Source organism: Ciconia boyciana, chromosome 8 (genome assembly GCF_034638445.1).
Source record: "Ciconia boyciana chromosome 8, ASM3463844v1, whole genome shotgun sequence".
Lineage (NCBI taxonomy): Eukaryota > Metazoa > Chordata > Aves > Ciconiiformes > Ciconiidae > Ciconia > Ciconia boyciana.
In genome coordinates this window covers 24,633,430-24,705,518 of record NC_132941.1, presented here as the reverse complement: position 1 = coordinate 24,705,518, position 72,089 = coordinate 24,633,430, and the positions used below count along the sequence as shown (strand labels likewise).

At 44.2% G+C, this 72,089-nt stretch overlaps 1 non-coding gene and 1 pseudogene across 1 annotated transcript; one reads left to right on the top strand and one right to left on the bottom strand.

The window, feature by feature from the left end:
* The first annotated feature begins 4,368 nt into the window (after positions 1-4,368).
* TRNAS-AGA (transfer RNA serine (anticodon AGA)) lies at positions 4,369-4,450 on the top strand. The gene has a single exon. It is a non-coding gene; the product is annotated as a tRNA-Ser (tRNA).
* A 45,467-nt stretch (positions 4,451-49,917) lies between these two features.
* LOC140655627 (olfactory receptor 6B1-like) lies at positions 49,918-50,895 on the bottom strand (annotated as a pseudogene).
* Positions 50,896-72,089: the final 21,194 nt, after the last annotated feature.

Here is a 72,089-nt window from a genome sequence, read left to right as displayed (position 1 = left end):
GAGCCTGATGAGCGTAAGCAAGCTCCTCGTGGCAGTCACTCCTGCCTGCAGGTGGCTTCCCTCCATGCCACAATGGTCTTTCCTAGCCATTGAGCTTTGCCACATTGCTGGTGAGATGAGTCTCTTCTCCCATATGGGACCGTGCCCTCTTGACATTCTGCCTGAACTTACCCACAGACTTCTGTGTGTCTACGATGACCTGCGGGGAGAAATGTCTCTCAGGGTTAGCCTGAGTGCCTGCACTGAAAGCACTTGAGAGCTAACTCAAGGTGTCCTTCATGGTTGAATTCCACCATGATTCGTGGACAAGCTCACCATGAAGAGGCTGGAGTGACCACGGCAATCTGTATGATGCAAAACCAGTAAAAATCTCTGCATAGCTAGCCTGAGACTGCCGAGTTAACTGGCCTTATGAAGCTGGGACACAGATGAATTGTTTCGATGTTCGGTAGTATGAAAAGGGAGTATAACTTCATTTCAGATGAAAGAGGCAAGGGCTTAATCACCAGCAAAGCCCTGGCAAGCGACAACTGCTAGGTGTTCAGATGCTTCATGAGCAAGGAATGTTTGTGGCCCCGCGGGGCTCTGGGACACAGCATAAAAGCCTGCACCGCTCCAGGCTCTGCATCCTCCTCTCTTGCCTCCCTTTCCTCGAGGAACAAGGTAAGCCTGAGTCCGCTCGCTCTGTCCCTGTGGGCTGAACTGTTGTCGTGGTGGGCTTACTCCGGTTGATACTTGGGCTGCCTCAGCTTGGCCCTGCAATAGAACTGTCGAAGGGCTGTCACCTCTTTCCCTTTTGACAGTGGTGTCTGGGGAGAGCCGGGAAGAGGGGGGTTCTTTCAAGCAGAAGGGGATCAGTGGGGCTCAGCTGCAGGGAGGTCTGCCCACCAGAAGTTCTGCCTTAGGCAGATGCTCTCCAACCAAATGGCCAAGTGCACCCAGTGCCTTCTTCAGTGCAGCAATGTTTGTTCTAGGGATGGGGTACGATCAGTCTTTCCACGAGTGCTTTAAACCCAGTGTGCCTGGCTCCTATCCCAAAAGTGGTTCAGCCTTCCTGTGCCGTGCCACTCAGAGGGCACAATGAGGGCCGTGGGAGCTGTAGGCACCGTGTGTGTTTTTAAAACAAAGACTGTCCACGGAGAGAGCTGAGGAAAAGAAAAACAGATGATATTGAGGTGCGTGCTCCCTGCCTGCTCTGTCTTTCAGCTTTGCCTCCCTCACCGAGAGATGTCTTGCTTCACACCTTGTCTCCCACGCCCCTGCGGCACTTCTGCCCCAACCCCGCTTGCAAGCAGCTGCAGCGAGCCCTGTGTCGCCCGCTGTGCTGACTCAACGGTGTTCATCGAGGCCTCCCCGGTGGTGGTGACCCTGCCGGGCCCCATCCTCACCTCTTTCCCTCAGAGCACAGCTGTGGGATCCTCTCTGTCAGCTGCTGTTGGGAGCTCCCTCAGTGCCGGCGGGGTTCCCATCTCTTCTGGGGGCTCCCTTGGTCTGGGGGGGTCAGGGCTGTGTCTGCCTCCCCCCCGCTGCAGTCTGAACTGCTGAAGCCGGCGGATCATCCCCTTTGGAGCGGGAAGGAACACGGGGACCCTGCAGCAGCAGGAGCATGTCCACGCCTTGCAGATGGGCTGGGTGACCTCTTCCACCTGGCAGGAGGGACCCATGCCCACTGCTCCTGGCTGCAGGGCAGGCCTCGCCCTGCCTCCTCTGGCTCTGCTTTGCTCTGAGCGCCTTGAGAAAGGGCTCATTCTCTTCTGCTTTGCTGAATCTCCTGCTGATGGGGGGAGGGTGCTGCAGTTAGGGACTGCTCTTGGTGGGCTGGGATTGCCAGCAGGTAGGGCGGAATGGGGAAAGGCAAGCGCTTTGTGTGGAGCTTGTCCTTGGGAAATGGTCCATTCTCTGTGCCTCCCTGAACCCTGAAGACGTGTTTCCTGGTCTCTGTTCTGTGCCACTGCATTTGCTCCTTCTCAATAAAGACTTTGTGCAGCATAGCTGGAGACTCGTGGTGGTTTGCTCTCCTCCTCTGTCAGTTACCCCCTGCTCTGCAAGGAAGAGCACTGTCTTCTGTCGTGAGCTTTCCACCAGTTGTGGATTGAGCTCCCTGAACCGATACCAGAGCACCAGAAAGCCTCAGGGACATTGAGCATGAGTCCCTAACCGCGTCATCACGGACCTGTGGTACCAGTTGCCCAGTTGTTCATTGCGAATATTAGTACAGATATTTGAGTTAACTTTTCAGACCTCAATTGTTGTTCACAAACTTCATTTGAAAAACAGTTATGGCACTTCTCTCTTTCATTGGTGTTTTGGGGATAAACTCCAGGGGATGGGTATAGAGAGGAAAGGAGCAAAGCACTGCTTTTTGTGTCTGGACGTAGGCAGTGTGACTGCAAGATGGGTTTAGGGTGGGCATTTCAGTAAGGAACGGAGCATGTGCAATCACAATCTATGTCTTCATAACATCACTTACTTATAGCACTGCTGATGACAGGGTGGTAGTCTGTAAATGCTGTACTAACACAGACCCCACATACACCCTAATAGCACAGCAAAGAACGTTGTTTGTTTCTTTAAGCAGCCCTGCAATGAGAGACTTGAGAAGCTTCACCCCCTTCAGGTAGAGAATCTATTTGTGAGAGGCTCCTTGTGTTTTCCTTGGACCACAGCCTATAAGCTGCAAGAGAAATGAGGGTGTCTCAGTTCCCAGTTACCAGGAACATCTTCAAAACCAGTTCCAGTAAACTTCAGGGTGTCTGTGCAATGCCGGAGCCTGGACAGGGTAGGTCAGTGTCTCCAGGGTGACTTCAGATCAGACAGACAGGCCTTTGAACCATTACATAGAGAACAGGCTTCCTCCCACCACACTCCAAAATTGCATAGCTGGCCTCATGAAGCACAGTCTGCCCCTTGACCACCACCTAGGCATTCTCAGTCTTCATCTGTACACTTCATGCTGCCACAGCAGCATGCTTTTCTTGCCAGGTGCAAGCATTCTGCAGCAGCAGCAGGTGCAGCTCTGTGCCAGGCCAAAAAAGCCTCTCTCCTGGCACCTGGTACCAGCACTGCAGTGAAGAGCCCAGCCTGGAGCCCTCCCAGCAGGCAGAAAGCACTGGTCTCAGTTGGTCTCAAGGCTGCGGAGAGGTGAAGGGGCAGCTTGAACCCTCAGGGGAAAGCTGGGTGGTATGTGAGCAGGAGAGGCTGCCTGCAGAAGATATAAGGCACCCTGGAGCCAGGTTGAAGAGGCGTTTGTCAGCATTGGCCAGGATTAAAAACCACGTCAACTGCTTGGAAGGCAGCTCTGCTCACCACTGTACCTGCAATGCACCTGTGGACAGTGCTGCCATCCGCTCCTCCGGACCAGAGCCTGGCCTTTCTCCTGCTCCTCCACTTCACAGACTGGCCGGCCTCCTCCTTCCAGCCCCCCGCGCACACACGCACACTTCCTCAAGCCGCTCCTCGTGCTCACCCCTCAACCGCGACCACCTCCCACCCTTGTTCTGCATGCAGGCAGGCACTGCCACGTGTACCACCTCCACACCGACTCATGAACGACACTTTCCTGCTCCAGAGCCAAAAGGGAATCGCAGCTACTTTCATCTGGTGATGGAAATTATCGCTTTTGCAGGTCGTTTGGTATTTTGGTGCATGCTCAGGCATTGGACAATGCTTGCCAGAGCTGGCAAAAAGATCTAGACATACCTATTCCACCAAAACAAACTCTCTCCTGTCTCCCTCAAAGTCATCCACACCTCTCATTTATTCTCCCTTTGCCCCTCACACTTCTCCTCAGCCAGGCTCTTTCTCTCCCACTTGCCCTTTCTCTCCCACTCTCGCAAACCATTCCCTCTACACACCAACAACCTGCATGGCAGTCGTGGTCTTTTTTCAAGGGTTGACGCCACCCTATGTCCCCAAGAGGCTGGAGGTGCTGCCTGGAGGTCACCATCTTCCCTGCAGCAGTGTCCCCACCCTACTGCTCACAGCAGGCTTGGAGTCCCCTCAGATAAATTTGAGAAGCAAAGTGGGGTCTAATAGCCTACCCCACAACCACCACCAGCCCTGGTTGTCTCTGCACAGCTGCCTTCCCTTCTTCCCTGGAAGCAGATGAGATACCGTCAGGGCAGTGAAAGCATCCCCCCGGGGCAGGATATCCCAGGTGCCCAGCTGAGGATAAAGCGCTGGGAGCTGCGGCTGTAGCCCCCGGGCTTACGCCTCTCAAGGCCTCTGGAAGCCTGTGCCAGGTGCCTGTTATGCTCAGTGCAGGTCCCAACTGCAGGGCTTCGAGTGGAGCATTGCCCTGAAACTCCCAGGGAGCCAGGTGTCACTGCACAGGGCATGTGATCAGCAGGGCAGAGAGGGCTGGAGCAGGTAGTTGTGGCCAAGTGGTGAAGGCAATGGACTAGAAATCCATTGGGGTTTCCCCGCGCAAGTTTGAATCCCGCCAGCTACCGGGCGCAGTCCCCTTTTGGGCTCCCTGCAATGGACCACGCTGCAGCCATGGGCTTCCAGCTACCCGCACAGGGCACCCCGTTGCCCACCACACTTGTTCTTGCCTCCTCCCAGAAACGCCTGCATGGATGGGAATTTCTTCTCCTCATTTACAAGGTAGGCAAGTCAGGTGAAGAGAAAGGGCCAGTAAGAAGTCCACTTTTGTTGGTTGTTGAGCAGAACTTAAGCAGTTGACCTCATCACATATCCCAAGCAGCACAGCCCCACCACATCAGCTGCCTCCCCACACCTGACACTACAGCTGCTGTGGTGAGTTGACCTTGACTGGCCTCCAGGTGCCCACCAAGCTGCTCTATCACTCCTCCTCGTCAACTGGACAGGGGGTGAGAAAATATAACAAAAGGTGCATGAGTTGAGAAAAGGGCAGGGAGATCATTCACCAGTTACCATCATGGGCAAAACAGACACAACTTGGGGAAATTAATTTAATTTATTACCAATCAAATCAGAGTAGAACAATGAGAAATAAAACCAAATCTTGAAACACCTTGCCCCCACCCCTCCCTCCTTCCCGGGCTCAGCTTCACTTCTGATTTCTCTACCTCCTCCCTCCACGCAGCACAGAGCATGGGGAATGGGGGTTGTGGTCAGTTCATCACACGTTGTCTCTGCTGCTCCTTCCTCCTCGCTTTCTTCCCCTGCTCCAGCACGAGGTCCCACCCACAGGAGACAGTCCTCCATGAACTTCTCCAATGCAGGTCCTTCCCACGGGCTGCTTTTTCTTGGAAAGGAGCTTTTGAGATGACCCACTCCAACCATCTGTCCACCAAACAGGTATGCTTTCACCTGAGCAGGGGCTTGAGGCCTGGTCCCCACCCTGACAACCCAGGGCTCTCACATCTGAGCCTCTGTCCTGGTTTCAGCTGGGATGGAGTTAACTTTCTTCCTAGTAGCTGGTATAGTGCTGTGTTTTGTATTTTAGTATGAGAATAATATTGATAACACGCTGATGTTTTGGCTGTTGCTAAGTGCTGTTTACACCGGTCAAGGACTTTTCAGCTTCCCATGCTCTGCCAGGTGCACAAGAACCTGGGAGGGGACACAGCCAGGATAGTTGATCCAAACTGACCAAAGGGCTAGTCCATACCATATGACATCATGCTCAGTATATAAACTGGGGGGCATTGGGCGGGGGGTAGCGGTCGCTGCTCGGGGACTGGCTGGGCATTAGTTGGCGGGTGGTGAGCGGTTGTATCACTGGTTTTTTTTCCTTTTGTTTTGTTTTGTTCTTCTGTCGCTCTCTTGTTTTCCTTCTCATTACAATTTATTATTATTATTTTTTGTTCCAAGTATTAAACTGTTCTTATCTCAACCCACGAGTTTTCTCACCTTTGCTCTTCCAATTCTCTTCCCCATCCCACTGGGGTTGGGGGGGAGGATGAGCAAGCAGCTGTGTGGTACTTTATTGCTGACTGGGGCTAAACCACAACAGTCCTTTTTGGCGTGCAACGTGGGGCTCAAAGGGTCTGAGATAATAACAGATTAACCAGAGTGTATTAAGGAATTTTGATCTGTTAGTAGTTGTGGGCCACGATATTGATTCATCTGTTCTCGATATTGGTTTACCTGTTCTGCACCATGCTCATTTTTTTGCTGTACATGTTAAAGATCGGTGTTGGGTTTTGCAGTTTGCTGTGCTCTGCTTTAATTGGTGATGTTTTGCCTGTGAGATTTGTTATTAAAACAGTGACCTTGGCTTTATTTTGGTATCTAAGTGCCATACTGAAACCATTACTGTATGTCGGGTACCACCTTATGGAGACAATTAGCAATTACACTTCTTCCTCTGAGAGGTTTTTTATGGAGGAAATGCAGAATGGCACCTTTGCTACTTTCTTCTACAATGTTTCCTCCTTTGTTACAATAACTTTTCATTATCTTGAACGTCCTTGGGTAGTTAACATACATCTATTTGTATTGCTTGGGAATATTGTTTCCGTTTTGTCTAAGATTAGTAAACAATTTAAGAATATCATCCAGAGATCTGCCCCAAGGCTGGATAGTTATGAGTGGCATGGTGTGTGGGATAGCATGGTCAAATGCCTAGGACAGTGGGCACCTCCAGTGTTTTGGAACTTCACCCCTGAACAAGTGCAGAATCATGAAAAATTAGTAGAATATTTGGAAAAAGTGTGTTGTCACCCCGACAATTCTAAGGAGATACAAATCACTGCAATGTGCTGGGGCCTGGCCCATGCCTACGGAGCCCTGTTCAACACTATTCAGAACCCTCAAGGATCTGGTGACAAAATAACAGACACCACGGCTACTCCACCCCCGCCCCCCGACAGGCACTGCAGCCATTCCGGGCCACTCTGTGACAGGCACTGCGGTCACTCCAGACCCCCCCGCAACAGGCACTGTGGCTATTCCAGCCCCCACTGCGACAGGCACTGCAGTCACTCCAGCCCCCCTGCGACAGATAATGCGGTTCAACCAGGCAACTAACCCGTGTCAGTATCAGTCGCCCCTATACATAAGAAGAAATCCTGGAAGCGAAAGTCAGCTCATTTAGAAAGGGAAGATGAAAGACCAGGACCATCACAAGGATAGGAAGAGGAAGAACTTGTGGATGAAATGGAAACTACCCGATCCCTATCCCTGAGTGAGCTGCGAGATATGCAAAAAGATTTCAGCCGTCATCCAGGCGAGCATGTTGTCACCTGGCTGCTCCGATGCTGGGATAGCGGGGCCAGTAGCCTGGAATTAGAGGGTAAGGAAGCCAAACAGCTGGGATCCCTTTCTAGGGAAGGGGGCATTGACAAAGCGATTGGAAAAGGGGCAGCAGCCCTCAGCCTCTGGAGGCGACTCCTGTCAGCTATGAAGGAAGGATATCCCGTCAAGGAACCTGTTGTTCAAGGAACATCGCCCCGGGAAATGGACCACCATGGAGAAAGATATCCAGTACCTGAGGGAATTAGCTGTGCTGGAGGTGATTTACCATGACCTGGATGACAAGCGGTTACCCAAAGATCCAGATGAGGTCCAGTGCACACAACCCATGTGGCAGAAGTTGGTATGGAACGCACCATCATCGTGTGCCAACTCTTTGGCAATACTGAACTGGAAAGACGGAGAGGGTCCAACAGTGGATGAAGTGGCTAGTCAGCTCCGGGAATACGAAGAAAGTATCTCGTCCTCCCTTGTCTCGGCTGTGGAGAAACTGTCCCAGAAGGTCCAGCAACTCGAAGAAGATAGGTCCTACTTTCCACCTGTACAGACCAGTATCTCAGCTATTAGGAGTCAGAGTTCCTCTGTTCAAGAGAGAGGATATAGAGGGTACACACCACAGGGCACCCTATGGTTTTACCTGTGTGACCATGGAGAGGACATGAGGAAGGGGGATGGAAAACCTACCTCCACCCTAGAGGCGCAGGTACGTGAGTTGCAAGGAAAAACAATCACCAAAGGGCGTTCTTCCAGGAAAATTGCTGCTCCAGTTTCCAGTGGACAGTTCCCCAGACAGAGTAAAAGGGCTGATCTTACTCCTGATTTTAATGAAGGGGCTCCTGACTCATATATACAAGAAATGGGTAATGAATATTATGACCAGGACTACGGGGGCCCTGCCTCCAGCCAGGTGGAGGAAAGGGACAACCGGGTTTACTGGACTGTGTGGATTTGATGGCCTGGCACATCAGACCCACAGGAGTATAAGGCTCTTGTAGACACCGGTGCACAGTGTACCCTAATGCCATCAAGCTATATAGGGGCAGAACCCATCTGTATTTCTGGAGTGACAGAGGGATCCCATCGGCTAACTGTATTGGAGGCCGAAGTGAGCCTAACTGGGAATGAATGGCAAAAGCCCCCCATTGTGACTAGCCCAGAGGCTCCATGCATCCTTGGCATAGACTACCTCAGGAGAGGATATTTCAAGGACCCAAAAGGGTACCGGTGGGCTTTTGGTATAGCTGCCTTGGAGACAGAGGAAATTTAACAGCTGTCTACCTTGCCTGGTCTCTCAGAGGACCCTTCTGTTGTGGGGTTGCTGAGGGTTGAAGAACAACAGGTGCCAATTGCTACCACAACAGTGCCCTGGAGGCAATATCATACCAACCGAGACTCCCTGATTCCCATCCATAAACTGATCCATTGACTGGAGATCCAAGGATTGATCAGTAAGACTCGTTCACCTTTTAACAGTCCTATATGGCCAATGCAAAAGTCTAATGGAGAGTGGAGACTAACAGTAGACTATCATGGCCTGAATGAAGTCACGCCACCGCTGAGTGCTGCCGTGCCGGACATGCTGGAACTTCAATATGAACTGGAGTCAAAAGCAGCCAAATGGTATGCTACAAGTGATATCACTAATGCGTTTTTCTCAATCCCTTTGGCAGCAGAGTGCAGGCCACAGTTTGCTTTCACTTGGAGGGGCGTTCAGTACACTTGGAATCGATTGCCCCAGGGGTGGAAATACAGCCCTACCATTTGCCATGGAATGATCCAGACGGCACTGGAACAGGGTGAAGCTCCAGAACATCTGCAATACATTGATGACATTGTCATGTGGGGCAATACAGCAGCAGAAGTTTTTGAGAAAGGGAAGAAAATAGTCCAAATCCTCCTGAAAGCCGGTTTTGCCATAAAACAAAGTAAGGTCAAGGGACCTGCACAGGAGATCCAGTTTTTAGGACTAAAATGGCAAGATGGGCATTGTCAGATCCCAATGGATGTGATTAACAAAATAACAGCCATGTCTCCACCAACTAGCAAAAAGGAAGCACAAGCTTTCTTAGGCATCGTGGGGTTTTGGAGAATGCATATTCCAAATTACAGTGTGATCGTAAGCCCTCTCTATCAAGTGACCTGGAACAAGAACGATGTCAAATGGGGCCCCGAGCAACGACAAGCCTTTGAACAAATTAAATGGGAGACAGTTCATGCAGTAGCCCTTGGGCCAGTCCAGGCAGGGCAAGATGTAAAAAAATGTGCTCTACACCGCAGCCGGGGAGAATGGCCCAACTTGGAGCCTCTGGCAGAAAGCACCAGGGGAGACTCGAGGTCGACCCCTAGGGTTTTGGAGTCGGGGATACTGAGGATCCGAGGCCTGCTATACTCCAAATGAAAAAGAGATATTGGCAGCATATGAAGGGGTTCGAGCTGCTTCGGAAGTGGTTGGTACTGAAGCACAGCTCCTCCTGTGGCACCCTGGCTGCCGGTACTGGGCTGGATGTTCAAAGGGAGGGTCCTCTCTGCACATCATGCAACTGATGCTACATGGAGTAAGTGGGTTGCACTGATCACACAACGGGCTCGGATAGGAAACCCCAATCACCCAGGAATCTTAGAAGTAGTTATGGACTGGCCAGAAGGCAAACATTTTGGAATATCACCAGAGGAGGCGGTAATGCGTGCTGAGGCCCCGCTGTACAATAAACTCCCAGAAAATGAGAAGCAATATGCACTGTTCACTGATGGGTCCTGTCGTATTGTAGGAAAACATTGGAGATGGAAAGCTGCTGTATGGAGTCCTAGATGACAAGTTGTAGAAACTGCTGAAGGAGATGGTGAATCGAGCCAATTTGCAGAAGTAAAGGCCATCCATCTGGCTTTAGACATTGCTGAACGAGAAAAGTGGCCAGTGCTCTATCTCTATACTGACTCATGGATAGTGGTAAATGCCCTGTGGGGGTGGTTAGAGCAATGGAAGCAGAACAATTGGCAGCGCAGAGGCAAACCCACCTGGGCTGCAGCATTGTGGCAAAATATTGCTGCCCGGGTAGAGAACCTGGTTGTAAAAGTACCTCACGTAGATGCTCACGTACCCAAGAGTCAGGCCACTGAAGAACACCAAAACAACCAGCAGGTGGATCAGGCTGCTAAGATTGAAGTGGCCCACTTCACTAAGATTGAAGGATGTGATGAGGAGGGGTGGGTTTCTCCTGTCCCCTCCTCTCCTGAGAAAGATGTTGAAGTGCAAAAGTGGACATAGTGGTGAGTGTGTTATCCCACAAGTGTGAGGTCATTTACCTGGTGTGCAAGATGCCAATATACACACAGGGCAGAGGTATTTTATTTCATGTCTGCACAGAGATGGGTGCTAGGTGGTAGCTCCACAAAGCTAGCACAATGTTCGGTCATGCAGAACATTGCAGAACATATTTATACAGTCTAGTTATACATATGTATAAGTAATTACGCAAAGCAGTTTTCTATTGGTCTACATTGTCTTGTCTTACTCTTAAAGCTACAGTACTACTTTAATATTCTGCACATGCTGAAAGGTGAGGGGTCTCTGCTTGGGCCGGGGTCTCCAGCTCAAGGGGTGTGACCTTTAGTATTATAATGAGGACAGTTTGCGTGAGGGTGCTTCTTATCACATTTCTACTAGTAGTTTCAGGTGGTTCCCAAAACATCTTAATTAGCTTACATACTTCTCCAGGATGTGCTTTATTCCCAAGGACAGTAATTCTTGATTAGACATTCCACATTCCAATCTGAATCCCCCTTACCAACTTTACGTAAGTCCCGGCCTTCCACCAGCTCCTGTTAGACTACAATTCCCCCCTTTGTGACTATGAGACTTTTCTTCATAGTCCTCATATGTCTCATTATTAGTTCTCATTAACAGTATATTATTTCTGGTAGTAACATCTACAATTAGTTGCCTAACACATTTGAAGGCACAACTAACAACAATAAAGATGATTATCATGATGATTACAATTATAATCATCATTTGAAGTAAGCCTGCCAACCATCCAGTTAGGGAGAATCCAAAACTTTGTAATGTTTTGTATAGAGGCCTGAATATCTCTACTTGATTTTGCCACCTATTTTTTTTTTTATTTGTTGATTTGTTTTATTGTTTTATTTGATTTGTTTCATTTGTTTTATTTCAGTTATACTGGGGATATGGATGCAACAATCTTTGTTTTTCAGTTTTAGGCACCCACATACCCCATGTTCATGTAATAACATTAAATCTAAGGTTAGCCTATTCTGCAACATCATTTTTGAAGTTTTCTGTAATTGAGTGTTTCAAATCTTGTAATCCTGCTCTAGTTGCATTCGCTAACCACATTCAACTCTGAAAGGAGGTAATTTGGAGACTGAAGAAAGCTTTAGTTTAAATCTAAAATTAAAATTCCCCACTCAAGGGGATCGGCTGCAGATTTAGGTAATGGTAAACAGGCCATTATACTGCTGACGTTATGGATTCTTCCAAAGGATTGGACATGTTTTTAGACTAGACTTCTGTTACAAAAAGTAAATGCTAGGTTAATCAATGTCACAGATACAATTTTCATTGTAACCATGCTAAATTAATAACACTTTCTGAACAGTGTCCTAGGAGGTAACTTCAATAGTAGTTTTCTGAAAGAAAAACCTTGATACATTTCATCGACAGTCCCTGGTTAGTCAGAGGTTTAGGTATCCAGTTGCCATAGAGGACCACCTGTCCTAGTCTGGTGCCTTCTTTACTATAGTATAATGAATCCAGCAGTCGATCCCATTCACCTTTACCACTGTGTAAGTTTTTAATAGCACTGTATAAGGTCCTTTCCACTTTTCTTTCAAGGGCTCATCTTTCCAAGTTTGTACGTAGACCATGTCTCCTGGTTGGAATGGGTGTACTGGAGTGTCCAAGGGAATGGCAGTCTTCTGGTTTAGGTACCTATACAGGGAGGATAAATTCTGAGAGAGAGAAATCAAATACTCTTTAATTACAGCCTGTCCCTTTATATGCATTTGGTCTCCCTTCATGGTTAAATGATTGATTGGATATGGTTTCCCATACAGGATCTCAAATGGACTCACACCTTCCCTAACTCTGGGTGTAATTCGTACTCTCATTAATGCCATGGGTAGAATATCTACCCATTTCCTTTGAGTTTCCTGACACACTTTAGAAATCTGTCTTTTTAGAGTTTGATTCATTCTTTCTCCTTTGCTGCTGGACTGTGGCCTCCAAGGGGTATGCAAACCCCATTTAATGTCTAGAAATCTATAAACTCCCTGCACTATTTCTGCAATAAAGTGGGGTCCATTATCGGAAGATATGACTTCTGGAACACCGAATCTGGGGATAATTTCTTTCATTAAAATTTTAATCACTTCCCTAGCCTTGTTAGTGTGACAAGGGAAAGCTTCGGGCCAACCAGAACAGGTGTCTATCATTACCAATAAATATTTATACAGATTATACCTTGGCAATTCTATAAAATCTATTTGCCAGTACTCCCCAGGAGTTATTCCTTGTTTTACGATTCCTCCCATGATTTTCTTTGCAATGTTGGGGTTATTGGCACAACAGCACACTTTTAACTATTATATCCGCTAGGCTTTGCATTCTTGGCCCAATGATGTGTCTTTTGGCAATTAGTACTAATGCATCTGCTCCCGAGTGTGTTTCTTGGTGCAGTTTCTTGAGTAGAATTTCTGTCATCTTTTCAGAAATTAATAATTGCTTCATTGGTGTCACCCACCAACCCTGATCATTTTTGGAACAATCTAATTGCTCTGCCAATTGATTTTCCTTCTCAGTATATTGTGGCGGTGATAATTCCAAATGGGGTACTGGAATTAAATCTCCTTCAAATTTCGATTTCTGTAATGCTGCTTCTTTTGCTCACTGGTCTGCTTTTTTATTTCCCTTTGTGATTTCATTGTTTCCCTTCTGATATGCTTTAAAATGCATTATAGCAACCTCCTTTGGTTGAAGGACTGCCTGTAAGAGCTTCATTATTTCTGTTCCATATTTGATCGGAGTCCCGTGTGAACTCAATAGTCCTCTTTCTTTCTAAATTGCCCCATGTGCATGCACTACTCTGAAGGCATACTTAGAATCTGTGTAAATATGACACCTCTTTTTCCCTGACTAAGCTCCAAAGCTCGTGTTAATGCAACCAATTCTGCCTTTTGAGCAGATGTATTACTAGGCAAAGGTTTACCTTCTAAGGCCTGATTATGTGTTACCACTGCATATCCAGCTTTTCATCTTCCTTCCAATATAAAGCTGCTTCCATCAGTAAATACCTCCAGTTCTGCATTTGGTAGGGGTTCGTCTCGCAGATCAGGCCTACTAGAATACACTTGCTTGGTGGTGGTTAAGCAGTCATGATGCAATTCACCAGATTCGGAAATTGGGAGCAGAGTTGCAGGATTTAGAGCAGAGGTCAGGGAGATTACAACATCATCCTGTTCCAGCGGCACCGCTTGATATTTAGCTAACCTGTTTGGGGAGACCCAATGATGCGCTTTGTTTTCAAGGAGAGAAGACACAGCATGAGGTACAAACACAATCCTCAAATTTGGGAGGCCCAAAGCAGGAGCCTCCATTAATTTCCTTTTAATTTCATCAAAACTCTTCCTACATCCAGGTGTCCATTCGAGAACCCCCTCAGGTCCTTTCACAGCAGCATACAGTGGTTTGGCAATTAGTCCAAAATTGGGAATCCATAAGAAACACCATCCAGCCATTCCCGGAAATCCTCTTAATTGCTTCTTTGATGCAGGTACAGCAATTCTACAAATTGCCACTTTTCTCTCAGTACTTAATTCTCTCTGTCCTTTGGTGATTTCAAACGCCATATATTAGACCTTTTTTTCCCAATCTGAGCCTTTTTCTTAGAAACCTGATACCCTGCCAAGCCCAGAAAGTTAAGCAAACTGATGGTGGCTTCCAGACATGCCTCATAACTGTCAGAACCAATTAGCAAATCATGAACATATTGCAACAATGTTACAGCATCATGATCATTTTGCCATAGTTCTAATTCTTTGGCTAGTACATTACCAAACAAGGTAGGGCTGTTCTTGAATCCCTGAGGAAGGACAGTCCAGCAGAGTTGTGTCTTTCATCCTGTAGTTGGATTCTCCCATTCAAAGGCGAAGATGGTCTGGCTCTGCTCATCCACAGGTATACAGAAGAAAGTGTCCTTTAAATCTAATACTGTGAAATAACTATTACTGTTAGGGATTGTAGTAAGGAGCGTATATGGGTTTGGAACCACAGGGTGGACATCTACTGTCTTGCATTCATTTCTCTTAAGTCCTGTACCAGTCTATATTCAGAAGAATGAGGCTTCTTTACAGGTAGGATGGGAGTATTAAATTCTGATTGATGCTCCCGTAACAATCCATGTTCTAAAAAGGAGCTTATTATAGGTTCTAATCCTTTTCGTCCCTCCAGTTAACGGGGTATTTTTTCTTTCTTACCGGTTAAGCTCCTGGTTTCAGTTCAGTCTTTACCAGGGTCGCATGCTTCGCTCATCTGGGTATCTTCAATGCCCATACTAGATGTGTGACTGCATTCAGTACTTCCTCTGGAATATTCATTTCTTCATTAGGATCTTTCTCGGTTAACAAATGTATCTGGGCTTTCCAGGCAGTCTCTGGAGGAATATGCAACTGAACAGAGTCTTCAGAAAAAGTTAGTTGTGCATTCAGTTTACAAAGTAAATCCCATCCAAGCAATAGTAAGAGGCATTCTGGCATATAAAGGAATTAATGAGTTAATTTAGTATTTCCAATTGAACATTCCATAGGCTGTAAAAACGGCCTTAAAGTCTTTTTCCCTGTTGCACCAACAAGGCTTATTTTAGTTTTACTTAAAGGTCCCCTACAACTAGTTACTACAGAATGTGTGGCTCCACTATCAATTTAAAAAATCCATTATTTCATTCCCCAGCTTGACTGGAACCAGAGGATCGGATGGGAAAACTTTATACACCTTATATGCTATTGACAGTAACTGTGAGATTGTCATTCCATCCGCACCCTCTACCTTTTGTAACTTTTTTCTTATATCTGCTGCCACTTGACCAATAAACAGCATGTTACATAACTTTGAATAGCTATCATCTTCCGGATCCAGATATGTCCATTTTCGAGCTATTTCACACTCCCCCTTCATATAGTTTAGATAAATTCTTAGGCTTTTGCATGTTGAATCCCATACAAAATTAACTTTTGATATTCCTTTACCCTCTGTAATCCCTCACTTGTGTTTGGATCCTACTCCGGATCCTCCTTTGGGAGTTACATGTTGGTATTAGGCACACCCCTCCCCCCCCCCCCCCCCCCCGTTGTTGGATCATTCCCTCTCTAGCCTTCTCTAAAATCATCCTCCTCTCCTCATTTAGGATTATGAGTCATCATTACAGTTTTAACAGTACTGTACATTCCTTCTGGATTGTTTCAATAGGATCCAACTGCCTGTTTCTAGTTTAATAAATCAGAAGTAGTAAAAGGTACATGTACATACACCGGTGTTCCTTCAGGCCCTACAGCCTGTCTGAGGGGAGCTTGAATTATCAGTTTCTCTCCCCTTGTTCTTTAGAGATAGGACTCACAACATTCACAACTCCATTATCACTTGAGCTATCGGATTCCGGCTGTTTTGGGGGAGCCAACAGCTGAATATCCTCTTCTGAATTTTCTGATTCAATACAACAAGATTTTCCCTTTTCCTGTTTTAATGAATACATTCCAATCTGATGTTTAGAATCCACTAATCCACATTTCTTCCTAATAACCCAATCATTTCCAACCCAAAACATATCCAATTAAGGTATTTCATCCCATTTTTCAGTTCTCCAACAAAAAAACATTAATTGCAATATAGTGTTATATTTCAAGGATCCATTCTCAGGCCTTTTTTCACCATCTTCCAATTGATATTGTGGCCACCATTGATTGCAATATTGTTTTAGCTTATTTTTAGTCATGGCATGCCCCCCAAATTTATTCCAGTTCTTCAGGATGCATCGTAGAGGGAATCAGCATCCTCCTGGGAATCAGCAGTACCCATATCGGTACCGGAAAACCCAGCGTTTCTACACAAACCAAAACGAGGGACGTCGCCCTTCATTAAACAGAACAGAAGAGAACAGCGTGTAGAAACAAACAGAACTATGCTACTGCCACGTATATTTCCTGATGCGTCTTATGCAGAGCCCAGAACAGAACAGATGGTGCCGGCTTCCCAAGAGATCTTGCCTCTACCCCCCTTTTCTCATATCCCCCAAAAATACCTCTTTTCAGTAGCATTGCACCACTGAGTCGCTTACCACCCAACTGCAGGAGAGGAGCTGAAGGAGTCCCTGATCAACAGGTTGGTGTGCGCTGGAGTCCACTCAGGTCTCTTCTCCCCATGGGATGCGGCAGGGCAAAGTAGGCAAGGCTGTCAGCACAGTCCCATCTGGGTCGCCAAAACTGTTATCCCACAAGTGTGAGGTCATTTACCCGGTGTGCAAGATGCCAATATACACACAGGGCAGATGTACTTTATTTCATGTCTGCACAGAGATGGGCGCTAGGTGGTAGCTCCACAAAGCTAGCACAATGTTCGATCATGCAGGTACAGTATTTATACAGTCCAGTTATGCATAGGCATAAGTAATTACACAAAGCAGATTTCTATTCGTCTACATTTCTCTTATTTCAACTTAAAGCTACAGTGCTACTTTAATATTCTGTGCATGCTCAAAGGTGAGGGGTCTCTGCTTGGGCCGGGGTCTCCAGCTCGAGGGGTGTGCCTCTTAGGATAGTTTGCGTGAGGGTGCTTCTTATCACACTTCTACTAGTAGTTTCAGGTGGTTCCCAAAACATCTTAATTAGCTTAAATATTTCTCCAGGATGTGCTTTACTCCCAGGGACAGTAATTCTTTTTTAGACGTTCCATGTTCCAGTCTGAATCCCCCTTATGAACTTTACCTAAGTCCTGGCCTTCCACCCCCTCCTGATTGACTCGAAAGGGAGCCCCAGGAGAGATGGGAACCCCCCGGCGCTGAGGGAGCTCCCAACAGCAGCTGACAGAGAGGATCCCACAGCTGTGCTCGGAGGGAAAGAGGTGAGGATGGGGCCCGGCAGGGTCACCACCACTGGTGAGGCCTGGATGGCCACCACTGAGTCAGTGCAGCGGGTGACACAGGGCTCACTGTGGCTGCTTGCAAGTGGTGTTGGGCCAGAGGTGCCACGGGGGTGTGGGAGACATCTCTCGGTGAGGGAGGCAAAGCTGAAACACAGAGCAGAGAGGAAACAGCAACCCCGACATCAGCCTGTCTTTCTCTTCCTCAGCTCGCTCTGCAGATACATTTTGCTGCCCTCCATCTCCATTTCTAGCTCCATGTCCAGAAAGGGACTGCAGCTGATCTTGCTAACATGCACAACAGGCACAACAGGTTGCCTTACAGCTAGATTTGAAAGACTGGGAGCAAGGATGTGCTGAACTGGATCCTTATTCCACCTGGACCTCCTCCTGCATTTCCCAGTGCAATAGCACGGATGAAGATTGATGCAACTATCCCAGCACAAATAGGCTGGGTTGAAAAGGTATCTCAGAAATCTCCTCTTAAAAAAACACACTGTGCCTACAGCTCCCACGGCCCTCTTCATGCCCTCCAAGTTGCACAGCACAGGAAGGCTGACCCCCTTTTGGAATAGGACCCAGCACAGTGCATTTAAAGCACCTCTGGAAAGACCGATCATACCCAGATCTCCAGAACAAACATTGCTGCACTGAAGAAGGCACTGGATGCACCTGGCCATTTGGTTAGAGACCATCTGCCTAAGGCAGAAATTCTGGTGGGCAGACCTCCCTGCAGCTGAGCCCCTTTGATCCCCTTCTGCTTGAAAGAATCCCCCTCTTCCCAGCTCTCCCCAGACACCACCATGAAAAAGGAAAGTGGTGACAGCCTTTCAACATTTCCATTGCAGGGCCAAGCTGAGGCAGCCCAAGTATCAACCTGAGTAGCCACCATGACAGTTCAGCCCACAGGGAGAGACAGAACAGACTCAGGCTTACCTTGTTCCTCGAGGAAAGGGAGGCAAAAGAAGAGGGTGCAGAGCCTCGAGCAGCGCAGCATTTTATGCTGTGTTCCAGATCCTAACAGGGCCACAAGCATTCCTTGCTCATGAAGTATCTAAACACCTAGTAGATGCCGCTTGCCGAAGGCTCACTGCTGAAAGAGGCCCTTGCCTCTTTCATCTGAAATGTTTTGCTCCCACTTCATACTGGCTAAGATCAATATAATTAGTTTGTGTCCAGGTCTGCTAAGACCAATTCGCTCAGAGGTCTCAGTCTAGCTGTGCAGAGATTTTAAGTGGCTTTCCATCACACAGATCATGTTCGCTACATCGCCTTCCTCACGGTGAGCTTGGCGACCAGTCATGCTGAACTTCAGCTATGAGGGACACCTCAAGTCATCTCTCAAGTGCTTTCAGTGCACGGACTCAGGCTAACCCTGGAAGACAACTCTTTCCCAGTGGGTCATTGTAGGCTCGCAGGAGATGGCTGAAGAGACTCACATCTCCAGAGATGTGGTAAAGCTCAATGGCAAGGAAGGATCGGTGTGGCCTGGAGGGAGGCCCTTTGCGGGCAGGAATGAGGACCACAAGGACCTTGCTTACACTCTGACACAGCCTGTTTTTCTGCCCTCAAGACCAGGACACAAAGGAAGATTCATAATGATGAAGAGCGTACCAGAGGGTCAGGCAAGTCTCTCTCAAGTAATGTCTCCCTGGGATCTCCATAGCCGTATCCCTTGGCTTGACCAGGCCCTCACACATTTTCCACCCAGGGGTCCTGGCTCAGCCTACAAAGTGGAGAGCCTGTTGGAAAGAAGCAAATCAAAGCATAGGGGGTGATCAAAGAGATGCCCGCGTCCTTCCCTGAAAGAGACCCACACCTAAATTAACCTGTTTTGCTCAGCAAGGGCATCCCACAGGCCAAAGACCTGGATGTCCTGCTTTTGAGGAGAGGCGCAGGGCAGGAACCCAAAATCTCATGGCCCTTTTTCCTGGGTCAGGTATGGAGTGGCCGATTCTATGCATTTCAATCTACAAATGGACATTGGATGAGTCTCCCAGAAATACATTTCTGATTGATAGAAGTTGTAACATCTCTGATGTCTGCTACATGTACTATGCTGCCCTTTCTTTTCACTGTAGCATCCTATCACCATCACCTAATCATCATCACCATCCTGAGAATCCCTTCAGCTACAGGGAGGCAAAAGACATTTTCCACATGCTCCTTTCACCTCACTGTGGTCATTATTTTCTATTCAATTCTCATCCTTTTCTACATGTTACCAAAACCTTACAGCCTCACAGCTTTTAACAAGTTGTTCTCTGTCTTCTACACTGTGGTGAATCCACTTATCTACACCTTAAGAAACAAAGAAGTCAGAGGAGCCCTGGGGAAAGAAGTCCAGGCATTTATGGGTTTATATGAATGACATATCAAGGGCTATGCTTTGTGGGACTTTTTTTTTGGGCCAGACTATAAAAATATAAAGCATTGGAGGTGATTTCCACAGCAAGTATATGGTCACTGATGTAGCAATTTGCCTAGTCACAAGTGGAGCTGGGTGGTTGGGGAAAACAATATGTTTTTTAGGGCTTCTTCAAAAAACCCCATAAACCCAAAATGTAAACACCCCAAAATAATCTTGATTAAACTCAAAACAGCTTTGTCACATTTTCATATTATTTCAGTCACTTACTTAAAAAGCAAAAGCCACAAGAAGAAAAAATGTGTATTATGACTACAGACACATGGGGCACAGAATGGTCCCATGTGTCAACATGGGTATAGCTACATGGGGCACAGAAGAGGACCCTGGCCAAGTGTCATGTTGTGTGGCAGGATTCAGCTCCCTGAATGTGGAGATACAGTGTCCTTTAGGTGCTGTGGGGATGCTTCCCTGGACTGTGCCTACTACTGCTTTGAAAGCATGTAGGTCTCTCCTAGGGCACAGGTAATTTCTGCTTACCTTGTGAAGATGTCATAGATGTTCCAGTGCTTCTCCTGTGTCATGGGATGCTTGTGCTGTGCCTGTCCATGCCAGAAGGAGCTTGTGGCAGTGTAGGTGAGAGCCTGGCTGCACTACAAGTCCAGAGGTCAGATACCGCTTCCTTAGGAGCCACCTTTAGCAGTGTGGATGCTGGCAATGTTTCCCTTGGGACAAAGATGACAAAGACATTCTGTACCACTGTAGTGACTCTATAGAGAGGAACCTGAAAATTAAAGGTCAATGTCTGTTTTCATGACAGTAGCTAGGGCTACCTTTGAAGCTCATGGAAAGAAAAGGGCTTTGCCAAGAAGAGAAGATTAATCTCATCTGAAGATTGATGGCACGAATTAGACTTTCAGGCATCACTTACATGTCTAAAGTGCCACGAATCTTTGCTCACTGTAGTACAACATAGGTCAAACCTCACCTAAATTTGACAGTTAAAAGTTTGTAATGCAATCTGTGGCAGGTGTTTTGGGTTCCTTGTGGACAGAGATAGGGAGCTCCTCATTCTAAACCCATCGGTAGTGCCACTTCAGCAATTATTTGGGGATTAGGAAGAACGTGAGCACTATGGGGTTCAGGAGGAACCTGAGCACTATGAGTGCCAGGGGTGGCCACCTATTCTTCTAAGTTTAGCCACCTGAGAAAGAAAAGCAGTGCCAATGCTGGGAATGTGGGGTTCCTCAGAAGTCAGTGGAAAGACACAAACACCTCTTCTGTATGCGATTTATCTCATTCCCAGATATGTGACTTAGTCAGGATGGGCAAGTCACACTTTGGAGGTGCTTATTTCTTTCCAAGGGCTCTAGAAAGATCCTAGGTATGAGTCATAAACTTATAAAGCTGACCTGTTGTGAGAGACTGAAAGAGTTAATGTTTCAAACATTGTGGCAAGGCGAATTGCAGTTTGCATGGCGACGGCATGGTCGGCTAGCATGGGATGTGGAGAGTGTGTCGGAGGACGCGCAGTTCTGTGTTCTGATGTACCTTACATAACGACTTACCATATATGGCCAGAGGTCACACAGAGTTTATCTGAGGAAGGGGCTTTATGACCACCCAAGAGACCCCTCGTGACCACTCCCCCCCCCCCCCCCCGACACCTGCGCAGAAGATTGAGAACCTTCTAGGACAAGAACCATGTAAGTCCTCAAGGGGCAGGGACTAGAGTATAAAAGACACCCCCCCAAGGAACCGTGTGTGTGCCCATCACTGGAGGACTGCCATGCCTGTCATCGTCATCATGGTGGTGATCTCTCTTTCTCTTTCTCTCTCCTTTCCTTTCCTTCTTATAGATGTTCCAATAAGATCCCACCATTGCCAACCCCTTTATGCTTTCCAAGTTTTTCAAGTTGATGCGTTCCACGTTCACGTTGGTTCTAACATAAATAAATTGGCTAATTGATTATTTGCTGTCGTTTCACCTTAATTTAGTCCAAGCAAATTTGTGAATCTGAGTCACTCCTAAGTGGGGTGGAGAGGGACCTGGCAGGGAAAGGCTGACTCTGCCGTGTGGCTACCCTTATTGTCCTCATAACCTTTAGACATAAACCATCGACCAAATCTGAGACTAAGACTGGATCCAGCTGCACCAAGACTCCTCTCTGAGACGGAGTTTAGAAAGCAAGGAGGTCCTTTCTGAACCTTATGACTCAACGGGAAGGCCACCTCTTTTCCCTTAGCCACACGCCAGACTCACACCCTTCACGAGACATATTTGGCATCACAATTTTACTTCCCCCTCCCCCTAGGTGGGACGTGACACCTGTGATCTCCTTAGGCATGGTAAAATTAGTATAAGAAATATTAATTTAAACTAAATTCCCTTCTATATTTTCTTTAGATCATTGTTCTTTCTAACAGCATTGAGTATACATGTCCAGGTTTTGGTAGCAGGGGTTGCAGGGCAACCTCTGTGAGGAGGGCCCAGGGGCTGCCCTGTGCTCCACAATGGATCCACCACAGGACACAGCTGAGCCCATCAGCCAAGCTCGTGGTACCTCTGTGAAAACATGTTCCAGAAAGTGCAGAAAATGCCGGAGAGAGAGAAAAGACATGAACAAAAAGAGTGAGAAAGAACAGAGGAAATACCAAGGTCAGAGATGGAGGAGGAGGTGCTCCATGGTTCCCAAGAAGATATTCCCTGCAACCCATGAAAGACCCACATTAGAGCAGATGGCTGTTCCTGAAGGAACTGCAGCCCATGGAGGACCCATGCCAGAGAATAGGAAAAGTGAGAGGGAATGAGCGGCAGAGAGAAGCTGCTATGTACTGACCCTAGCTCCCCCAGCTCTCCAGCACTGCTTGAGGTCAGGAGCAGAGGAGCCTGCAGTGAAGAAGTGGAGTTGAACCTGGGAAAGTAGGGATGAAATGCGTTTATTGCTTATCTTTGTTTCTCGCTACCTGAATCTATTTTAATTGGCAATAATTAATTTTCCCCAGCTTGAGCCTGTTTTGCCAACAGTGTTACTTGATAAGCCATGTCCCTGTATTTATCTCAGCCCATGAGCTTTCTCATACTATTTTTGCCCTCTCCTATCCCAGTGAGGGTGGGGAAGTGAGCGAGTGGCTGGGTGGGAGTTTGGTCCCTTAGCCCACCACACTAATATTCCTCACCACTTACCGTGCCATCTAATAATCCAAGCCTAGCATGCTGTTGTTTTCTAATAAACATGCCACAGACAAGGTGCCCATTCTGCCCTCCTTAGCTGCTGCTACCCTATATTGCCAATTGTGTACTACAATCACACCTTTCCCAGTCCTCACTGCCCTCCTTCATTTCACATTTTACACTATAACAGTTCTTCCTCCTTCTTCGTTCCTAACAGTTCCCATTATATACCTAAGCGGTGCAAGATACTCAATCCACTGCATTGTTTTCCCATGTCAACAGAAAGGTGACTGAAACCAAGGTTCACAAGACCTAGATCTATATCTAAAAGTTCAGCCTCTGAGCTATGCTGTTCCCTGAGCTCCCTTTATGACCACTGGCGAGAAACAGTCTTCTCTGGTTTGTTCTGCTGGTTGCCACACCACATAGGTCAGAACTACTCTTTATATCCACTGACTCTAAAGGGAGACAAGATGACTAGCTCAGAGCCATCAGGATGTGGAAAAGGTGAGAAAAACCCTGAACTCCCAGCAAACATGAGTCACCCTGCTGTGGACTTCAGTGGACATGGTGGGCTGGCCTCAGGTGTGCCAGGGATACCAGTGCTCATATAAAATTTTGATCAGTAATAAATTGGTAAATAATTAATTTATTACCAATCAAATCAGAGTAGAACAATGAGAAATAAAACCAAATCTTGAAACACCTTGCCCCCACCCCTCCCTCCTTCCCGGGCTCAGCTTCACTTCTGATTTCTCTACCTCCTCCCTCCACGCAGCACAGAGCATGGGGAATGGGGGTTGTGGTCAGTTCATCACACGTTGTCTCTGCTGCTCCTTCCTCCTCGCTTTCTTCCCCTGCTCCAGCACGGGGTCCCACCCACAGGAGACAGTCCTCCATGAACTTCTCCAATGCAGGTCCTTCCCACGGGCTGCAGTTCTTCACAAACTCCTCCAGCATGGGTCCTTTCCATGGGGGTGCAGTCCTTCAGGAACGGAATGCTCCAGCATGGGTCCCCACAGGGTCACAAGTCCTGCCAGAAAACCTGCTCCAGAGTGGGCTCCTCTCTCCACGGGGTCACAGGTCCTGCCAAGAGCCTCCTCCATCACAGGCTCTCCACGGGGTCACAGCCTCCTTTGGGCACATCCACCTGCTGCGGCGTGGGGTCCTCCACGGGCTGCAAGTGGATATCTGCTCCACCGTGGACCTCCATGGGCTGCAGGGGGACAGCCTGCTTCACCACGGTGTTCACCACGGGCTGCAGGGGAACCTGCTCTGGTGCCTGGAGCACCTCCTGCCCCTCCTTCTTCACTGACCTTGGTGCCTGCAGAGTTGTTTCTCTCACACATTCTCACTCCTCTCTTGCGGCTGCTGTTGCACAGCAGTTTTTTCCCCCCTTCTTAAATATGTTATCACAGAGGCGCTACCACCATCACTGATTGGCTCAGCTTTGGCCAGTGGCGGGTTGGTCTTGGAGCTGGCTGGCATTGGCTCTATTGGACATGGGGGAATCTTCTGGCATCTTCTCACAGAAGCCAACCCTGCAGCCCCCCTACTACCAAAACTTTGCCATGCAAACTCAATACAGCTACTAATCTCCAAACAGAGTCTGCACAACGTGGCCCTCATTGCTAACAAAGGAGGGATAGCACCTCATGGATTTGAGATCTTGCCTGGGGTCCTGGGCGTATTCGGCCTGACCCGTCCCCAGCCCTTGCACACGTGGACAACCTTTCCCAGGGGACTTTCCCAAATTTAGCTTAAGGATGAGATGATGAGGGGAGGGTCTATCCTGTCTCCTCCTCTTCTGGGAAAGATGTGGAAGTGCAAAAGAGGACATGGTGGTGACTGTGGCATCAGGAGACCATCCCCTGCCATCACAGACCCTGAAGGGTTGGCTCTCTCACAGCGCCCCCTTGAGGTAAGGAGTCTAGTTGAGAGGAGCTCCTTGTGTTTCCCTTGGCCCACAGGCTATAAGTTGCTAGAGAAATGAGGGTGTCTCAGTTCTCAGTTACCAGGAATATTTTTACACCCAATTCCAGTAAACTTCAGGATGGGTCTGCAATGTTGGAGCCTGGACAAGGTAGGTCAGCTGCCCTGCACATGGGCTAGGGGCATAGAGTCTCTGAGACATGCAGTCTTGATTGTTAAACGGAAGATTTTAAACCAAGTTACAGTGTGTACCAGAGCCTGTTTTCAGGCAAGAGTGCTGTAGAGGAAACAACGCTGTGCTCTGAACACAGGCATTGTACATACCAACATCCCCTCTGAAGGGGATGAAACCCCATATTTGACCAGCCAGCACTGGAGAGATGGAAAAGATGGCGGAGGATGGAAAGCAAATTCACTCCAGTGTGACTTTGAGACATTATATAAAGATCAGGCATCCTCCCACTGTGCCCCTAAATTGCATACCTGGCTGTGTGAAGCACAGTGTGTGCCTTGGTCCCCACCTAGGCATTCTCAGTCTTCATCTTTACCCTGCCACAGCAGCATGCTTTTCTTGCCAGGTTGAACCAGCAGGTCCAGCTCTGGGTCAGACCAAAAACCCCTCTCCTCTGGCTCCTGTACCAACACCACAGTGAGGAGCCCAGCCTGGAGCCACCTCAGCAAGACGAATACACTGGTCTCAGCAGGGTGTCCTCCAGGGCCCCAGGCAGCTTACACTATATTAGCATTTTTCACCAGCACCCTCATCTGGGATCCCTGGGAGAGAAACTGGGGAGCACCAGGGATTAAGAGATAGCCTGCACCGCAAAAGCAGATGTATCATGGCAGGGAATAGAGGAGCAGAGTAGAGCCTGCTTCCTCTCACCCACGGTTACGGAGATAGCACCCTGCCTCTGTGCTGCTCTCATCACACCATTCCAGGTTGCACAACGGACCTTAAAAGATGTGGGGCTGTTCTTGTGGGACTCAACAGCAGGGCTGACACTTTCCCCCTTACAGGCCTGGGAGCAGGCAGAGATGCCTGGGTTGGGGACATGGAGGTGTTGCCAGAGACTGTGTGGAGCCAGTGTTGCTGTGGGCACTGGGAGGAGCAGGGCAGAGGTCTGTGCCTGTGAGCAATGTTTTGACAGTGAGAAGCAAAGCTCCCTGCCAAGCAGCTGCTCTGTGCTTGCTTCCTTACTGGTGCAAGTTGAAATTGCTGGGGGAAGCTGGGTGGGCAGTTTTAGAGCAGGAGAGGCAAGGCACCATGGACCCCAGCAAAAGAAAAGTTCCTTTGTGTTGCCTGGGAATCAAACCTGGGTCAATTGCTTGGAAGTCACCTATGCTCACTACTATACCACCAACGCACCTGCGTGAAGTGCTGCCTCCTGCTCCTCCACCTCACAGAATATCTGGCCTACTCCTTCCAGCCCTCTGCACACACACATGATCTCAAGGTGCTAGGCTGTGTGTGTGCTTCTCTGTGTGTGAGATGTTGGCTAGGGAATCTCAAGCTGCACTAGCCACTAACTAGGGGAGATCAGCAGCAGGGACTGCGCAGGGTTGGAGCAGGACACTGGTGTGGAATAATTGCTGGAGGTGACTTAGAAATTAAACTTATATTCACACTTTTAGGTAAGGCACAGCATGGAAGACGCTTCGCGGGTAGAGTGTGGCTGACATGCAAGGAAATCCATTCCACGGAATTCCCTAGGCCTGCAACCTTAGATGTCGGTAATGCCAGGGGAACTTAGTGTGCTGACTCTAAGAGGTACTGCTCAGAGGGCGGGGCAGTGTGGAGATACCGCGGCCAGGCTCTGCGATTATATGGGAACTTAAAGGTACTATAGAACTGATAAGCTGCATATTTGCTATCCTGGGCCAACAGCCTGTCATGTTTTTGACAAAATGCTGTACTTTTGGTGAACCTTGCTCATTATAACATCATTATAATACCAAAACACACCTCCATCCCAAAAGCTACCTACCTCCAAGGTGCGACCACCCCTCACTGAGCTTGCACTTTGAATTTTCCTAGCTTATACATTTAAAAGCGAAGCAAGAAAACTTTACACCAATCCTAAACAAAGGTATGTATGACTAGAGTCACTCAAGCTCCAGCTGAAAGGTGAAAGATAGTATGAAATGGCTTAAGAGAGAGAGAATTTTAGGGAAGACACCATCATGTAGGGAAGACACCATCATGTACCACTCTGACCTCTGGGATCAGTCGACGTGCTGAGCCTCTCTTCCCCTGCATCAGGACACCTTTGGGTAAGATTCGAACACTTGGCTATACCAAGTGCCTCCCTGGGAAACTTAGAAATCTCTATAGAATTGCTTTATTATCTTTTAACGCGTTTGTAGCCGGCAGTGTTACTCATACTCTTGGTATTTGCACGTACTTTGCAGACAGTGAATATATCACCGGTAATCCAAAGAACCTGTGTGTCTGTTGCTCTAATAAACTGCACTCTTCATTAATCTAGCCATGGTAGTTCTCATTGAACACGACCAGACTCTTTAAGTGTTGTCGTGATAGTTCATGCAACACGACTTGACTGGGGGTGCAGTGCATTATTTGTGAATCCGTAATCGTGAAGTTCAGTACGCTGAACACGACCGGACTTATAACGTTGTCAAATTAATGCTGTCGCCTTAAACAACTTTGCAAAGCTCTTTCAGTGAAAGCCCTGAGAGGGCTCTGACAGGCAAACGTTGACTCTGATGAGTGGCTACGTATACAGTCCTTAGAAAATAAACCGTTGACCAAGTCTGAGACTAAGACTGGACTTAGCCACACCTAGACTCCTCTCTGAGAAGGAGTTTAGAAAGCAAGGGGGTCCTGTCTGAACCTCGTGACACAAAGGGAGGGTTTTCCCCCGCCAGCCACTCCTCAGACTCCTACGCAACAGTAACTTTTAACGCAACAACTGGACAAACACGGACTGAGCTCCGGGCATGGACTCTGCACAGACCTAGGTACAGCCCAGGATTCAAGGGACCTGCTGGTGTGCATGTGGGATGGAAGGTGTGTGTTTGTCCAATACTGATCTCCAGTCCTGAGCAGCCAGAGAGGAAGAAAAGGATCAGGCTACCTGTCTTGTTCATGCCTGTGTGAGTGCCAGTGGTATTCTTGGGGGTGCTGATAATGGCACTACTTCCCATCTGCATTCATAGACGTGCCAGCTGTGCATGTACTATGCAAGCGTATGTGCGTTTGTGTGTATGTACCTGTGGTGGTGTAAGCATAGTTAACAGCCAAACACTCACCAAGCTGCTCACTCCTTTCTTTACTGGGATGCAGGGCATAGAAAATAGGATGAGAAAGCTTCCAGGTCAACACAAACACAAGGACATGGCTTAGCAAAAACTGTTGTGGGCAAAACAGATTCGACTTGGGGGAAATTTATTTATTTCCAATTGAAATAGATTCACGTAGTGAGAAACAAAAAGACAAACATAAAACAGCACCTTTCCTCCCTCCTACCCAGGCTCAACTTCACTCCTTCAGTCCAGACTCCTCTACCCGCCCAAGCGGCACAGGAGGGGATGCATTTTCCCTCTGCTCTTTCTGACCTTTTTTTTTTTTTCTTCCTCCTTTCTCTGTTTGGCTTTTTCTACCCTTTGTGGATTATGTTTTCATGGAAGCCACAAACTTTGCTGATGGCTCAGCTGTGTCATGTGGTGGGTCCACTGTGGAGATGGAACTGGTTGTGTCTGGCACAGGACAGCCCCTTACCTCTTCTCACAGAGGCCACCCTGCAGCACCCCCTCTCCCCTCCACTACCAACCCCTAGCCACGTGTAAGCCAATACAGTGCCCATTGGGAATACCTGCTTGGCCCTGCTCCTGGCTGGACCTACAAGTGGGCACAGCAGCAAACAGACTAGGACAGAGAAAGCCCCCAGGTGGCTGAGTCAAATGCATTGGTGTTTCCCAAACTAGTACCAGGCTTGTCCTCCTCCCTACCTGTGGCTAGGAAGCTGGGGATTGAGCTGCCTGATGGGAAGGGAGAAAAACCTGCATCCCCAGGACACCCACTGCCTCGCAGGGGGAGCTCTGTGCTGTGCTCTGCCTGCTGCTCCACACCCACCCCAGCCTGCCTTGCTGAGGGTCACTTTGGGAGTGCTGGCTGCTAAGAAAGCAAAGGAGAAGGTGGCAGTGTCAGAGAGAAGGGGCTGAGGGAGTGGGAGAGCCATGACCGTGGGGTGCCCAGGGAGCAGGAGCGCAGCAGTGCAGGTGTAAGATGCTGTAAGATGCAAGGGAGAGTCAGCGGTTGTCAGGAGCAGGAACAAAAAGGACTTAGCAGAGGATGGTTTCAATCCATCGACCTCTGGGTTATGGGCCCAGCATGCTTCTGCTGCGCCACTCTGCTCCCCCTAGTACCTCAGCCAGGACCTCCCCACAGCCCTGCCTGACCCTCCCTGGCACTGCCAGCACCAGTGCTTGTGCTCATGCCTATTTCCCTTCCTCCTGCCTGTGCTCTGCACATAGTTTTCCTTTTCCTAAACAGGTTGAGCTTGCTGCATGAATTTTCTACAAGGTTCTGGACCCTTGCCAGGGACACCTGGCTCACCCCAAACTCTGTGATGTGGATCACTTTTGAAGTGAGACTGATATTTTATTTGGTCCCCCTCTAGACCCATTTCTGGGGTCAGTGTGGTTTGTCCTCTCACTTCTGAGATGTTTGGATCCCCTTCTAAGTACGGTTTGTCCTACCGTCTGGGATAGTTTGGCCGCCCTCTGGATTTGGTTTAAAGCTCTTTGTACCATATAAGTGCATATAAGTGATCTATCATAAGTATATAAGTATATATGGTGTTCTATTATTTATAAGTTCACTTTACTAGCATTAAGTTCGTAGTAACCTGTAATATTATATATACATTTGTTGCTGCTATTATTGAGTGTCGCTGTTATTGATTGTTTCTATTATTTATTGCTGTTATTATTAATTGCTGCTATTGATTGCTGATAATAATTTGTAATAGCTTGAGATATATATATGTTTGCTTTATTAATCATAGGAATACTTGCTAGTGGTGATTTTTGTGGTATTTCTGGTAATCTGTAATAAAGTAGAGAAATTTCAAGGATAAAGCCTCCATGTCCTTGTGTACTATGGAATCCTACAAACACACAGTCACAGTCTGTACACAAGCGCAGGCCAGGTAACCCTTTAGGTTGTGATGGCATGGACAGCTCCATGACACCTACAGCTTTGGTCAGCTAAACCTGCACCCAGAACTGCATTCACCATATTAGAAGATCTTTTTTCTACATGCCGTGAGTTCAGGCACTGAAGTCTCTTTCTCTAGGATATGGCTTCCTCCCATCTTTGTTCCCCCTGCTTATCTCCTTTATTAGATACAAGAAAAGAAGCAATAGCAATCGTTGGAGCATCTACTGGGCTTGAGTCACAGCACCCATCCTGCTCCTGCCCCATGCACAAAATCTGTGCAGGGCTTGTAAGATAGATTATCATTGTTGGTTGGATACCATCATTCTGGTCTATACTGCCTGCCTCAAAATGGCATGACAAGCACACATGAAGCCCTTGTTATCCATCTTCAACTCAGATAATATGATCGCATTTCTAGAGATTTTGTTTTCCACCTCAGTGCTGAAACTACTGGGCCACAGAACTCTTAGAACTATCTAAAAACATGAGAGCAGTGTTTAACATGGCAAGGGAGACAAAAAAAAGTCAGTCCTGCAGTCATCTATCCAGAGCCAGGATTCTTCAGGGAATGGTCTGAAGGCTTGCTGACAATGTCTCAAAGGCCTCTGTGCAGAATTATGGTCCTGTATACAACAAACAGGCACAGCCTGCTCTAAACTGTCAGAGATTCACTGAAGTCTGTGGAACCATGGCTACTTAAAGACACTTCTGATTTCTCCTCCATATATGCCTGCAAGGATAAATGGAAACACAAAAATCTGGAGAAGCCTCATAAGATGGGACCAATGTGTAGCTGATTGTCTTATTTTCATGTGACGAGGCTCACATTTTGGTCTCCTTCAGCCTTGCTTGTGAACTTCCTCAAGTCTCAGTCTTGTTAGTTCTTGCACCCAGTGTCCATGATTTCATTTTGGAGAGATGCATTGCACAAGTTCGTACCAGACATAAATGGAGGAGACAGGTGGGATTGGTGATTGTCTTTACAGAAGGATGCTAAATCCTCTTTCATTATTTTTTTTCTGTATATATAAATCATATTTTTATAAATAAGCTTATACTACATATATATTTGGGCAAAACAGTGAACTGCAAAGAGCAATAATGTTAACGTTAATGTTGATGTTGATGTTGATGTTAATGTTAATGTTAACGTTAACGTTAACGTTAATGTTAATGTTAATGTTAATGTTAATGTTAATGTTAATGAGGTGGTGATTTGAAACAAGCTTCATAAGTCAACAGTAGTTATTTTTATTGAGATTTTAGTGTCAAATACATTCCTCCAGAAATTTTGGACTTTACACTGTCCTGATACTGCACGAATCACTCCTAACTTTCTGCGTACATATTAATCACAGTAAAATGGCTGCAGCTGCTAATACAACTATTGTTCTTGAACCCGTTTTAGTGGCAATTCATTTGATCTGAAAAGTGTCACTGTCTAAATTTTACCTGATCATCTAGGAATTGTACTCTACAATTAATGAGGAGAAAAATCACTTTTTGAAGTGTATTAAATGGATCCAAAATTAGGTGTAAAAGATGCACCTTAAAGTCTGATATGCTTTTAGATTCAAGTCTGTAAACTGGTGAAAGATATTAATTGAAATTGTTTCAATGATGTTCAGGGTTGCTTTTTTTTTAATAAGCAAAAAACATTTTCCAGCAAAATTGTTTTCACCCTGATGAACTCACAAGGATGATAATGACAATTCTCATTTTAAAAAATAAGAAAAATAAGACAAAAAAGACTAGTATTTTAAAAATCACCATCTAGGTATATTTATTTTATTATAGTATGATTATCTCAACAAGTTAATAAAAGTAGTGAAATAAATAATGTCTCATATTTGTTTTCACCTGTATTTTTTTTCACATTTTACACTATAACAGTTCTTCCTCCTTCTTCGTTCCTAACAGTTCCCATTATATACCTAAGCGGTGCAAGATACTCAATCCACTGCATTGTTTTCCCATGTCAACAGAAAGGTGACTGAAACCAAGGTTCACAAGACCTAGATCTATATCTAAAAGTTCAGCCTCTGAGCTATGCTGTTCCCTGAGCTCCCTTTATGACCATTGGTGAGAAACAGTCTTCTCTGGTTTGTTCTGCTGGTTGCCACACCACATAGGTCAGAACTACTCTTTATATCCACTGACTCTAAAGGGAGACAAGATGACTAGCTCAGAGCTTGCATATCCAGTATTTATATCTAAGAATACAATCCAATATCCATGAGCAGCTTACACTTCAACCCTTAAGTTTTAGCCACCCCTTATGAAGTTCTTACCATCTAGACTGTAGGCATCTCTACCAAAAGGCAGAAGTAACTGCTTAAACACAGGTGTGTGGTGCTAGTTCAGATACATTAAGGGATCCTGCAGATGTCTCGAAGGGTCTGTGTTTTGTTTATTAACCCTGTACTGATGTCAGTGATGCCCTAGGTCACCCTAAATGGCACAAGATGCCTCTGCTTGGGCACCTGAGTCACTGCTTGAATATCATTATCTAAAGTACTCGTCTTCTTTTATAGTGAATGGAGAGGCATTTCTAATGAGTTTCTTTTCTCCCCTGTATTACAATGAGATAGGTCAAGGCAGAAATGGTATGCTTGGTCTAGTCTATTAAAGGGTTAATTTGGGCTGTTTTTAGCTAGATGAAAATTAGCACTGGAACTGATATCAATGAACTTTAAACATTGGCTATGTAGGTGTTTACTTCTAAGTTAATATCTCTTAATATCCAACTGTCAGAAAAAAGTACTTTTAGGGTTGAAATTAGGTGATCAAATAATGTATTCTCTAGGAGCAGATGAATCGTATTGCAGGTTGTGCTCACTGTACTGACTTTATCTAGTCCAACAAAATGGGTGTTGAGGGCCAGATACAGACACCTATGCCATAGATAGCCCTACTAAATTAAATAAACTTTTTATGAATTAGTAAACTAGACTTCCCCTCTCATCCCCCTGGTAAGCAACAGTCATGTCTCAGGAAAGATTGATCCCATTGTAACTTTCAGGTAGCTTAAAAGAGTTCACAGTTAACTGCAGACAGAGTCATGGCTGCAAAAATATCTTAAAGCCCTGATTTTCACATTGATTTTAAGCTTACATCTGGAATTGAGTGTAATGAATTCTCTGAAGTAGTTTCCTATTTTGCTGTTGCTGCTCATTGGCTTTAGAGATACACTACACAACTGTCTAGATTAAATACCAAAGTTTTTGGTATATATGCAGGATGCACTTTGTCAACGTTCTTTATAACTAGCTCCCTCTGGAACAGACAAGCTATGTCCTTACTGCAACCCAAGGTTGTATTTATCCCACAGTTTCTTGCACTGCCTATTAGCTTTTTTTGAATACTGACTACAACGCAGTGTTTTCCAATGCAGTGTTTTGCATGTTGGTTCCTGTCATTTTCTGACACGCACCTCAGTGGATTTTCTTTCTTTATTTAGATGGCTTTGTTTCAAGTGTGTCTGAGTCCCTCAGCACAAAGTCAATCTGCCTTAACATTGAGACCTACCTTAACCTGTCTTCAGGTCTGGGACATTTAAAGGTTCTTTAATAATTAATATATCTCTATAATTTCCACTTAATATTGAGAGTTCCTCTTGATTTGCCAAGTTTGTGCTAGGACGGTGTGGTAGGAAAGGGCCATTCTACATGCAGAAAAACATTGCACGTAGGCAGGTGAGGATGTGAAGTCTGCTCAGATACTCTGTAAATTTATTTGTATTATGTTTGTGGGCTGCAACAGAGAGAGAAATTTAATTCCCAAGAAAGCTGGCGCAGGTTCACATTGCAAGGTTCACATTGCAGGTTCACATTGCATTGAATGTGTTCTCATTCACATTGCAAGGGGAGATTGTGGGTGTTGAAATTCAGAACCTGGCATCACCTGCAGTAGCAGTTTCTGTATGCAGACCCTGTTACTCTGAATTTTGCAGTTTTTTGAAATAACTGTGCCAAGATATTGGTCCATTGCATGTTAGCTGCTCCTACTATGATCAAACCTGGTAAGTGTGCAGGGGCCTTCAGGACTTCTGTTATTCACTCCACAGAAGATAAAGGGCAAAGCTGATCTCATGTATCAGGCATAGGAGCCACCACGGCTTGATCTAAAGAGGCAACCTTATACAAGTGTCAGCAAACAGCTTGGGTGGAAGGGCATAGCTAGTTGTGGCATTCTACCATGTAGATATGCCTAGATATGAAGAATCCCTTTATAGCCAATACAAAGACATTGTCACTTCTTCGGTGTGATTCATCTCATCCTTAAGTAGATATCGGAAATCCTCTCCTCTAACAGTATCCTCACTGTATTTGCTAAAATTTCTTTTATGTACTCCAATATATGCTGTACATTGCCATAGAGTCCCATTCCTTCTGCTTATCTCTCCCTTTGTGCATATGTGTTATGGGAATAATTATAGATGCCAGAGGATTACTATTTTCCTAATGAAGCTTTAACCTGGGAGGATACAATTTGGGTTTTGGACAGGAGAGAACCTAATACCCTATAAACATGACATATTTCTTTCTCTCTTTTCTGAAGTGCTTTCCTCTGACAACAGAGATAAAACAAGGTAATCGATCAGGGTCAATCAACAGGCAGAAAAATCAGAGATTCTTTAACCAAAATGTTTATTGTAGAACTTAACTCTCATACAATCTGAATTGATACTCCTAGTTAACTTAAGAAAAAATTATAGCCACAATGAAACAGAAAGCTGTAATTTGAATATATCTGGTTGATAGAAATTTGAAATCTACAGTTGAAGAACATTGTTTTAATTGGGAGGGGGGAAATAGCTGTTTCCTGCTGAAATATAAACATTGTGAAACTTCCTAAATGAGGAAATTAAAAAAATATAGAAAAAAAGGAAGGTAACTGATGTCACTGAAATGTTTTGGAAAATGCAGAATGATATGTGCTATGTGATATGTGAGTTGGTGAGGATTTAGGAGCAAGCCACGCCTTGACAACCAGGATGAGGATATCAGTTAGAGACCAGTTTGTCCTGTTTCCCAAAGAATCCATTCCCAAGGGAGTTGCAAAGGGTGTATGAGTCGGTTCAAGAGAACAGTGTCCTGTCTGATGGGCCTTACACGTTTGCTAATGAGGCAGGCGTAGAGTCCTCAGGGCAAGCTGGCTGTCAGGAAGGCAAGGGAGGGGTGTTCCTGGAGGATATTCAGGTATTGGATGCCTGCTGTTTTCTGGTGAAACAAGGACAGATAAATACCTGCAAATGACCACAACTCTCTTCTGTGGATTCCCAGGATACAATTCCAGGATTAGCACTGATCATATTTTGTGAACTCTGGATTTACTTATTTTTTTGTGTGTGTCTTTGGCTACTTTTTCAACAACTGAAAACAATAATGATGCATTGCTCTTTATGAGGACTTAATCCAATAATAATAGCTATAGCCCAAGAATAGTTGTATAGGCTGGCACTTGACATATACCCATGAATGCCAGAGATTTCAAACAGGGTTGAGATGTCTTCACTGAACTGTCTGCACGTTCTGAGTTATCTTAGTTAAGACATCTCTAGCATCTGCAAACGATGAGATAATAATTTAATCTAACTTGAAATACTCTCTCCTTTCTGTCTATGCATTTCAAGCCATCTCTTCATTTTTGGTGAAATAGACTGGATTTCACTTGGTTCTGTCTCAGAGGCTGTGATTTGATATGTGCATCTCTAAGGTTTGTGAAACCAGGCCCAAAGACACTGTGGACAGACATTTCTCTCTACTTTTAGACAGTGACAGAGGAACTGTAGTTTTTGAGCACCCACATCGTGAGTACATGTGCATTTTACTGTTAAAACAACTCTCTTCAGTAGAGAGGAACTCATACATTGATCTCAGACACATAAAACCTTTGACAATAATTTCCATTGAACATCCCACTTGAGACACTTGTAGAAGAGCCATGGCAGTTCAATGAAGGACAATGGGTGAGCTGGATGAGTATTGCAGAGGTGGGGAGGTCGGAGGGGCAGTATTTCAGGGAATTGCTTAAGGGTTTGGGATGGGGAAGAGGGTATGAAACTGAGAGTGGGAACTTGGGCACCCACTGAACAGAGCTGGAGGGCAGGGCTGGAACAGCTGGGACCTGTGAGCGGCCACCACCAGACAGAAGATGCTCTTTATGGCTGAAGAGCACCCATCCATTTCTGGAAAGCTAGGGGAATGGTCTGCAGAGCGTGGAAGTTCAGGCGTTGCAGGGGCACTCTATGAGGCACCACTGAAGCAGTGGGGTGGGGATGTGGTCTGGGGCAGGACGGACTCCGTGTGGAGAAGCCAGGTACCATCTCTATGTGGCTGGACTGCCGGGGGCCTGCAGGCTTGGCCCGAGGGGTATCAGGAAAAGGGAGGTGGTGAGGGCTGTGTTTCAGGACTGACTAGCAGCGCTTGAGCCTGGGGCGCACAGGGGAGGAGGGAAGCCCCAAGGCTGGGATAGGAGTGATGTGTGGGCCAAACTGATACACCTCTGTCCAGGCACCTTTTCTGTGCAGCCACTGCAGCCTCCCAGGAGCCTGGGTGTCTCCTCTGCACACGCCGTACTGACCAGAAAGAAGCCTCAGGAAGGCAAGGCCTGAAAAGGTCCTGCTGTGGCTCCACACCTGGCCCCTTTCTTTGACAGGACACATCAAAGAGGCTGCTTGGTGAAAGCACTTATTCCCTCCTTTATTTTCCTGTAACCATGCTCTGATTTTCTGCTCTCATCCCCAGGAGGGCCACTTAGACTTCCTGCAGCAGCTCCATCTCTACTAGCCTTAGCAGGCCCCATTAAAACTCCAGGAAACTTTACTCCTGTGACTGCCCTTTACACTGCATAATTTTTAGACAAGGGCTTGATAGACAGAGTAAAGTGTAAGAAGATTTTTCTTCCTGCTAATTCTCTGTACAGTCATCAGGTGGCTAATAGGAGAAATAGTCTTTGAGTAGGAGTTTTGCTAGACTTCAAGTTTTTAATGAGCATATGATGCAACAAGGGATTTCTTGTTTCTTATGGAAGCCTGATGATGTTAAATTAATATACTCCAAATGAACTTAATAAACATAATTTTCCAATAGGGGCTGATGCTGTCAAAGAAAACTGAACAATGTTATCTTTGTGGTCAAGCATCTTGTGGACTGTGTGCCTTCAGCTGTTTCTCTCAGGATTCATGAAGGGCAAAGCTGTTCATGATAAAATTGGCCCTCTCACCATCTTCAGAAAAAAGACTGCATTGCAAATCCAGTGACAGCTCCAGCTCCCTCTGGTGCTGTTCTTGTAAGATTAGCTGGACACTCAGTTAGGATGAAAAATACATTTATGTACCAAAACTCATGACATATATAAAATTATTCAAATAAAAAATAACATTTTATAACATTTTGAAGATGGTTTTCAAACTCCTTCACTTGACTACAAGATATACCAACACAACCAACCGTGGCCGCATTGCTAGAAACAGGCATATGATCAGAAGACACATAACCCAATACATAGGTGCAAGCACCATAAGATGAGAGAAGATCAAAGGCGGGGATTAGTGATGGTACTTGTCCAAGAATTAAACAGACAAATATTAGGTAAGACAAATATCAAGCTGGTGGAAAAAATATTTGATGGGTAGACAGGCAGGCAAATAAGCATTTGTATAAATGGAGAAAAAGGCAGAAGAACATTTAGTGGATCACGAGCTAGCTAAAGTGTTAAGAACACAAATAAGTGTCATGCACACACAGACTTTTCCTTCAACAAATGAAAAATATAATTATAGAAGCATGGGGAATATTTGCCAGATTTCAGTCAATTTTAGAAAAACATTTTGGGCAACTAAATTACTGGATTAAAATTCAGGAAAAATGTTGATGTTTACCAGGTTTGTAAATATTTAATTTCCAAACAACAACTTTTCCTTTAGAAATAGGTCAATATATATTTTCAAAATAAAATGTTAATTTTAAGACATTAAGTGGATATGAACAAACTAAAACATTTTGATTCAGGATGAGTGACAGCAACTAACCATAGCCCAAAATTAAAATGGGGAATGACCTGACTTGTCAAGAAACACAAAGAGGAGCAGGTGGATAGACTAGATAACTAGTCTATCGGTCTAGACGGTCATTGTCATGCTGCTTTCTCTAGCCCATAGGAGGGAACTTTTGTGAGCTTGCAGTATAGCTAATTGAAAAAGGAGATTTTTTCATGCTATTTCCAGGAGGGCTGAATTATCTTTTCCTTCCTATGTTCTTCCTCGGATCTGAGGATGAATATAAGACTTAAAGGACTTGCCTGAAGTGGGAGGAGAATTCAATAGGATGAGTTTAGTTTCTTTGTTTTCTTTTGTTTTGAGGGGAAGGTTGTATCAACAAACGCCAGCAATCAGCAGTTTTGCTGTTTTCTGAATTTCCCAGCATGTTACTTCAGAGGTGTTTGTGCCTCAGAAGGAAGGCCTCCATGCTCTCCTAAGGAGTAATCTGCACTAAACTTGTCTGTAGGGAAACTAACTGCAAGCTCAGATCACAGGTATAATATGTGAAGTTACAGAACTTATCCTTGAATATTCCCTAGAAGAAAACTTCTCTAGCCTAACTTTTAGCTGCTTACAAGCTGGAAGCTTGCTCTCAGCTCAACACTCAGGATCCATCTGTAGTTGGTGGAGAAGGATAAGCATACCTGCAATTTATCTCCTCTCCTCCTCAGAGAGGTGTCAAGCACAACAGGATGAATTTTCCTCAAAGTGAATTTAAAAAAAATTCTCAGACCTTCATGTAACATATATAGGGAGAAGTAAAATGAGAGTTTTTTGCAGTGAACTCCATCACCAGAACTCCACTTCTAATCAACAGAAACAGGAACTTCTGGAAGAGAACTCAGCTGATCGCCCTTTGTCTGCTGCATCAGGATGAAATCAGACATTATCTAGAAGTACCTGCCTCCCTCCATATAGGGTTTTATATTGGGTGCCTTGATGATTAAATTTGATGCAGAAGTTAATAGTTCCTACAAAGATAAATGCCTCTGCCTCAGGGAGTGATCCCTAGATTTCAGGAGTACAGAGTCACTCACATTTACTGGTGGTGGTGGCTAGCATCCTAATGGGTGCTTGTGCTGACACTACATAGCTCTCTCAGCCCAAGTCTCCTCTTGGCCCTGTGTGATGTTCTTGCGTGTCTCAGACACAATACTTCTTTTTTCTGGGTGTTGCTTTTCCGTTGAAAGTGCCCAAAATAGAATGAATGGTGGAATGCAGCTTTTCAGAGTAATGATTTTGTACATACTGTGATGCTGATGGTATGTGTTTCATTCCCAAGGTTATAGGAGGGGCTGAGTGCAGGTGTTATAAAACAAAGGAGAGATTAAACACTTCTGGAAGACTATTTTGGTGAAAGGAGCCAAACCTTGCCTTCACCCAAAGTCCAAGCCTATTATCTAGATTATAGGCAGCACCTCTGGAAAGTGATTACTCCACCTTTGGACACTGATCTGTTTTGGTATGCAGACCACTGACAGGGCCCTCTCTGGCTTGAGGCTCAGCTAACTGAACAGGATGTGGAAAACTGCTAGACAAAACATGAGACACTGCTGGACATGGTGGATATCAAAAGCTAGAGAGCTCTGTGAGGGGTGGCTGGGGTACATGGGTGGTTAAGGCGGAGTGATGTGAGAAATGGCCAAACTTCACAGATAAAAAAAGGGAGTTTGAGGACATTTCAGGGCATGGAGTAGGATGACAGTACATAGGTAACTGCACAAAGGGATACCATGCAAGTCTGAGGTGACCTACCTAACAGTCATACCAAGAAATTCCAAATTTGTGTATACGTATAGCAAAACTGGGACAAAGAGGGAAAAGTTACTAGCGGAAGGTGAGGTTTCTTTTGGGTGGAGACAGGGGCAGAGAAAGAGAGCAGGGTGGAGCAGGCCTGGCAAACAGGAGAGGATGGGGACAAAAAGGGGCAGGTCAGGTGCAAAAAAGCTGCTGGTTGGTAAGCTCTGGCCAAGACTTGTGCCTGATCACCAAGATGTGACTCATCAAACTGTGTTCTGAACTTTTTTCTGTATTGGTGTCCTGTGTATGACACTGTGGGTGTGTGATCTACTGGTGAGCTTCAAGCTGCACTAGCCCATGGGTAGGAGGAGACCAGCATCTGGAAAGAGCCCCAGTTAGAGACAGAGACTGGTCCAGGGTCTGGGCATGGATCCGGGTGGTAAAGGCACTGCTCGGAGCCTGTGTTGATTTGTGTGGAAGGCTGCAAGAGTGCTGTGTATGTGTGCAGGTACTGGGAATACGGGCTCCTAGCTGGGTCTGGGGAATGGGGAAAAGCAGCAGTCTTGCCTTCAGCAAACCAGGGGGACAATTCTCCTAGATGTTAAAGTTCACTGTCTTCATCTTTTCTTAACACAATCTCCACGGGGAATAATTTCACTTTTGGAGGTGTTCATCCCCAGTGACTATCGATGAAACTAATAAAGAGTTGAATAGCTCTGCTGGAAACATCTCTGCCCATCATCAGGGATGATGGCATCCCTGCCCATGAGCATATCAACTGGTCCCCAGCAAGTGGAGTCATCTGCAGATTTGACAAGAGTGTACCTTGTTGGTGAAGACTGAGACAGAGAAGGCATTAAGTATCTCTGCTTTACCTCTGTCTGCTGTCACTTACTCACCTGTGTCATTCAGCAACAAGGTCCCATTTTCCTTGTTCAACCTTTGACTACTGATGCAGCAGTAGAAGCTCTTCTTGTTGCCCTTATGTGTTTTGCTGGTCTGAACTGTAGCTGAGCTTTGGCTTTCCTAACCCAATGCCTATATCTCTAGAAAGTGCTTCTAAATCCCGGATTTGTAGTTTCTAAATCCCTGCTTTGTTTCCATCTCCTGTATGCTGCCTTTTTGCATTGGAGCTCCATTATGTGTTCCCTGTTCAGGCAAGCCCATTTCCTGAATATACTGAAGTCTGCTGTCCTGAGTATAAGGCCTGTACTATGCTGTTGGTTTTTATTCCCTCCCAGGATCTTGAACTCCACTGTTTCACAGTTCCATACAGCCAACGTTTCCTTTTGTTTTATAATGAAGTCATTGACACTTTATAGTCTCTTACTTGAAAAAGAAACTTACGAAAAGGTACATTTGGTTTTTTAAATAATACCCTGGAGATCTGGGGAGGTGGTTCTCTTTTCTTACAGTTAGAAATTATACTACTTAGAAATGTTTAAAAGTTAGATTGCAAGATATATGTCTAAAAATTTCAGTGGATGACAGATAAATAGGAGGGAAAGAGAGAGAAGGTATAAGAAAGAGAGAAGTAATGTGAGAGCCGAGAGAAGAGAGAGAGGTGGCAGGGCAGGGACTGCAACAGAAAGACAGAAACAGAATATTGCTTTGATCCATTTCTTCTCATTACTATTCTTTCCTGAAAAAAATTCTTTTAACCCTTACTTTGATGTGATTATTCAGATTGCCTAAGATAATAGAAGTTCATAACAATATTGCCCTAAGTGAAGGAGCAAGGGTGGAATTCAGGGGTCCACACGAGAACCACTACATCTGAGTCAGTGCTCTAGACACCCTTTGTCATCAGCAGATGTCATCTCCTAGGATGTGATAGGGCTGTCCTTGTCTAGACACCTGTATTAGGAGGAGATGAATCTCCCACTGGTAGTGCCTAGTTCCCTCTATAGGCTGTAGAAGAGGCATAAAGTGCTAGTTTGAGTTAGATGCCTAGAAGCTGGATGTCTACATTACGGTTGATGAATTCCATCCTTCTTGTTACATTAGCTAGACACAGTCAGTGTGTGTAGCCATAGCTGTGGCAGAGAGCAGTGCGTGCAGCACCTGGCAACATCAAGATCAGGAGCCTATTGTTTGTCTTTTAAGAACAAACAGTAAACTTTGGTTTGGGCAGTCTGACATTGGGTAGCTAATATTTGTGCCTAAATGAAGTCCTAGAAACAAAGCTTGGCCTGTAACAGTTGTGATTGATTACCATCTTAAAAAAATGTTGAAAAAAGGAAAAAAAAGCCACAAACAAGACTCTTAAATTAAGCAACAAAACAACAAGACTAACATAAACATCAACAGTAATAGAAAATCTGTTACTTTCATCTGTCACCATGGCAAAACCATAGAAAGGCTGGTTGTTGAGGACCATAAGGAGCTAGGTGTCCAGATCTTATTGCAGTTAAATGAGAGTAAATTATCAAGGACAGGATCGTTCGTTCTTAACGTCTGGTGTCTAACATCTAGTCAGTTCACTTTACTGTGACTAATGACAGAGTTGGGCACTTCTTGATAATGAGTCGTCCCATCTGAAGACAGATGTGTCAAGTAGTTGGAAGAGAACACACCAAGCAAGGGTCTGCTTCTGGATGATTTAAGGAAAATCCTGGATTTAATCTAGGATATGGTCATGTTAGTTGGCATGTAAACCCAGTTCGTGAACTTCTCAAATATTTCAATGATGTTTTATAACGGAATGTTTAAGGAGTGAGCCACCTGTGGTCAATAGCCAGGAACTAGAATTTCTGCATCATTATTTAATTTTTTCTTCTCAAGCTGAAATAAATTATTTTAATTTCTCATTTTCCTAGGAAATGATCCATCAATATAGTTTTAACGTTATCAATACAGTTTTAACATTATAGTTTTAACATTGAAAATTGTTATTATTATTTAACATTATATAGTTTTGACAATTCTTGTACCAATTCTTGTAAATTTTCCTGTTTCAAAAAAATAGTACATTCCACATGCAAACTGTTTCAACAGGCAAAAATAGTGATAGAGGATGACCAGCTCTTACTTTCCAATAACTTCAGGATCACAGTTCTGAGACACCTGAATCCTGAAGGCTAGATGCTTAGTTTATCTAGCTCCCATTAATGCCTTTGAAAATTTGACCAAAGATTTAGTAAACAATTACAATGAAGATGAACATAGGAATTGGGGGTGGGATTCATCAGAATGTACTATAAATGGCTTCTACTTGGATGCCTATTCCTGTATTAGTCATCTACATTTCCCTTGTTATTACCGGACCTGCACTTTTGATGCAGTGTATGTCATCCTAAGGTAGGTGTCAGCAGGTCAGATGAACTGCCTGTTTCTTTCCATTAACTGAAAGGGGAACCTACAAGGCAAACATCTCACTCCTGGCTGGGTCTGAGGAATGGGGAAAAGCAGCAGTCTTGCCTTCAGCAAACCAGGGGGACAATTCTCCTAGATGTTAAAGTTCACTGTCTTCATCTTTTCTTAACACAATCTCCACGTGGAATAATTTCGCTTTTGGAGGTGTTCATCCCCAGTGACTATCGATGAAACTAACAAAGAGTTGAATAGCTCTGCTGGAAACATCTCATGTTAGATGTGGTGACCTAGACAAGTGGTTTCATCAGGCTAGTGTCACTGCAAGAAAGAGCACAAATGTGATTTGGTTGCCTAAGAAAAGGCATCTATAGACATCATATAAGAGACTTGCGTGTCCTCCACCTGATGCTCTAGAAAGACACAGGAATCTATTTGGTTCTGCTTCATAAGTGCCAATCCTGTGGAACATGCAAGGTATCAATATAACATGTGAACAGAGTCCTGGATGTTGGCAACAGACCCTGAAGAGATCCAAGTTCAGATGTCCCCATGTCAGCTAAGCATCTAAATTCATTCAGGGTGCAAATGCCTCAATGTAGGAGCTTATTGCCACTTCAGATGCTCAAAGGTACCATGCATGGCCTTCAAGTTGCCACTTCAAAATGACATGCAGGTCTTGTTGGTCCTTGAACAAACCTACAGACTTGTAGGTCAATTACAAACCTAAATACCAATGCAAAGAAAAGACTTTGCACGCTGAAACTTGCCTATTTTTCCAACTATATAAATTACATAATTAAAAACGATAATTCCGCACAAACCTCACCTCACTATCAATCAGCACTTCTCTCATTGTAGTAGGGCCCTCTGACAGTGAGCCAGAAAGCAAAGCTGAGCACAAAACAACTTATTTTGTGGAGTTAAAAGACTGAGAATTTCTGTTCTCCTTTTCTCTTTGATACCTACTTGTCATTGTACTAGGTTAGTTCCCAGGGGCTTGTAGTTATTCAGGTAGGATGCAAGGAGGAAGCTTTGCAAACTGTGCCAGAAATCTCTGATGACCTAGTTAGAGGGGGAAAAAGTCTTTTTATCATATCCTGAGTATGCAAAATATCAACAACATCACGTGGGAAGTAGATTTCCTATCCCTTTGATCAGTCTCCTGAGATGAGAGTTGTGAATCAATGGCGAGTTGCAGAGCAACGAACAAAGTGTTCCCTAAACTTAATGCATAGATGAGCCACCTGCAAAACAGAAGACAAGCAAAATGAAGCAGCCCACAGAGACTAGCTAACCCAAAAAAGAAAACAAACACCCCCCCCCCCATAAATACACACGCAAAAAAAATCCAACACAAATATCTCCATCTCAGTGCACAGAGTTTATGGCTGAAAATTCTCCTGGCAATAGAGGCATGAGTCGTGCAACCTCAGCTGAACCGGAGCAGTGTTTAGGCAACGTTTCCTAAATCTCTTTCAAATATTAGAATTTGTGAAACCAAGTATGTGTTCCATCCATTCTGATCTGTTAGGATTTCTGATGTTTCATTTTTGTTGGCATTTCACAGATAAGGAGCAGTTTCTGTCCTCTTTGTAGTCAAAACCATCCCAAATTTGCATCTTAAGCTTCATTTTCAATCCTGTGGAAAAATTTCCACAACTGTTTACAGAAGTAACATGTTCAGTTCTAGTCCAAGTAGCTCAGATGTTGGTGTGTAAATCCCACAGGACCTTTCGAATCACACAGATGCCTCTTTCTAGGGAGGTGGCTTTAACATTTCGCCTATAAAGCTCCTGGCAGCTCAGCTCCAGGCTGATCTTGGGTTTGAAAAGCCAGTATGTTCAGCATAGTTTTGTAGACACACAGAATAATGTAGGCTGGAAGAAACCTCTGCATTCTCTGGTCCTTCCCCTGCTCAAAGCAGGCCATCTGGATAGGCTCTTGTCCACTAAAGTTTTCAACAATTTCAAGGATATTTAGGCAAACTCTCTGGGCAGCCTGTTCCAAGTCTGAATACCCTAAAGGTGAAAAAGTATTTCCTAGTATCTAATCCAAATTTCCTGTGCTCTGACTTGCGCCCATCATCTTGCATCTTATCACCGTGCACCTCTGAGAAATATTTGCCCCCATTTTCTCTAAGAGAATCCACCCCCAGGCTAAGCAGTTGCAGAGAGCAATGATGTGATCTCTTTCCCCAGGAAGGGACAAGGATGAAGAAACCCAGTCTCCCAGCCCCTCCTTCTTCTCAAGGTGTGTCAGACCACTAATCACCCTGGTGTCCCTGTGTTCCTCCACTGGACTCGCTCCACTAGGCAATGTCTTTCCAGTACTGGGCAGTCCAACATTGGACACATTCTTCCAGATGTGATCTCAGAAGCGCCAAAGAGAGGGGAAGGATTGCTCTCCTCCACCGGCTGCCTGTGCTCTTGCCAATGCAACCCAAGATGCATTTGAACTTCCTTGCAGCAATGGCACACTGCTGGCGCACATTTGACTTCTTGTCTACCTAACCCCCAAAAGTTGCTTTTTCTGCAAAGCTGCTTTCTACCCAGTCATCCCCTGGCCTGCCCTGTGGTGTGGGATTCCTTTCTTCCCAGAGGTACAAGTTTTCATTTGCTTTTGTTGAACTTCAGGAAGTTCCAGTCAGACCATTTTTCTGGCCTGTCAATGTCCCCCTGAAGTCCATCTTCCCTCCAGTGCATCACTGCTCCCTCCAGTTTGGAAGCATCAGCAAACATGCTGAGAGTGCACTCTAGTCCATCATTCAGGTTGTTAATAAAGAAATTAAACTGTAGTAGCCACAGTACCAATCCCTGAGAATTGCCACTAGTAACTAGCTGCTGGCAGGACTTCTTACTACATAGCCATTTGAGTCTGGCCATCCTGACCACTGACATTATTATCCACTTGCCCAGTGGATGTCTTCCAAATTTAGACCTAAGGAGTCTGCAGGAGACTGTACTGAGGGCCTTGCTCAAATTAAGGTATACAACATCCACTGCCTTTGCATGTCTATCCAGTTATCTCATCATAGAAGTCAGTCAGATTGATCAGGCCTGATTTGCCCATGTTGTATTCATGCTGGCTGTTCCCAACCACCTTCTTGTCCTTCATGTACCTCAAAATGGCTACCAGAAGGATTTATTCCATCACCTTCCCAGGTACTGAGGTGAGACTGTAGTTCCTCATTCCCTCCTTCTTGCTCTTCTTGAAGAGGGGTGTGACGTTTGCCTTTTTCCGGGCATCAAGACCTCCTGAGGTCACCATGACCTTTGAAAACAAAAGAGAGTGAACTTGCAGGGGCATCAACCAGTTCCTTCACCACCACTCTTGGGTGTTCCCCATCCAGTCTCATGAACTTTTATATGTACAATTGACCTAAGTGCTCTAACTGTGGCTTCTTATCCTGCTCATGCTGCTTCACTCCCACATAGTCTGCTAATAGTCTTAAGGAACTGGGGACCCTGAAGGCAGACCTTATCAGTGAAATATAAGGCAAAAAAAAGGCATTGCATGCCCCAGCCTTTTCAATGTCCCGGGTCATTAGGGCTGCTGCCCATTGACCAGCGGACCTACATTTTCTTTAGCCTTCCTTTTTCTGTCAATGTACATCTAGAAACTCTTCTTCTTGCCCTTCCAGTACCTTGGTAGTTCCAACTGCAGCTGAGCTTGGCTTTCCTAAGTCCATCCCTGCATGGTCTATATTCTTTCTGGTTTTCCTGTCCCTGTTTCCACCTTCTGTGCACTTCCTTTCTTGTTTGAGCCAGGGGAGTCAGGAGTCACCCCAAGGGCTCCTGGTATCCTTTCTGAATCAAAACAGCTGCCCACACAAAATTGAGAACAAGATAGACATTCTTTCTCTCAGCACAATCCTTTCCCACTGAACAATCAAGCAGCACTTCTGCACCCTCCCTGAGCACTCACATGCTCCCTTCAGCACTCTTGGCCACTAAGAACAACTGGCCCTGAGACAGACAGAAGACTTGACAAGCTTTTGTAATGAACTTGGAAGTAATGATATGTTGTGGTATAATGTTTTGTAACAAGATATATAGGAAGACATAAGACTTCAGTTTCAACAACAGCTTTATTGCAATGTGGGGTGAATCAGAATGAACAGGAATGAAGCTAACTTCAGCACTGGGGCCTGCAGTCCCTGAAGAGATGCACTTTTTTTTTTAGCTAGAAAGTTGTGAAGGAACTGTTTGTCTCCCTGCATGACACAGCCTGGTGTTCAGCTCTGCACTGATGAAGGCTATATGTGTGCTTTCTTTGTGGACCAAACCAAAGAGAGATCTCTGCTACCAACTCAGTTGGTGCAGACTGACTTTTGCCTAATAAATGACAGCTTGCACCTTGTGGAATAAATTGCCCATGGCCACATGGCATACTGTTTATGTTAGATCTCTTTTGGGTCTCACCTAGCCATCTAGTACAACTCCACAAATGTGGATGTTCTTGTTTAAATTTTTCAGTTCAAAAAGGGGGTTTGTGGCAGCTTAGCGAGGCGTGGTAATTTTCACTTTCTATTAATATTTTGTCCAGTGTCTCTGTTCTGTGACCCTGGAGGTAACAGGAAGAAATGAAAAGGGCGTTTGAGAGTTCTGCAAAAAATAAATGAGGGAAATTCTTATTGAGCATATAAGAAACCAATGCGCTGTGGTAGGTATGGAATTGAAGAGTGGTATCAAGACACAGTATAAGGTAGTCTATGCTTCCTCTGGCCACTGTACAAAAGGAATATTTGGGACCATACAGTGTTTTCATGGAATAGTTCCCACCTGGTGGAACTTTCTATTTTCTTTGTGCCAGTGCCACGTCATGGGTATATATGTGCTAAAAACCTCTTTGGAAAAAATGAGTTTCAACTATGTCTTGAAAACAGTTAATCTGAGTCTTTATGACCAAACTGAGCCTGTGATGACTACCATAGTGTTGAGACTAGAAGAGGAGTTTCCAAACAGACATAATCTGGAACGGAGGAACCTGGAATTACCAAAAACACCACCCAAACTCTTAAAAAAATTCCACATGCCCAAACATTAGTCAATGACATTAGCCAAGAACTAATGAGAAAATGGTTGCATTAGAGTCAATGGATATTAATTTAGCTGCTGTATCTCACACAGACAATTTCAAATTTGATGACTTTTAAGAGATTCTGAGAGCTGTGGTCAAGTGTGTGTTAAGAGTAGCTGAATCCAGTGCTAGGGAATTCCTACAGTCCTGGATGGAGGAGTTGAACCCTTACCCTCGTTTTCATGTCCTGCTAGCAGTGAGCCTGAGCATGAGTTCCCAATAGGTGCATGTACACACACACTCACACAGAGCCACAAATGGACCAATACGGACAGAAGGACGCTATCTTTACAGGTCTCCACGTAACACAGACAGCATGAATGTGGATGTCTACTAATAGAAAATCCCCTTCATGGCTTTCTCTGTCTACCAGACCCTTTGTCTCCCCAGTTTTGGTCTCCCAGGACCTCGGTCTTTTTGATGTCTGATATCCAGACTCCCAGTCTGTCCAGCAGCTGGACTTTGGACTTATGGTGTCTCCAGCATCTTGCTCCCTGGCACCAGTCTCTCAATTTTTGGCCCCTAAACTTCTGTGACGCCAGAATCTGGCTTTCAGGCCTCTTGTCCTACTCAATAGCTTTATGCTCATTACCAAATTACTCACATATATGCACATAAAAGGGAAAATCTTGAGGCAGGACATAGAAAGGAAAATAGTTTAATAAAAAGGTGTGACAGATTGTGGTAACCAGATGCAGCGGTTGGCCAGACAAGTGTATTGACCAACAGCCTGCTTATGCATAACCAGTCCCTTTTATCTCCTTTCCTCTTCATTTTTCCGTGCTTGATATCTTTCTTTACCTTCCTTTGGCCTTTTCCCTAAAAAACCTGTAACATCTCCAATTCTTTTGTTTAATCCCAAATTTTCATTCCACCCCCAGGCTTCCTACAGTAAATTCTATACTACTTTACACAGTAGTCCCTTTTAGTTTGCATAGCACTTGGGAGAGTTTAATCTATTGAATCACCTTAGTAAGTGTTGTGGCTTAGCCCCAGTCAGCAATTAAGTACCACACAGCCTCTCGCTCACCCTCTCCCCCACCCCGGTGCGATGGAGGAGAGAATGAGAAGAGCAAAAGTAAGAAAACTCGTGGGTTGAGATAAGAACAGTTTAAAAATTGGAACAAAATAATAATAAATTGTAATGAGAAGGAAAACAACAAGAGAGCGAGAGAGGAACAAAACCCAAGGGAAAAGAAAAACAAGAAAGAAGTGATACAACTGCTCACCAGCTGCTGACCAATGCCCAGCCAGTCCCCGAGCAGTGACCGCTACCCCCCCCGGACAACTCCCCCCCCGTTTATATGCTGAGCATGACGTCATATGGTATGGAATAGTCCTTTGGTCAGTTTGGATCAATTATCCTGGCTGTGCCCCCTCCCAGTTTCTTGTGCACCTGGCAGAGCACGGGAAGCTGAAAAGTCCTTGACCAGTGAAAACAGCACTTAGCAACAGCCAAAACATCAGCGGTGTTATCAATATTATTCTCATACTAAAATCCAAAACACAGCACTATACCAGCTACTAGGAAGAAAATTAACTCTATCCCAGCCAAAACGAGGACATAGATTTCTGTACAGTGACAATGGCTCAGTCATTCACCTTTGATGGTCTTAGGGGTGACTGATTCAGATGGATCAGGTTGTCAGCATTCTCCACCCTGTCATTTTTCCTCTGATCACGGTCTGTGTCCATTTTGAACAGTCATTAGCCAGATATCCTTACGGTGTGCTTATGTGCAGTTTATCATAGCTTATCCTTGCATTTGGAGAGAAGGGATGGATCCGGAAACCTTAGAGATAGCAGTTTTTTCACAGAGAGCTTTTTTCAGTGCTCTTTTCATTTCCTAGTTCCTCAGACAGTAAATGAAGGGGTTTAGGATGGGAGTGACAATAGTACACACAGCTGACACAAGCTTATTCAAGTCAAAAGGGTCGATCTTCTTGGGCTGGGCATACATGCAGAGGGTGGCTTAGAAGGAAATGGTGACCACAGTTAGGTGGGAAGAACACGTGGAGAAGGCTTTCTTCTTACTTTGGGTATTGGGGTTGTGCAGGATTGTCATGATAATTAATAGCTAGGAGACAATAGTGATGAAGAGGGGAACAAGCAGTATGAATAAGGCCAACACAAAGTCCACCATCTCTGCCAGTGACATAATCGTGCAGGCGAAGTTCAGCACAGGGCTAATGTCACAGAAAAAATGGTTGATAGCATGGGGACCACAGAACTTCAACTAAGAAATGAAGGAAATCTTGATCAAAGACACAGTGAACCCACTGAACCAGGAGACAACTACCAGGTATATGCACATTTGGTATGTCATCATGACCGGAGAGTGCAATGGCTGACAGATGGCCACATAGCGATCATATGCCATTGCAGAGAGAAGGACACACTCAGTGCACATGAAGGAGGTGAAGAAAAACAGTTGGGTCATGCATCCCACAAAGGAAATACTCCTGTCTTCAGCGATGAAATTTGCCGAGAGTTTAGGGATAGTGACTGAGATGTACCAGACCTCAATGAAGGAGAGGTGACCAAGGAAAAAATACATGGGTTTGTAGAGCTCACAGTTTGTCTTGATCAGGGCAATGATGACCACGTTCTCCAAAACAGTTAAAATGTAGGTCAGCAGAAATGCTATGGAGAACAATACATGTAAGTCTGCTAGGGCTGGGAAGCCTAGCAAGAGGAACATGTGGACCTGAGTAGAAGTCTTTTCCTCCATGCAGAGAAGTGCAGAGCTGAGCCTTGGAGATTAAACAAAACATAGACCAGGAAAAAAGAAAGCAGAGTATAAGACAGTTAAAAGTTACACAAAAATTCCAATCCCTAGATAGGATTTGTCTGACTAAGCTTTAGATGCTTGCCTTGTAGGTTGGAAGTAAATAAACTTGGAAGTAATGATATTTTAGTATCATAGAATCATAGAATCATAGAATCATTTAGGTGGAAAAAGACCCTTAAGTCATCAAGTCCAACCGTTAACCTAACACTGCCAAGTCCACCATTAACCACATCTACATGTCTTTTAAATACTCCCAGAGATGGTGACTCAACCAATTCTCTGGGCAGCCTGTTCCAACACTTGACAACCCTTTTGGTGAAGAAATTTTTCCTAATATCCAATCTAAACCTCCCCTTGTGCAACTTGAGGCCATTTCCTCTTGTCCTATCACTTGTTACTTGAGATAAGAGACCAACACTCACCTCGTTACAATCTCCTTTCAGGTAGTTGTAGAGAGCAATGAGGTCTCCCCTGAGCCTCTTTTTCTGCAGGCTAAACAACCCCAGTTCCCTCAGCTGCTCCTCATAAAACTTGTTCTCTAGACCCTTCACCAGCTTTGTTGCTCTTCTTTGGACATGCTCCAGCACCTCAATGTCTCTATTGTAGTGAGGGGCCCAGAACTGAACACAGTGTTCAAGGTAGGGGCTCACCTTATGGAAAAGGACAAGAAACAAAATCAATAATGCATGACAGAATTAATCCTCTTGGAATATTTCTGTTCCTCTTGGAATGTTTCTGAACTGTTCATTCCTCATTTCCTATTATTTTTAATTATGTATGTGATGACCATGACTAGAAACATCATCACCACTGTTCTGGCTTCGGTTTACTCCTGTTCACTGGAATTCTGGAATTAGTCCTTGGAGACCTGCTCTAGTCCTCCACGATGCTGCCCAAGACCGTAGCTGTTTGGATCACTATGTCCTCGTTTTGGCTGGGATAGAGTTAATTTTCTTCCTAGTAGCTGGTATAGTGCTGTGTTTTGGATTTTAGTATGAGAATAATATTGATAACACCGCTGATGTTTTGGCTGTTGCTAAGTGCTGTTTTCACTGGTCAAGGACTTTTCAGCTTCCCGTGCTCTGCCAGGTGCACAAGAAACTGGGAGGGGGCACAGCCAGGATAATTGATCCAAACTGACCAAAGGACTATTCCATACCATATGACGTCATGCTCAGCATATAAACGGGGGGGGAGTTGTCCGGGGGGGGTAGCGGTCACTGCTCGGGGACTGGCTGGGCATTGGTCAGCAGCTGGTGAGCAGTTGTATCACTTCTTTCTTGTTTTTCTTTTCCCTTGGGTTTTGTTCCTCTCTCGCTCTCTTGTTGTTTTCCTTCTCATTACAATTTATTATTATTTTGTTCCAATTTTTAAACTGTTCTTATCTCAACCCACGAGTTTTCTTACTTTTGCTCTTCTCATTCTCTCCTCCATCGCACCGGGGTGGGGGAGAGGGTGAGCGAGAGGCTGTGTGGTACTTAATTGCTGACTGGGGCTAAGCCACAACACTTACTAAGGTGATTCAATAGATTAAACTCTCCCAAGTGCTATGCAAACTAAAAGGGACTACTGTGTAAAGTAGTATAGAATTTACTGTAGGAAGCCTGGGGGTGGAATGAAAATTTGGGATTAAACAAAAGAATTGGAGATGTTACAGGTTTTTTAGGGAAAAGGCCAAAGGAAGGTAAAGAAAGATATCAAGCACGGAAAAATGAAGAGGAAAGGAGATAAAAGGGACTGGTTATGCATAAGCAGGCTGTTGGTCAATACACTTGTCTGGCCAACCGCTGCATCTGGTTACCACAATCTGTCACACCTTTTTATTAAACTATTTTCCTTTCTATGTCCTGCCTCAAGATTTTCCCTTTTATGTGCATATATGTGAGTAATTTGGTAATGAGCATAAAGCTATTGAGTAGGACAAGAGGCCTGAAAGCCAGATTCTGGCGTCACAGAAGTTTAGGGGCCAAAAATTGAGAGACTGGTGCCAGGGAGCAAGATGCTGGAGACACCATAAGTCCAAAGTCCAGCTGCTGGACAGACTGGGAGTCTGGATATCAGACATCAAAAAGACCGAGGTCCTGGGAGACCAAAACTGGGGAGACAAAGGGTCTGGTAGACAGAGAAAGCCATGAAGGGGATTTTCTATTAGTAGACATCCACATTCATGCTGTCTGTGTTACGTGGAGACCTGTAAAGATAGCGTCCTTCTGTCCGTATTGGTCCATTTGTGGCTCTGTGTGAGTGTGTGTGTACATGCACCTATTGGGAACTCATGCTCAGGCTCACTGCTAGCAGGACATGAAAACGAGGGTAAGGGTTCAACTCCTCCATCCAGGACTGTAGGAATTCCCTAGCACTGGATTCAGCTACTCTTAACACACACTTGACCACAGCTCTCAGAATCTCTTAAAAGTCATCAAATTTGAAATTGTCTGTGTGAGATACAGCAGCTAAATTAATATCCATTGACTCTAATGCAACCATTTTCTCATTAGTTCTTGGCTAATGTCATTGACTAATGTTTGGGCATGTGGAATTTTTTTAAGAGTTTGGGTGGTGTTTTTTGGTAATTCCAGGTTCCTCCGTTCCAGATTATGTCTGTTTGGAAACTCCTCTTCTAGTCTCAACACTATGGTAGTCATCACAGGCTCAGTTTGGTCATAAAGACTCAGATTAACTGTTTTCAAGACATAGTTGAAACTCATTTTTTCCAAAGAGGTTTTTAGCACATATATACCCATGACGTGGCACTGGCACAAAGAAAATAGAAAGTTCCACCAGGTGGGAACTATTCCATGAAAACACTGTATGGTCCCAAATATTCCTTTTGTACAGTGGCCAGAGGAAGCATAGACTACCTTATACTGTGTCTTGATACCACTCTTCAATTCCATACCTACCACAGCGCATTGGTTTCTTATATGCTCAATAAGAATTTCCCTCATTTATTTTTTGCAGAACTCTCAAACGCCCTTTTCATTTCTTCCTGTTACCTCCAGGGTCACAGAACAGAGACACTGGACAAAATATTAATAGAAAGTGAAAATTACCACGCCTCGCTAAGCTGCCACAAACCCCCTTTTTGAACTGAAAAATTTAAACAAGAACATCCACATTTGTGGAGTTGTACTAGATGGCTAGGTGAGACCCAAAAGAGATCTAACATAAACAGTATGCCATGTGGCCATGGGCAATTTATTCCACAAGGTGCAAGCTGTCATTTATTAGGCAAAAGTCAGTCTGCACCAACTGAGTTGGTAGCAGAGATCTCTCTTTGGTTTGGTCCACAAAGAAAGCACACATATAGCCTTCATCAGTGCAGAGCTGAACACCAGGCTGTGTCATGCAGGGAGACAAACAGTTCCTTCACAACTTTCTAGCTAAAAAAAAAGTGCATCTCTTCAGGGACTGCAGGCCCCAGTGCTGAAGTTAGCTTCATTCCTGTTCATTCTGATTCACCCCACATTGCAATAAAGCTGTTGTTGAAACTGAAGTCTTATGTCTTCCTATATATCTTGTTACAAAACATTATACCACAACATATCATTACTTCCAAGTTCATTACAAAAGCTTGTCAAGTCTTCTGTCTGTCTCAGGGCCAGTTGTTCTTAGTGGCCAAGAGTGCTGAAGGGAGCATGTGAGTGCTCAGGGAGGGTGCAGAAGTGCTGCTTGATTGTTCAGTGGGAAAGGATTGTGCTGAGAGAAAGAATGTCTATCTTGTTCTCAATTTTGTGTGGGCAGCTGTTTTGATTCAGAAAGGATACCAGGAGCCCTTGGGGTGACTCCTGACTCCCCTGGCTCAAACAAGAAAGGAAGTGCACAGAAGGTGGAAACAGGGACAGGAAAACCAGAAAGAATATAGACCATGCAGGGATGGACTTAGGAAAGCCAAGCTCAGCTGCAGTTGGAACTACCAAGGTACTGGAAGGGCAAGAAGAAGAGTTTCTAGATGTACATTGACAGAAAAAGGAAGGCTAAAGAAAATGTAGGTCCGCTGGTCAATGGGCAGCAGCCCTAATGACCCGGGACATTGAAAAGGCTGGGGCATGCAATGCCTTTTTTTTGCCTTATATTTCACTGATAAGGTCTGCCTTCAGGGTCCCCAGTTCCTTAAGACTATTAGCAGACTATGTGGGAGTGAAGCAGCATGAGCAGGATAAGAAGCCACAGTTAGAGCACTTAGGTCAATTGTACATATAAAAGTTCATGAGACTGGATGGGGAACACCCAAGAGTGGTGGTGAAGGAACTGGTTGATGCCCCTGCAAGTTCACTCTCTTTTGTTTTCAAAAGGTCATGGTGACCTCAGGAGGTCTTGATGCCCGGAAAAAGGCAAACGTCACACCCCTCTTCAAGAAGAGCAAGAAGGAGGGAATGAGGAACTACAGTCTCACCTCAGTACCTGGGAAGGTGATGGAATAAATCCTTCTGGTAGCCATTTTGAGGTACATGAAGGACAAGAAGGTGGTTGGGAACAGCCAGCATGAATACAACATGGGCAAATCAGGCCTGATCAATCTGACTGACTTCTATGATGAGATAACTGGATAGACATGCAAAGGCAGTGGATGTTGTATACCTTAATTTGAGCAAGGCCCTCAGTACAGTCTCCTGCAGACTCCTTAGGTCTAAATTTGGAAGACATCCACTGGGCAAGTGGATAATAATGTCAGTGGTCAGGATGGCCAGACTCAAATGGCTATGTAGTAAGAAGTCCTGCCAGCAGCTAGTTACTAGTGGCAATTCTCAGGGATTGGTACTGTGGCTACTACAGTTTAATTTCTTTATTAACAACCTGAATGATGGACTAGAGTGCACTCTCAGCATGTTTGCTGATGCTTCCAAACTGGAGGGAGCAGTGATGCACTGGAGGGAAGATGGACTTCAGGGGGACATTGACAGGCCAGAAAAATGGTCTGACTGGAACTTCCTGAAGTTCAACAAAAGCAAATGAAAACTTGTACCTCTGGGAAGAAAGGAATCCCACACCACAGGGCAGGCCAGGGGGATGACTGGGTAGAAAGCAGCTTTGCAGAAAAAGCAACTTTTGGGGGTTAGGTAGACAAGAAGTCAAATGTGCGCCAGCAGTGTGCCATTGCTGCAAGGAAGTTCAAATGCATCTTGGGTTGCATTGGCAAGAGCACAGGCAGCCGGTGGAGGAGAGCAATCCTTCCCCTCTCTTTGGCGCTTCTGAGATCACATCTGGAAGAATGTGTCCAATGTTGGACTGCCCAGTACTGGAAAGACATTGCCTAGTGGAGCGAGTCCAGTGGAGGAACACAGGGACACCAGGGTGATTAGTGGTCTGACACACCTTGAGAAGAAGGAGGGGCTGGGAGACTGGGTTTCTTCATCCTTGTCCCTTCCTGGGGGAAAGAGATCACATCATTGCTCTCTGCAACTGCTTAGCCTGGGGGTGGATTCTCTTAGAGAAAATGGGGGCAAATATTTCTCAGAGGTGCACGGTGATAAGATGCAAGATGATGGGCGCAAGTCAGAGCACAGGAAATTTGGATTAGATACTAGGAAATACTTTTTCACCTTTAGGGTATTCAGACTTGGAACAGGCTGCCCAGAGAGTTTGCCTAAATATCCTTGAAATTGTTGAAAACTTTAGTGGACAAGAGCCTATCCAGATGGCCTGCTTTGAGCAGGGGAAGGACCAGAGAATGCAGAGGTTTCTTCCAGCCTACATTATTCTGTGTGTCTACAAAACTATGCTGAACATACTGGCTTTTCAAACCCAAGATCAGCCTGGAGCTGAGCTGCCAGGAGCTTTATAGGCGAAATGTTAAAGCCACCTCCCTAGAAAGAGGCATCTGTGTGATTCGAAAGGTCCTGTGGGATTTACACACCAACATCTGAGCTACTTGGACTAGAACTGAACATGTTACTTCTGTAAACAGTTGTGGAAATTTTTCCACAGGATTGAAAATGAAGCTTAAGATGCAAATTTGGGATGGTTTTGACTACAAAGAGGACAGAAACTGCTCCTTATCTGTGAAATGCCAACAAAAATGAAACATCAGAAATCCTAACAGATCAGAATGGATGGAACACATACTTGGTTTCACAAATTCTAATATTTGAAAGAGATTTAGGAAACGTTGCCTAAACACTGCTCCGGTTCAGCTGAGGTTGCACGACTCATGCCTCTATTGCCAGGAGAATTTTCAGCCATAAACTCTGTGCACTGAGATGGAGATATTTGTGTTGGATTTTTTTTGCGTGTGTATTTATGGGGGGGGGGGTGTTTGTTTTCTTTTTTGGGTTAGCTAGTCTCTGTGGGCTGCTTCATTTTGCTTGTCTTCTGTTTTGCAGGTGGCTCATCTATGCATTAAGTTTAGGGAACACTTTGTTCGTTGCTCTGCAACTCGCCATTGATTCACAACTCTCATCTCAGGAGACTGATCAAAGGGATAGGAAATCTACTTCCCACGTGATGTTGTTGATATTTTGCATACTCAGGATATGATAAAAAGACTTTTTCCCCCTCTAACTAGGTCATCAGAGATTTCTGGCACAGTTTGCAAAGCTTCCTCCTTGCATCCTACCTGAATAACTACAAGCCCCTGGGAACTAACCTAGTACAATGACAAGTAGGTATCAAAGAGAAAAGGAGAACAGAAATTCTCAGTCTTTTAACTCCACAAAATAAGTTGTTTTGTGCTCAGCTTTGCTTTCTGGCTCACTGTCAGAGGGCCCTACTACAATGAGAGAAGTGCTGATTGATAGTGAGGTGAGGTTTGTGCGGAATTATCGTTTTTAATTATGTAATTTATATAGTTGGAAAAATAGGCAAGTTTCAGCGTGCAAAGTCTTTTCTTTGCATTGGTATTTAGGTTTGTAATTGACCTACAAGTCTGTAGGTTTGTTCAAGGACCAACAAGACCTGCATGTCATTTTGAAGTGGCAACTTGAAGGCCATGCATGGTACCTTTGAGCATCTGAAGTGGCAATAAGCTCCTACATTGAGGCATTTGCACCCTGAATGAATTTAGATGCTTAGCTGACATGGGGACATCTGAACTTGGATCTCTTCAGGGTCTGTTGCCAACATCCAGGACTCTGTTCACATGTTATATTGATACCTTGCATGTTCCACAGGATTGGCACTTATGAAGCAGAACCAAATAGATTCCTGTGTCTTTCTAGAGCATCAGGTGGAGGACACGCAAGTCTCTTATATGATGTCTATAGATGCCTTTTCTTAGGCAACCAAATCACATTTGTGCTCTTTCTTGCAGTGACACTAGCCTGATGAAACCACTTGTCTAGGTCACCACATCTAACATGAGATGTTTCCAGCAGAGCTATTCAACTCTTTGTTAGTTTCATCGATAGTCACTGGGGATGAACACCTCCAAAAGCGAAATTATTCCACGTGGAGATTGTGTTAAGAAAAGATGAAGACAGTGAACTTTAACATCTAGGAGAATTGTCCCCTGGTTTGCTGAAGGCAAGACTGCTGCTTTTCCCCATTCCTCAGACCCAGCCAGGAGTGAGATGTTTGCCTTGTAGGTTCCCCTTTCAGTTAATGGAAAGAAACAGGCAGTTCATCTGACCTGCTGACACCTACCTTAGGATGACATACACTGCATCAAAAGTGCAGGTCCGGTAATAACAAGGGAAATGTAGATGACTAATACAGGAATAGGCATCCAAGTAGAAGCCATTTATAGTACATTCTGATGAATCCCACCCCCAATTCCTATGTTCATCTTCATTGTAATTGTTTACTAAATCTTTGGTCAAATTTTCAAAGGCATTAATGGGAGCTAGATAAACTAAGCATCTAGCCTTCAGGATTCAGGTGTCTCAGAACTGTGATCCTGAAGTTATTGGAAAGTAAGAGCTGGTCATCCTCTATCACTATTTTTGCCTGTTGAAACAGTTTGCATGTGGAATGTACTATTTTTTTGAAACAGGAAAATTTACAAGAATTGGTACAAGAATTGTCAAAACTATATAATGTTAAATAATAATAACAATTTTCAATGTTAAAACTATAATGTTAAAACTGTATTGATAACGTTAAAACTATATTGATGGATCATTTCCTAGGAAAATGAGAAATTAAAATAATTTATTTCAGCTTGAGAAGAAAAAATTAAATAATGATGCAGAAATTCTAGTTCCTGGCTATTGACCACAGGTGGCTCACTCCTTAAACATTCCGTTATAAAACATCATTGAAATATTTGAGAAGTTCACGAACTGGGTTTACATGCCAACTAACATGACCATATCCTAGATTAAATCCAGGATTTTCCTTAAATCATCCAGAAGCAGACCCTTGCTTGGTGTGTTCTCTTCCAACTACTTGACACATCTGTCTTCAGATGGGACGACTCATTATCAAGAAGTGCCCAACTCTGTCATTAGTCACAGTAAAGTGAACTGACTAGATGTTAGACACCAGACGTTAAGAACGAACGATCCTGTCCTTGATAATTTACTCTCATTTAACTGCAATAAGATCTGGACACCTAGCTCCTTATGGTCCTCAACAACCAGCCTTTCTATGGTTTTGCCATGGTGACAGATGAAAGTAACAGATTTTCTATTACTGTTGATGTTTATGTTAGTCTTGTTGTTTTGTTGCTTAATTTAAGAGTCTTGTTTGTGGCTTTTTTTTCCTTTTTTCAACATTTTTTTAAGATGGTAATCAATCACAACTGTTACAGGCCAAGCTTTGTTTCTAGGACTTCATTTAGGCACAAATATTAGCTACCCAATGTCAGACTGCCCAAACCAAAGTTTACTGTTTGTTCTTAAAAGACAAACAATAGGCTCCTGATCTTGATGTTGCCAGGTGCTGCACGCACTGCTCTCTGCCACAGCTATGGCTACACACACTGACTGTGTCTAGCTAATGTAACAAGAAGGATGGAATTCATCAACCGTAATGTAGACATCCAGCTTCTAGGCATCTAACTCAAACTAGCACTTTATGCCTCTTCTACAGCCTATAGAGGGAACTAGGCACTACCAGTGGGAGATTCATCTCCTCCTAATACAGGTGTCTAGACAAGGACAGCCCTATCACATCCTAGGAGATGACATCTGCTGATGACAAAGGGTGTCTAGAGCACTGACTCAGATGTAGTGGTTCTCGTGTGGACCCCTGAATTCCACCCTTGCTCCTTCACTTAGGGCAATATTGTTATGAACTTCTATTATCTTAGGCAATCTGAATAATCACATCAAAGTAAGGGTTAAAAGAATTTTTTCAGGAAAGAATAGTAATGAGAAGAAATGGATCAAAGCAATATTCTGTTTCTGTCTTTCTGTTGCAGTCCCTGCCCTGCCACCTCTCTCTCTTCTCTCGGCTCTCACATTACTTCTCTCTTTCTTATACCTTCTCTCTCTTTCCCTCCTATTTATCTGTCATCCACTGAAATTTTTAGACATATATCTTGCAATCTAACTTTTAAACATTTCTAAGTAGTATAATTTCTAACTGTAAGAAAAGAGAACCACCTCCCCAGATCTCCAGGGTATTATTTAAAAAACCAAATGTACCTTTTCGTAAGTTTCTTTTTCAAGTAAGAGACTATAAAGTGTCAATGACTTCATTATAAAACAAAAGGAAACGTTGGCTGTATGGAACTGTGAAACAGTGGAGTTCAAGATCCTGGGAGGGAATAAAAACCAACAGCATAGTACAGGCCTTATACTCAGGACAGCAGACTTCAGTATATTCAGGAAATGGGCTTGCCTGAACAGGGAACACATAATGGAGCTCCAATGCAAAAAGGCAGCATACAGGAGATGGAAACAAAGCAGGGATTTAGAAACTACAAATCCGGGATTTAGAAGCACTTTCTAGAGATATAGGCATTGGGTTAGGAAAGCCAAAGCTCAGCTACAGTTCAGACCAGCAAAACACATAAGGGCAACAAGAAGAGCTTCTACTGCTGCATCAGTAGTCAAAGGTTGAACAAGGAAAATGGGACCTTGTTGCTGAATGACACAGGTGAGTAAGTGACAGCAGACAGAGGTAAAGCAGAGATACTTAATGCCTTCTCTGTCTCAGTCTTCACCAACAAGGTACACTCTTGTCAAATCTGCAGATGACTCCACTTGCTGGGGACCAGTTGATATGCTCATGGGCAGGGATGCCATCATCCCTGATGATGGGCAGAGATGTTTCCAGCAGAGCTATTCAACTCTTTATTAGTTTCATCGATAGTCACTGGGGATGAACACCTCCAAAAGTGAAATTATTCCCCGTGGAGATTGTGTTAAGAAAAGATGAAGACAGTGAACTTTAACATCTAGGAGAATTGTCCCCCTGGTTTGCTGAAGGCAAGACTGCTGCTTTTCCCCATTCCCCAGACCCAGCTAGGAGCCCGTATTCCCAGTACCTGCACACATACACAGCACTCTTGCAGCCTTCCACACAAATCAACACAGGCTCCGAGCAGTGCCTTTACCACCCGGATCCATGCCCAGACCCTGGACCAGTCTCTGTCTCTAACTGGGGCTCTTTCCAGATGCTGGTCTCCTCCTACCCATGGGCTAGTGCAGCTTGAAGCTCACCAGTAGATCACACACCCACAGTGTCATACACAGGACACCAATACAGAAAAAAGTTCAGAACACAGTTTGATGAGTCACATCTTGGTGATCAGGCACAAGTCTTGGCCAGAGCTTACCAACCAGCAGCTTTTTTGCACCTGACCTGCCCCTTTTTGTCCCCATCCTCTCCTGTTTGCCAGGCCTGCTCCACCCTGCTCTCTTTCTCTGCCCCTGTCTCCACCCAAAAGAAACCTCACCTTCCGCTAGTAACTTTTCCCTCTTTGTCCCAGTTTTGCTATACGTATACACAAATTTGGAATTTCTTGGTATGACTGTTAGGTAGGTCACCTCAGACTTGCATGGTATCCCTTTGTGCAGTTACCTATGTACTGTCATCCTACTCCATGCCCTGAAATGTCCTCAAACTCCCTTTTTTTATCTGTGAAGTTTGGCCATTTCTCACATCACTCCGCCTTAACCACCCATGTACCCCAGCCACCCCTCACAGAGCTCTCTAGCTTTTGATATCCACCATGTCCAGCAGTGTCTCATGTTTTGTCTAGCAGTTTTCCACATCCTGTTCAGTTAGCTGAGCCTCAAGCCAGAGAGGGCCCTGTCAGTGGTCTGCATACCAAAACAGATCAGTGTCCAAAGGTGGAGTAATCACTTTCCAGAGGTGCTGCCTATAATCTAGATAATAGGCTTGGACTTTGGGTGAAGGCAAGGTTTGGCTCCTTTCACCAAAATAGTCTTCCAGAAGTGTTTAATCTCTCCTTTGTTTTATAACACCTGCACTCAGCCCCCTCCTATAACCTTGGGAATGAAACACATACCATCAGCATCACAGTATGTACAAAATCATTACTCTGAAAAGCTGCATTCCACCATTCATTCTATTTTGGGCACTTTCAACGGAAAAGCAACACCCAGAAAAAAGAAGTATTGTGTCTGAGACACGCAAGAACATCACACAGGGCCAAGAGGAGACTTGGGCTGAGAGAGCTATGTAGTGTCAGCACAAGCACCCATTAGGATGCTAGCCACCACCACCAGTAAATGTGAGTGACTCTGTACTCCTGAAATCTAGGGATCACTCCCTGAGGCAGAGGCATTTATCTTTGTAGGAACTATTAACTTCTGCATCAAATTTAATCATCAAGGCACCCAATATAAAACCCTATATGGAGGGAGGCAGGTACTTCTAGATAATGTCTGATTTCATCCTGATGCAGCAGACAAAGGGCGATCAGCTGAGTTCTCTTCCAGAAGTTCCTGTTTCTGTTGATTAGAAGTGGAGTTCTGGTGATGGAGTTCACTGCAAAAAACTCTCATTTTACTTCTCCCTATATATGTTACATGAAGGTCTGAGAATTTTTTTTAAATTCACTTTGAGGAAAATTCATCCTGTTGTGCTTGACACCTCTCTGAGGAGGAGAGGAGATAAATTGCAGGTATGCTTATCCTTCTCCACCAACTACAGATGGATCCTGAGTGTTGAGCTGAGAGCAAGCTTCCAGCTTGTAAGCAGCTAAAAGTTAGGCTAGAGAAGTTTTCTTCTAGGGAATATTCAAGGATAAGTTCTGTAACTTCACATATTATACCTGTGATCTGAGCTTGCAGTTAGTTTCCCTACAGACAAGTTTAGTGCAGATTACTCCTTAGGAGAGCATGGAGGCCTTCCTTCTGAGGCACAAACACCTCTGAAGTAACATGCTGGGAAATTCAGAAAACAGCAAAACTGCTGATTGCTGGCGTTTGTTGATACAACCTTCCCCTCAAAACAAAAGAAAACAAAGAAACTAAACTCATCCTATTGAATTCTCCTCCCACTTCAGGCAAGTCCTTTAAGTCTTATATTCATCCTCAGATCCGAGGAAGAACATAGGAAGGAAAAGATAATTCAGCCCTCCTGGAAATAGCATGAAAAATCTCCTTTTTCAATTAGCTATACTGCAAGCTCACAAAAGTTCCCTCCTATGGGCTAGAGAAAGCAGCATGACAATGACCGTCTAGACCGATAGACTAGTTATCTAGTCTATCCACCTGCTCCTCTTTGTGTTTCTTGACAAGTCAGGTCATTCCCCATTTTAATTTTGGGCTATGGTTAGTTGCTGTCACTCATCCTGAATCAAAATGTTTTAGTTTGTTCATATCCACTTAATGTCTTAAAATTAACATTTTATTTTGAAAATATATATTGACCTATTTCTAAAGGAAAAGTTGTTGTTTGGAAATTAAATATTTACAAACCTGGTAAACATCAACATTTTTCCTGAATTTTAATCCAGTAATTTAGTTGCCCAAAATGTTTTTCTAAAATTGACTGAAATCTGGCAAATATTCCCCATGCTTCTATAATTATATTTTTCATTTGTTGAAGGAAAAGTCTGTGTGTGCATGACACTTATTTGTGTTCTTAACACTTTAGCTAGCTCGTGATCCACTAAATGTTCTTCTGCCTTTTTCTCCATTTATACAAATGCTTATTTGCCTGCCTGTCTACCCATCAAATATTTTTTCCACCAGCTTGATATTTGTCTTACCTAATATTTGTCTGTTTAATTCTTGGACAAGTACCATCACTAATCCCCGCCTTTGATCTTCTCTCATCTTATGGTGCTTGCACCTATGTATTGGGTTATGTGTCTTCTGATCATATGCCTGTTTCTAGCAATGCGGCCACGGTTGGTTGTGTTGGTATATCTTGTAGTCAAGTGAAGGAGTTTGAAAACCATCTTCAAAATGTTATAAAATGTTATTTTTTATTTGAATAATTTTATATATGTCATGAGTTTTGGTACATAAATGTATTTTTCATCCTAACTGAGTGTCCAGCTAATCTTACAAGAACAGCACCAGAGGGAGCTGGAGCTGTCACTGGATTTGCAATGCAGTCTTTTTTCTGAAGATGGTGAGAGGGCCAATTTTATCATGAACAGCTTTGCCCTTCATGAATCCTGAGAGAAACAGCTGAAGGCACACAGTCCACAAGATGCTTGACCACAAAGATAACATTGTTCAGTTTTCTTTGACAGCATCAGCCCCTATTGGAAAATTATGTTTATTAAGTTCATTTGGAGTATATTAATTTAACATCATCAGGCTTCCATAAGAAACAAGAAATCCCTTGTTGCATCATATGCTCATTAAAAACTTGAAGTCTAGCAAAACTCCTACTCAAAGACTATTTCTCCTATTAGCCACCTGATGACTGTACAGAGAATTAGCAGGAAGAAAAATCTTTTTACACTTTACTCTGTCTATCAAGCCCTTGTCTAAAAATTATGCAGTGTAAAGGGCAGTCACAGGAGTAAAGTTTCCTGGAGTTTTAATGGGGCCTGCTAAGGCTAGTAGAGATGGAGCTGCTGCAGGAAGTCTAAGTGGCCCTCCTGGGGATGAGAGCAGAAAATCAGAGCATGGTTACAGGAAAATAAAGGAGGGAATAAGTGCTTTCACCAAGCAGCCTCTTTGATGTGTCCTGTCAAAGAAAGGGGCCAGGTGTGGAGCCACAGCAGGACCTTTTCAGGCCTTGCCTTCCTGAGGCTTCTTTCTGGTCAGTACGGCGTGTGCAGAGGAGACACCCAGGCTCCTGGGAGGCTGCAGTGGCTGCACAGAAAAGGTGCCTGGACAGAGGTGTATCAGTTTGGCCCACACATCACTCCTATCCCAGCCTTGGGGCTTCCCTCCTCCCCTGTGCGCCCCAGGCTCAAGCGCTGCTAGTCAGTCCTGAAACACAGCCCTCACCACCTCCCTTTTCCTGATACCCCTCGGGCCAAGCCTGCAGGCCCCCGGCAGTCCAGCCACATAGAGATGGTACCTGGCTTCTCCACACGGAGTCCGTCCTGCCCCAGACCACATCCCCACCCCACTGCTTCAGTGGTGCCTCATAGAGTGCCCCTGCAACGCCTGAACTTCCACGCTCTGCAGACCATTCCCCTAGCTTTCCAGAAATGGATGGGTGCTCTTCAGCCATAAAGAGCATCTTCTGTCTGGTGGTGGCCGCTCACAGGTCCCAGCTGTTCCAGCCCTGCCCTCCAGCTCTGTTCAGTGGGTGCCCAAGTTCCCACTCTCAGTTTCATACCCTCTTCCCCATCCCAAACCCTTAAGCAATTCCCTGAAATACTGCCCCCTCCGACCTCCCCCACCTCTGCAATACTCATCCAGCTCACCCATTGTCCTTCATTGAACTGCCATGGCTCTTCTACAAGTGTCTCAAGTGGGATGTTCAATGGAAATTATTGTCAAAGGTTTTATGTGTCTGAGATCAATGTATGAGTTCCTCTCTACTGAAGAGAGTTGTTTTAACAGTAAAATGCACATGTACTCACGATGTGGGTGCTCAAAAACTACAGTTCCTCTGTCACTGTCTAAAAGTAGAGAGAAATGTCTGTCCACAGTGTCTTTGGGCCTGGTTTCACAAACCTTAGAGATGCACATATCAAATCACAGCCTCTGAGACAGAACCAAGTGAAATCCAGTCTATTTCACCAAAAATGAAGAGATGGCTTGAAATGCATAGACAGAAAGGAGAGAGTATTTCAAGTTAGATTAAATTATTATCTCATCGTTTGCAGATGCTAGAGATGTCTTAACTAAGATAACTCAGAACGTGCAGACAGTTCAGTGAAGACATCTCAACCCTGTTTGAAATCTCTGGCATTCATGGGTATATGTCAAGTGCCAGCCTATACAACTATTCTTGGGCTATAGCTATTATTATTGGATTAAGTCCTCATAAAGAGCAATGCATCATTATTGTTTTCAGTTGTTGAAAAAGTAGCCAAAGACACACACAAAAAAATAAGTAAATCCAGAGTTCACAAAATATGATCAGTGCTAATCCTGGAATTGTATCCTGGGAATCCACAGAAGAGAGTTGTGGTCATTTGCAGGTATTTATCTGTCCTTGTTTCACCAGAAAACAGCAGGCATCCAATACCTGAATATCCTCCAGGAACACCCCTCCCTTGCCTTCCTGACAGCCAGCTTGCCCTGAGGACTCTACGCCTGCCTCATTAGCAAACGTGTAAGGCCCATCAGACAGGACACTGTTCTCTTGAACCGACTCATACACCCTTTGCAACTCCCTTGGGAATGGATTCTTTGGGAAACAGGACAAACTGGTCTCTAACTGATATCCTCATCCTGGTTGTCAAGGCGTGGCTTGCTCCTAAATCCTCACCAACTCACATATCACATAGCACATATCATTCTGCATTTTCCAAAACATTTCAGTGACATCAGTTACCTTCCTTTTTTTCTATATTTTTTAATTTCCTCATTTAGGAAGTTTCACAATGTTTATATTTCAGCAGGAAACAGCTATTTCCCCCCTCCCAATTAAAACAATGTTCTTCAACTGTAGATTTCAAATTTCTATCAACCAGATATATTCAAATTACAGCTTTCTGTTTCATTGTGGCTATAATTTTTTCTTAAGTTAACTAGGAGTATCAATTCAGATTGTATGAGAGTTAAGTTCTACAATAAACATTTTGGTTAAAGAATCTCTGATTTTTCTGCCTGTTGATTGACCCTGATCGATTACCTTGTTTTATCTCTGTTGTCAGAGGAAAGCACTTCAGAAAAGAGAGAAAGAAATATGTCATGTTTATAGGGTATTAGGTTCTCTCCTGTCCAAAACCCAAATTGTATCCTCCCAGGTTAAAGCTTCATTAGGAAAATAGTAATCCTCTGGCATCTATAATTATTCCCATAACACATATGCACAAAGGGAGAGATAAGCAGAAGGAATGGGACTCTATGGCAATGTACAGCATATATTGGAGTACATAAAAGAAATTTTAGCAAATACAGTGAGGATACTGTTAGAGGAGAGGATTTCCGATATCTACTTAAGGATGAGATGAATCACACCGAAGAAGTGACAATGTCTTTGTATTGGCTATAAAGGGATTCTTCATATCTAGGCATATCTACATGGTAGAATGCCACAACTAGCTATGCCCTTCCACCCAAGCTGTTTGCTGACACTTGTATAAGGTTGCCTCTTTAGATCAAGCCGTGGTGGCTCCTATGCCTGATACATGAGATCAGCTTTGCCCTTTATCTTCTGTGGAGTGAATAACAGAAGTCCTGAAGGCCCCTGCACACTTACCAGGTTTGATCATAGTAGGAGCAGCTAACATGCAATGGACCAATATCTTGGCACAGTTATTTCAAAAAACTGCAAAATTCAGAGTAACAGGGTCTGCATACAGAAACTGCTACTGCAGGTGATGCCAGGTTCTGAATTTCAACACCCACAATCTCCCCTTGCAATGTGAATGAGAACACATTCAATGCAATGTGAACCTGCAATGTGAACCTTGCAATGTGAACCTGCGCCAGCTTTCTTGGGAATTAAATTTCTCTCTCTGTTGCAGCCCACAAACATAATACAAATAAATTTACAGAGTATCTGAGCAGACTTCACATCCTCACCTGCCTACGTGCAATGTTTTTCTGCATGTAGAATGGCCCTTTCCTACCACACCGTCCTAGCACAAACTTGGCAAATCAAGAGGAACTCTCAATATTAAGTGGAAATTATAGAGATATATTAATTATTAAAGAACCTTTAAATGTCCCAGACCTGAAGACAGGTTAAGGTAGGTCTCAATGTTAAGGCAGATTGACTTTGTGCTGAGGGACTCAGACACACTTGAAACAAAGCCATCTAAATAAAGAAAGAAAATCCACTGAGGTGCGTGTCAGAAAATGACAGGAACCAACATGCAAAACACTGCATTGGAAAACACTGCGTTGTAGTCAGTATTCAAAAAAAGCTAATAGGCAGTGCAAGAAACTGTGGGATAAATACAACCTTGGGTTGCAGTAAGGACATAGCTTGTCTGTTCCAGAGGGAGCTAGTTATAAAGAACGTTGACAAAGTGCATCCTGCATATATACCAAAAACTTTGGTATTTAATCTAGACAGTTGTGTAGTGTATCTCTAAAGCCAATGAGCAGCAACAGCAAAATAGGAAACTACTTCAGAGAATTCATTACACTCAATTCCAGATGTAGGCTTAAAATCAATGTGAAAATCAGGGCTTTAAGATATTTTTGCAGCCATGACTCTGTCTGCAGTTAACTGTGAACTCTTTTAAGCTACCTGAAAGTTACAATGGGATCAATCTTTCCTGAGACATGACTGTTGCTTACCAGGGGGATGAGAGGGGAAGTCTAGTTTACTAATTCATAAAAAGTTTATTTAATTTAGTAGGGCTATCTATGGCATAGGTGTCTGTATCTGGCCCTCAACACCCATTTTGTTGGACTAGATAAAGTCAGTACAGTGAGCACAACCTGCAATACGATTCATCTGCTCCTAGAGAATACATTATTTGATCACCTAATTTCAACCCTAAAAGTACTTTTTTCTGACAGTTGGATATTAAGAGATATTAACTTAGAAGTAAACACCTACATAGCCAATGTTTAAAGTTCATTGATATCAGTTCCAGTGCTAATTTTCATCTAGCTAAAAACAGCCCAAATTAACCCTTTAATAGACTAGACCAAGCATACCATTTCTGCCTTGACCTATCTCATTGTAATACAGGGGAGAAAAGAAACTCATTAGAAATGCCTCTCCATTCACTATAAAAGAAGACGAGTACTTTAGATAATGATATTCAAGCAGTGACTCAGGTGCCCAAGCAGAGGCATCTTGTGCCATTTAGGGTGACCTAGGGCATCACTGACATCAGTACAGGGTTAATAAACAAAACACAGACCCTTCGAGACATCTGCAGGATCCCTTAATGTATCTGAACTAGCACCACACACCTGTGTTTAAGCAGTTACTTCTGCCTTTTGGTAGAGATGCCTACAGTCTAGATGGTAAGAACTTCATAAGGGGTGGCTAAAACTTAAGGGTTGAAGTGTAAGCTGCTCATGGATATTGGATTGTATTCTTAGATATAAATACTGGATATGCAAGCTCTGAGCTAGTCATCTTGTCTCCCTTTAGAGTCAGTGGATATAAAGAGTAGTTCTGACCTATGTGGTGTGGCAACCAGCAGAACAAACCAGAGAAGACTGTTTCTCACCAATGGTCATAAAGGGAGCTCAGGGAACAGCATAGCTCAGAGGCTGAACTTTTAGATATAGATCTAGGTCTTGTGAACCTTGGTTTCAGTCACCTTTCTGTTGACATGGGAAAACAATGCAGTGGATTGAGTATCTTGCACCGCTTAGGTATATAATGGGAACTGTTAGGAACGAAGAAGGAGGAAGAACTGTTATAGTGTAAAATGTGAAAAAAAATACAGGTGAAAACAAATATGAGACATTATTTATTTCACTACTTTTATTAACTTGTTGAGATAATCATACTATAATAAAATAAATATACCTAGATGGTGATTTTTAAAATACTAGTCTTTTTTGTCTTATTTTTCTTATTTTTTAAAATGAGAATTGTCATTATCATCCTTGTGAGTTCATCAGGGTGAAAACAATTTTGCTGGAAAATGTTTTTTGCTTATTAAAAAAAAAGCAACCCTGAACATCATTGAAACAATTTCAATTAATATCTTTCACCAGTTTACAGACTTGAATCTAAAAAGCATATCAGACTTTAAGGTGCATCTTTTACACCTAATTTTGGATCCATTTAATACACTTCAAAAAGTGATTTTTCTCCTCATTAATTGTAGAGTACAATTCCTAGATGATCAGGTAAAATTTAGACAGTGACACTTTTCAGATCAAATGAATTGCCACTAAAACGGGTTCAAGAACAATAGTTGTATTAGCAGCTGCAGCCATTTTACTGTGATTAATATGTACGCAGAAAGTTAGGAGTGATTCGTGCAGTATCAGGACAGTGTAAAGTCCAAAATTTCTGGAGGAATGTATTTGACACTAAAATCTCAATAAAAATAACTACTGTTGACTTATGAAGCTTGTTTCAAATCACCACCTCATTAACATTAACATTAACATTAACATTAACATTAACATTAACGTTAACGTTAACGTTAACATTAACATTAACATCAACATCAACATCAACATTAACGTTAACATTATTGCTCTTTGCAGTTCACTGTTTTGCCCAAATATATATGTAGTATAAGCTTATTTATAAAAATATGATTTATATATACAGAAAAAAAATAATGAAAGAGGATTTAGCATCCTTCTGTAAAGACAATCACCAATCCCACCTGTCTCCTCCATTTATGTCTGGTACGAACTTGTGCAATGCATCTCTCCAAAATGAAATCATGGACACTGGGTGCAAGAACTAACAAGACTGAGACTTGAGGAAGTTCACAAGCAAGGCTGAAGGAGACCAAAATGTGAGCCTCGTCACATGAAAATAAGACAATCAGCTACACATTGGTCCCATCTTATGAGGCTTCTCCAGATTTTTGTGTTTCCATTTATCCTTGCAGGCATATATGGAGGAGAAATCAGAAGTGTCTTTAAGTAGCCATGGTTCCACAGACTTCAGTGAATCTCTGACAGTTTAGAGCAGGCTGTGCCTGTTTGTTGTATACAGGACCATAATTCTGCACAGAGGCCTTTGAGACATTGTCAGCAAGCCTTCAGACCATTCCCTGAAGAATCCTGGCTCTGGATAGATGACTGCAGGACTGACTTTTTTTTGTCTCCCTTGCCATGTTAAACACTGCTCTCATGTTTTTAGATAGTTCTAAGAGTTCTGTGGCCCAGTAGTTTCAGCACTGAGGTGGAAAACAAAATCTCTAGAAATGCGATCATATTATCTGAGTTGAAGATGGATAACAAGGGCTTCATGTGTGCTTGTCATGCCATTTTGAGGCAGGCAGTATAGACCAGAATGATGGTATCCAACCAACAATGATAATCTATCTTACAAGCCCTGCACAGATTTTGTGCATGGGGCAGGAGCAGGATGGGTGCTGTGACTCAAGCCCAGTAGATGCTCCAACGATTGCTATTGCTTCTTTTCTTGTATCTAATAAAGGAGATAAGCAGGGGGAACAAAGATGGGAGGAAGCCATATCCTAGAGAAAGAGACTTCAGTGCCTGAACTCACGGCATGTAGAAAAAAGATCTTCTAATATGGTGAATGCAGTTCTGGGTGCAGGTTTAGCTGACCAAAGCTGTAGGTGTCATGGAGCTGTCCATGCCATCACAACCTAAAGGGTTACCTGGCCTGCGCTTGTGTACAGACTGTGACTGTGTGTTTGTAGGATTCCATAGTACACAAGGACATGGAGGCTTTATCCTTGAAATTTCTCTACTTTATTACAGATTACCAGAAATACCACAAAAATCACCACTAGCAAGTATTCCTATGATTAATAAAGCAAACATATATATATCTCAAGCTATTACAAATTATTATCAGCAATCAATAGCAGCAATTAATAATAACAGCAATAAATAATAGAAACAATCAATAACAGCGACACTCAATAATAGCAGCAACAAATGTATATATAATATTACAGGTTACTACGAACTTAATGCTAGTAAAGTGAACTTATAAATAATAGAACACCATATATACTTATATACTTATGATAGATCACTTATATGCACTTATATGGTACAAAGAGCTTTAAACCAAATCCAGAGGGCGGCCAAACTATCCCAGACGGTAGG